Here is a 72,089-nt window from a genome sequence, read left to right as displayed (position 1 = left end):
AAAGGTGTGGGGTAATTCTGAATAAACACTCCAAAGGTTGTATGTGTGGAGAGTCATCTAAATTACCTAAATTTTGGGGGCATGTATATTTCAATTTATTTCTTGCTTTTCACTTTTACAGAAGCTTCTATCTGAGGATCTCACAGCACTTTACAGACATTGATTAATTAAACCTCACAATACCCCTATGAGGTAGGTAGTATTGTTACAATGTAGGTGGACTGTAAGTTAACTCTTCTGAGTCCTTATATTCCATCTTGATTTGGTATGCTGTTATCCTTATAACAGGGGGATGAATGCTTTAACTAGACTTAATGATGCTTTTGAAGTCATGGGGAGTTGCCTGAATATATTCCTCCGGGTAAGGATAACAACATTCAGTCCTGTGTATTCAGCCTCTGCCTGGGTATAAAATGACATTGTGATAAGCGAGATCACAGTCCACCTTCTCATCTCACAAACACTCGTGCAAGTCCATTAAAGTCAATGGGTCCCAGATGTAGAAATGAAATTTTCTTAAGTGCCAACTATTATAGAACCATGTGTTATTCAACAATAGCTAGCACAGTAGCTGGATGCTGGATCTCAAAGATACTTCTTTCAAGGACTTGGCACGAGAATTACAACAAGGTGGCAGTTAGTAACTTGCCAATAACTTGGCAAGAAAAATAGTGAGGTTTATTATTAGCCTTTCACTATGCCAGACACAAAATGAATCCATTAAGTACAGCTATCCATCTACCCTGACATCAACAGCACAGCAAAGTTCATCACAGACAGGATAGGAAATGAGAAAGTGCTGTGTCACATTAGAACAGTAGAATGTAATTGCTATGTGCTCCCAGGCAATAAATAACAATGCACTGAATTTCTACAGCATCTTCCCCCCACCTGCCCCAAAAGGAACACTGTGAGGTAGTTAGCAGCATACACATTTTACAGATGGGTACACTGAGTCACGGGGGGCTAAATGCTTTGGCCAAGGTCACTGTGAATAAGTAGCAAAGTTTGGCATAGAACCTAAGAGCATCACTCCCACATGGGGCATCCATTGGCTTCACAGGTGGTCCTGCATGTGGAGATCTTCAACATCAGGGCCAAGACCTAAGTCCCGCTATCTTCAGCTGTTCGATCATATTGCCTGCTATTAGGGAGATTGTTCACACATCCCTGGAGAGTGGAACACTGCTGCATTGGGTTAGACTGAGGATATTTATTCATGAGTAGGACAAGTCTTAGCTATGTGAACCCATTATGTGCCCACCGAGTGAGATATCATGTCCCTTGCTAAACTTCACCATGTTTGGTTAAGTTTCTTTTGCCATAGCTACAGTACCATCTCAAGCAAGGGCTTTTGGAGCATGACATTTCAACCTTGGACAGATTGGTTGGCTGAGGCGTGGATATCATTTCTAAGTGTATTGTTATCAATGATATTTCAACAGCCTGAATGGTATAATGAAGGTCATAGAAACTAGAAGCAAAGCTGACATTTGGGCTGATGTCTGGGGATTCAGTTAATACTAGGCATCAAACCATGTAGAGAAATTACATGAAATGAATCTGAAGATCAAGAAATTTACCCAATCACGATGATGTTTAGTAACCATAATAACTGCTGAATATCTGATGTATATTGTAAAGTAGACTCTGTTGTATATACACTGTTGGAATCTCTTGTCCAGCCCTTTAAAATCTGTTTTTCATTCTTTAATAGTACTCATTATTATATCGTGGTAGTTTTTAGCATCTTGCTTTTGAATATTGCCATATTGAGGGTAATGGTTTGTGGCCATAACCAAAACATCTCCTTGTTTCCAGCCAATGATGAAACAAATCCAGATCAACTAAATGGGCTTTGGGAACTGTTTAGGGATGGAAATGGAAGGAATCTACCCCTAATATTGAGGGCAGAGCGTGTGGCAGCTCCACATTCCCCAACTTCATCCTTGAGTGGAAAAAATGAACATAACCCCTGTATGCAGTGTTGTTGTAGCCGTGTTGGTCCCAAGATAGCTGTCCAGACCTGAAGAAGAGCTCTGTGTAAACTCAGATCTTGTCTCTCTCACCAACAGAAGTTGGTCCAATAAAAGATATTACCTCTCCCACTTTGTGTCTCTTATAACCTCTGTAGACCAGCAACAGATCAAGTGGCCAAACTCCTGCCCTCATCCTTCTATTGCCTACTGAAAACCTATCTGTGCTGGGCTATTGAGAATTGTTTTATACAGGCATACGGAGTCCCCCTATCCCGACCCTTTACACAGTTCTTAGCACCTCTGAGTGACCATATTGCAGTTGCCCAGTCCTTGTGCAACAGAACCAATGGGGTTTTGCTACATTAAGGGCTACCTGTACTTTCTACCCTGGTGGATGCATTTTACCTTAAGCGCACACAGTAAGGTACAGTTTGGGGGCCATATCTGGACTAGGGACAATTCATTCTGAAAACACAGAATTTGATTTTTCAAGCAGGGATTTTCAGGGAAGAAGCTAGATGTGGTTTGATCTCACCCTAGGAAATCAACTTGATGTTACTGATTAAAAAAACTTTTACTCAATACTGTTTTTCTTGTTAGAAAAACCACTGCAAGTGGCAATGCCAAATGCTTCTCTGGTACATTGAACAAAAATAACAATATTTTAATAATAATTTCAGAATGCATATGTGCAACATACCACATGGCAAATGCATCATACATATTCATAGGTACCGTGTCCTATTGTTGGGGATTTTCTCAAATTGCTCCATATCATAAATCGTGTTCTGTTACCGCACCAGTTCATTTCCTTTTCAACATTTTTCACTTTTAAAAAATTTCTAAACAAATCATCTTGAAAGAAATCATTGACCCTTTTGTGACATCTTGGAGTCACCAATGAGAGGCTGTGTCACTCCTGCCCTGCAACCTTGCATGCCTTAGAATACCTTGCTGGTAGTAACTTCTACTGGGGCTGCTCACAAACAGCTTTCTGGCATGCAAGTTACACCCTGAATGTCTGTGTGTAACTGCAGCCTGCCAGCCACACTTAGGTTACGCTCTGGCCCTACTTATATTTCAGGGTGACCCAAACACATTCCCAGTCCTGGATTTTCCCACTGAAATATATGTCTTTTACTGCCCAGCCCTCTCCTGGACAGTCCAAATATATTAAGTCCATCATTCCTTTAAGGGAACAATATAAACCAATTTACCCCCTTAAATGGAGTTACCCAGACACTTTAACTTAAACACACCAGATTAGCTAAAACAATAAAGTTTGTTAACTACAAAGAGATAGATATTAAGTGAGTACAAGCAATGAGGCATAAAAAGTCAGAAATGGTTACTAGAAAATAAAGATAAAAGTGCTTTCTAGGGCCTAATTTAAAGCAAAATTATTCACCACATGCTTCCAAAAGTATTACAGGACAAACTTTTAGTTTAGTCATAACAGTAATTTTCCGATGGAAAACTCTTTTGATAATTTTCAGCTCAGCTCTAATCCTGAAGTGTCAAATTTTGAAATCATGGCATCTTGATGTATAGAAAAACTACTTTAGACAAGCTGTCAAGCTTACACAGAGCTGCCCTTCAAAAACGCGTCTCTTTCGCCAACAGAAGTTGGTCCAGTAAAAGGTAGTTCCTCCCCCTCCTTGTTTCTCTAGGGCCAGACATGGCTACAACAACACTGCTTTCTATGGAAAATGTAAACTTTTCATTGAAAAACCAAAATGGCTGAAATAATCATTTTTTTTTCATTGAAAGTGCCAGAATTTTCAGCAGAAAGGAATCCCCATTTTCCAATCAGACCTACTCATTACTGTTTTGGAGCATGCTCTTAAGAAAAGAAGTTGCTTAATAAGGGTGTTCTCTTGTACCACCCGTTTCTGTATTGTGTCCCCTCTGCTGACCTGGGCTCAGAAGGTCGAGTTCAGAGGACAGGGTGCTAACTGGGAAGCTGTGTGTGGGATAGTACCAGCTAATTGTTCCATACTTGAAAGGAAGGATGGTTTTGCTGGTCTTGAAGTGAGATCACTGACACTCAATTCTCGAGTCTAATCTAGACTTCCTGTGTGACATTGGAAATGTCGCTTAATCTCACCCTGCCTCAGTTTCCCCTGTTTTACAAGGAGATAATAATACTTTCTTTCTCCTACTGTTTGTCTGTCTTGTCTTATTAGGCTGTGAATGAGCAAAAGGATTGCCTCGTTCTGTGTGTCTGCACAGTGCTTGTGCACAATGATACCCTGAGCTCACATGGGACCTCTAGGTGCTACTGAAATATCAAGAGTAATACCGTTTAATAGTGTTAATAGTGCATCCTGTCATTATCACCATTTATATTTTACTCGTACCTAGAGATCTGAACTGGCGTCAGGACCCCACTGTACTAGACACGGTCCAGACACACAGTGAGAGAAAGTTCCTACCTCAAATAGCTTAAAAGCTGAAAACCAAGAAAGGAATGGAGAAATAACCTCCTCAAGGCCACAGGTTACGTCAGTGGGCAGCAGAGTAGGGATTAGAATGCAGATCACCTGACAGTGTTTTATCCACTGGACTATACTACCTCTTTTGGTCCCGCCCCCTACTATAAAAAACTAGACCCTATTTGCTGCCAGCTTACTAGGAATCATCGGAGAATAAGAAGTGGGCCCTGCCTCATTTTGTAAATAGTTTGTGGTGGTGTTCTATAAAGTACACTGCCATATTATTTTCAGCGTAACCCAACATGCTATTTGTTTGGTTTAGTGAGATCCCTCCGGGATTAATATAGTTGCACTTTGATACTCTCAAGTCTGAGAGCAGTAAACAGGGGGTCTACTTAATGTACCAGCCAGGGGCCTTCAAATAGCATAGACAAAGAGGAAGGTCACGCATAAGAGAGAAGAGGTCACCACATTATTTTTCTACACTTCATTTTATTGCTGGTGCCTTGCCCTGCTAGGGCAAGCACCAGATTTTTCAAGCTGTGATTATTTCTTTCAGCTCAAGTAGGCTTTATCTTGCTTCCAAAGCCGGCTTATTCAAAATGTCAGTGTCTGCTGACTGCTAAAAATGATTTGCATCTACATTCATTTTAAATTAAAGTAAATAGTTTGGTTTTATCCACTCTATTGTCTAGCCAGCTGCCTCAACGAAAAGAAAGAAAGAAAGAAAGAAAAAAATACCACCATCAAAAAATACAACCACAAAATGCGCTTATGTTTATGAACAATTTAGGCACAGCGGAGCTGCTTAACCAAGGATGATTACTCATTCCACTTTTGTTACAAACAGGACATGTCCAAATTTAAAAAAAAATGGAGCAAAAATTGAAATTTCCACTTAACCAAAGACTATCACTCCCAGCCCTAGTTCATAGCTACAAGGATATCTACTTCACGTAGTGCTTGGTGGAAGAACAAAATGTGTTTATTGAAGGAGACATGGATTAAGTGCCATTTAGTTCACCTTGGTCCTAATTCTGCAGATTTTACTCAGGAAAAATACCCACTGAAGTCAAACTCACTGTCCAGATAGGTTCTTGTATTGGCACCCACTGCTGTAATCCATCGGATGTCTTATGTCGTTACTCAGACAAAACTCTTATTGAAGCTAATAGGAGTTTTCAAAGGACTTCAAGATTTGGGGCCTGACGCAAAGCCTATTGATAATGGAATGATGCCTACTGGTCTCTTTGGCTGCTGGATCAGGCCCTTGGAGCATAACAGCGCTGATTCAGCAAGGTATTCAAGCACATGGCTTCAGTGGGATTACTCAGGGACTTAGGTTTAAGTATGTGCGTAAGCACCTTGCTAAATTTGAGTCAGTTGCTGAAATCCTGGCTGCATTAGAGACAATGGCAAAATTTACAGTGACTTCAGTGGAGGCTTCAGAACTTCCAGGACTTCAGCAAATGTGTCCTGAGTCCAAATCTGCTGTGACTGATACAGTGGCAAAAATCCAATTGAATTCAGGGAAAGCAAGATTTGGGCTGTTTTTCTCTGTGGGTTTGCTCTAACATTTTGCTCCATTTGCTATATTTTCCATAAGACTTCAGATTCCACATGTGGGGACCATAAAAGAAAGCAATGGGAACCTAGAGGAACATATCTGTGTGAGCAAACTGGAGGCTGGAAATATATATAAACACACAAACATCCCTCTATTTTTTCATCTTTTTTTGTATTAAATGCATGTGTGATTTCCTTTCCTCATACTGGCAGGTATTTAACAGTGCTTAGAAAAATAACAAAGTATTTTTTAAAAGAATGAGATGGAATGAAGGGAAACAAAGAGAGCATGTGTGAGAGGAAAAAGAAAGGTTTGGGCAGGGGAGGAAAGAATAATGAGAACAGTCTATCCATGTTAGTTTATTTTCCTCATGGCAGAATTACCTGAGAGTATATACCTGAGATTCCCAGAAATGCTGACCAAATATTTTCAATAATGAGTAGGTGGGGAGAGTGGAAATAATGTCCAAAGACTGTAGGCCTTATACTCTCATCAGGAAAAGAGGCTTTAACAACTTTCATATGCGTTGCCTTCATCGAATCTTTGGAATGTCCTGGAGGGATAGAGTCACCAACACTGAGGAACTCAAGCAGGCCAGCATACCCAGCATGCAAACACACCTCAAACAGAGACGCCTCCACTAGCTTGGGCATGTGTGCTGAATGAATGATGGGCGTGTCCCAAAGGACATGCATGCACTACGACGTATTGGAAAAAGACCCAAAGGACGCCCTAAGTTGTGTTTCAAGGATGTATGCAAGTGAGACCTCAAAGAAATGGACATGGATGTGGACAAATGGGAAGATCACACTCAGGACCACAGCCTTTGGAAACCAGAGCTTAACAAAGGTCTCCAGAGTTATGCAGGGAAGCAGTCCAGCTTAGCAAAGGAAAAAAGAGCTCGCAGAAGCAGAACCCAAAGGGTTGAAACATCACTTTTAAATGTGACAGATGTGGCAGAGATTGTCTCTCTTGAGTGGGTCTCTTTACCCACAGCCATGTTCACAGCTGCCATAAAATCAATTGAGTAAATTCTTTACCTCTCAGGGGCACATATCCATGGTCTCTCGATACTAATGGATGCCTACTAGTACTACAGTGCAGTTTTAAACCCATGCCACATTTCTTCCCGCCTCTGGCATTCATCTACACAGTGATACCTCTGAGCGTCTACTTTAGGGCTGGACAACTAATTGCTTAAATACCTATGACTGTCTTCACTTCAGGTGGAGCAGAACTAAACTCAGTACCAGGACTGGTTGGAACTATTACATCTAAACTGTTTTTGACATAAAACTGGGTTTTGACAAACCAATTTATTGACTGATTGATTGATTGATTGATTGATTGCAAAAAGTGTCTGCTTTCCGTGGGACAAGGTAATAATAATGAAAGCATCTGGTTTTGGGGTCTGATACAAAACCCACTGAAGTCAATGGAAAGCCTTCCATTTGCTTTGGAACAGGCCTGTTATTGGCATAGTGTGTGTGCTTGTGTAACCCACACACCTCCTGGGTTTGGTCGGGGTGAAAGTAGAAATAGGGACTTACCGGTACGGGCCTGGGTTGGAGCCAGCTCTGGCCCCCAGAAGGGACAGGGCCTTGGGCAGAAGGGGCGGGGATGGGGGGGTCAGAGCCAGCCCCAGCCCGCCCTGTACTGGTAAGTGCCCTCCCCTCCCCCGCCGGGGTAACAGCGGCAGCCGAGGGCTCCGGCAGCAGTTTAAAGGGCCCAGGGATCAGCCGCTGCTACCACCCCAGGCCCTTTAAACTGCTGCCGGAGCCCCCAGCTGCTGCTGCTACCCCAGGGCTCTGGCTGCAGGGCTCCGGGAGCTATTTAAAGGGCCAGGGCCGTAGAGGCAGCGGGAGCCCCAGGCCCTTTAAATAACCCCGGAGCCCCACTGCCGCTACCCCAGGGCTCTAGCAGCGGGGCTCTGGCAGCAATTTAAAGGGCCTGGGGCTCCAGATACTGCTGGGAGCCCCAGGCCCTTTAAATTGCCACCTGGGGAAGCCGGGCCGCCCCGGTACGCCGTACTGGGGTGTACTGGCTTACTTTCACCTCTGGGTGTGAGTTAATGAGTCTGCTAGAGCCTTAGCTAACAGCCAGTTGGCTTTTAGCTCATGCGGTAGAGGCTCGTGCACTAAGCTCCAGAGATCTCATGTTCAGTCCCACCTGCCAACGACAGGGGTCTGGTGACGTTACAGTTGTGCACAGATTAGTTATAGATATACACATGCATAGCTTTCAAGGGACTGGAAATGGGGGAAGAAGGTTAGTTTAAACTGTGTTTTGTGCTGACCCCAAGTGGTTTGTGCCTCTTGCTAGAAGGGGCATTCAGCACATAAAAATGCATTTGCTTCGTTTTTGTGCAAGTATTTGCAGGTCACCTTTCCCCTCAATGAAGGAATGGAAACTTTTTCCAGTAGCGTTCCATCTATCACGTTGTTCATTTAGGGCTGGCAGAGAGGCGGGAGCCGAAGTGTCAGACACAGAAAATGAGAGACAGAACAAAGAGAAATAGGCCCCCGAAGGAAAGAAAGAGAGAGGTTCTGAAAGCAGAAATAGAAAGAGAAAGAGATAAGGGACCTTAAAATAGAGATAAATCAACAGAGAATCAAGTGCCTTGAAACAGAAGGGAAAGAATGCCCTAAAGAGAGAAAGCCAAGGACAAAAATGCATCATCATATGAGCCAACCCTGGGAGATCTGTCCATCAAAAGGGCTGCAAGTCTCCAAGCATTTTAATACCATATTGTTATTCCTGCCACAAGATGGAAACTTGTCTATGTCATTCATAGATGTTTTACTAATCATGCATGTTAAGTGTGACATTTAATACTGATTGCGGAAGAACAAGCCCTCTTTTCCATCTCCTTGGCCACACTGCTCCCTGCCTATTTGTGAGAAGAATACAGGAGGCCTCAACAGGAGATGCAGTGTGGTCTAGCAGATAGGGAGCTAAACTGGGCCTCAGGATAACTGGCTTCTATTCCTGTCTATCACTGACCTACTGTGTGACTCTGGGCAAATCACTTTGTGCCTGTTTCCTTTCCTAGTCTTTGCCTGTCTTCAATTTTTCGACTATAAACTCTTCAGGCTAGAAGCTATCTTTTGCCATGTGATGTAGGGTGCCTACCCCATTGGAGCTATGGTATTGGTTGGGGATTCTAGACACTATTGTAATCAAATAATAATGAGGCTCAAAGAATGACGTCTAAAATGGGTAACTGCACTCCAATACAGTGCCAGTCAAAAATAAATGTATGTGTATATCAGTTCTATAGTGCTGGTAATTTAAACATTATTGACAACATACAAATAATAATGAAATTATGCATCTGTAAAGAGTTCTAGTTGTAGTAGAAAGAGATACTCTGGAGCACTGCACACTCAGAAAAGCCAGGCCATGCTATAAGCAAAAGTCAGGCCCTGGCATAAAGCAGACACTTGCTCATGAGTTCACAGTCTGGTACATGAACTTGGCAAAGGTACGGCAAGTGTTGCTAAAACACAAGCACTCCTAAGTACTAGGTATTGGAGTAAGACAAGGATGGGAGGGCAGAATAATGAATGGAGATGTTTTGTTAGATTGTACAAGGGTTGGTAACTAATGACGTCAGGAGTGTAATATGCAGCTTGCTTGTATCACTGTATAGAAAGAGAAAGCATAGGAGGGGAACCCTTGATCGACTTAGGGGGCAGCAGAAAGTCCTGCTGCTGACTGAGCTGGTCCATTGTGACAGGCATACATATGTTAGTGTACCTGAACCATGCTAGTACCATGCTTCATTTACAATAAACCTGTCCGAGCACCTTCACCCTCAAACAGAGTCTGTGTTTTTTCTGGGCAATATTATTGAGGTCTGCTGAGCCAGTTAGGTACACAAAGCTGGGACGGCACACAGTGAGCTCACACACATATGCCAACTGACAACACTAGACATTGAATGGTCATTGAGCAACAGGTTCAACTGAAGGAAGAATGGAGACCTATTGTACACCATCTCTGTGGCAACTCTGACCAGTTTAGATGGTGGATGGAGACCAACCATGAATGTCACTGAAAGAAAACACATAGACACTTGACCCTTCATCCTGGTGATCAGGCACTTCAAACATGCAGTACGTCAGGCTTCATTAGCTCAGGGAGGCTTGACCAAACTTCACTTCTCACCTGCTTCTTCTTCCAGGTGAAGAGTTGATGCCATTTGGCTGTGATCAGTGTTACAGCGCTGGGCCTCAGACAAAAAATGTGAGTCAGCACTTTCCTAGAGTTTAGGGAGGATCAGAATATTACTCAATCTAGTCAAGTACAGTGGAAACACATGGAGGTGGGGGTAAAATGGAATTGCTTGTGGTCATTAGAGTGTTGAAGACCATTATTAATTTGGATATAATAATAGAAATGTAGGGCTTATGTCATTTGGTTCAGGTCCCTGCAATGAGGTAGGACTAAGAATTATATCCTTGATCTTTTCAAACTGTAGCCCTGGTGTTCTGCAAATCTTTTCCTTTACCTTTTCCTTCCTTTATTTATATTAAAGGGGATTTTTGTCTTCTGTTCAGGAAATGGCTGTGGAACAGATACATTGATTTAAGAGCCTTTTAATGGCTTAAATGTCTATTGTATTTTACCACACTGGTGAATGGAGTTTATTTAATCACATATTGAGTTTTAAAGCTTTCAGTGTTAATAAAATCTCTGAAGACAGGTGTGAAGTAAATTTTGTTCATTTAATAGGATGACATCAGAGAACATAGTGTGAGGACAGGTCCACCACTAGCTCCCATGTCTCCCAAATTTGTTTAACTCTTTTGAGGATGTGTCTGCTTACAATCTGTTCACCAGATTGTCATTAGGATGGAAAAAGCATTGCACTGTAAAAACTACCAGTTTTCCCTTGTTTTCTACCTGTCATTTGGTGAACCAAGAGCTAAGATTTGTTTCCAGTTCTGATGTTTGTGTAACCCCCTTTTTGAGCCAAAATTCAGCAGTTTTTTTTAGAAATGAGAAATCTGACAGCGGGTCATATTTTGCTTTTGTGCCATTGAGCTCATGGGTCTGAAAGAGCCTCTGTTGGTTTGAGATTAAGGACAGGTAAACCAGTTCAGATACCATAAGGACTAAAGAGATCCTTAGCTTGAAACTCAAACTGAACTTTTGCTGAAGTTCAAATATTTTCTGATACCTCATTTCCCCATTTTTTTTCTTTTTGTGTACCTCAGCATTTCTTGGTACCCGAGGCCGTACTCTCTGCTTGACTCCATTGAACAGTCCAACTGAGATCACTCAAGTGAATGCAGCCAATGGGATTTAGACCCAGAAATTCAGGGATCAAAATAACATGAGAGGCTATTCTTATAGTTTAGGGGCAAGAAAAATCTTTCCCCAAAGCCTGTTCTCATGTGATTTTCAATTCAGTTTAGCAGGTTGAAATGGTTCATATGCTTTGGATAAGATTCATATAAGTATTAAATTTTTGAAAGCTTATCTAAAATGAGCCTAGGAGTTTGAGTTTGTACTCCTCAAGCTTATTGAGATGGCACTGAGGCCAAGCACCTAGCTCCAGTTTCTCAGCATTTATGATAAGCATGACGGGAGGTTCATTGGGTTGTATACCTCAATTCCACCTGACCAGAAACTCAAAAAAATAAATCACCTTGTTTAAATCAGCCTGGAAACCCAAAGGTTAGGTTGCAAGAATGGAAATCTTCAAGGAGATCTAACATTATGGAGTGGTAGAACAAAGATTAAGTGACCTGGCAAATCTCTCTGGCACAGAAACTCTCCTCTTGCTCTAATGATCTGTGGAAAAGGCTTTCTGTATGAGGTGTGAAGGGAGACCTCACCCAGGCGACCAAAATAGGGTATGTAAAAAGATTTGCATGTAACTAATGACTAATGTGATTCCGCAGCACAGTGGCCCCTTGGAAGGCAGAAAGTGGCCCCTTGGAAGGCACCAGAGATTTGGCACTGCATGGTTGATACTGAAGTGAGGGAAAGACTGAAGCTGTTACATGGTGGCCTCACTAGTCTGGGAGGAGCACTGGAGAAATTGCACGAGGACAATCTCTTCTAAGGCTGCCCTTCGCACACAGTGGTTTAGCAATCAGCCCTGCTCTGTGAGCTGGCACGGAGTGGGGCCCTGCCTCTCTGTACCCCGTTTTCAGAGTCCCCAGGGATAGCAGAAGTAAGCAGAAGTGCCTATCCCGAAGCACTACCTGTTGTTGTGAGAGGCCCTTGCACAACTGTACAAGCGTGACAGAGGCTTCTTGGGTTGTGGAGAGAGGGAACTATGTTGATATGTATCAGAGGGGTAGCTGTGTTAGTCTGGATCTGTAAAAGCAGCAAAGACTAATGTTACAGCATGTTGTGAGGATTCTGCAGCAAGTATTCATATGGGAAATACCCCAGGCTAGTACAACAAGTAAAGAAAAGTCAGAGCATGTGCGTCCTTCTTGGTGTACCTGTATTCCTACTGGGAAAAGGAGATGAGTGGAATAGAGTCATTACCATTATTTGTTCATCATTATCGCTGATTAGGTGGGATAGCTATGTACTTTAGTCCTGTGGTTTTAGTGCTTGAAAACAGCTGCAAAATATGGCTGTATTTCATAGAAGACTCCCAGAAAAGCTCAACCTTTGGCAGAGAACAGAGCTACCTCCAATAGAAACCAGAGGAGGCACTCATTAAGGATAATGTGAGTTCTGAATGTGTTTTTACTTTTTCTTTCCTCCTCGTCGCCTGCTGCCTGGTGGCTCTAAATTGATTTCCAGCTGTTTTTCCATGTTAATTCTTATCAGAGCTCAGATGTGAACTTCGAGACTGTATAACATTGTCAAGGACTCTCCCAGCTCATAAATCGGAAGTGTTGACCTGTTCAGAACTGGGGCATAAAGGCAGTAATGGTTTAAAGGCCTATTTATATCCTGTTATCAAAATTGGCAATGTCCTTATAAACATTGCCACGCTACGTGAATGGTTAATTCAGTCCACTGAAAATGAAATACCATGGGCTGGATACCATTATACGAATGTGGTATAAGAACCAGAATAAAGGAGGGATAGTTTTAGAATCAACAAACATGAGCTAAAATGAAGGAAAGATGGTCTAGTGGTTATGGCACTGCCTTGGGAGACCTTGGTTTGATTTCCCTTTCTTACATGGACTTCCTGTAGGATCTTGGGAAAGTCATTTAGACCCTCTGTGACTCAATTCCTCATCTGTAAACAGGGATAACAGCACTTACTTACCTCACAGGGGTGTTGTAAAGCTAAATAAATGAAAGAGCTGAAGTTGGCATCCATCTCCACTTTTTGCAGATGGATGCACTGAAAGACGGATAGTTTCTTGGCCCCACTGAAGTCAGTTGAAGTTTTGCTATTGGATTCTATTCTATATAGGTTCTTTCACTGTGCTCTTCATTGTGGTATCTGAGCGCCTTCCAGTAGTGCATTAAGCAATGTGACCACACAGCTGTAACGTGTTGTTCATTCTCTCATCCTCTCCCAAGAGGGAGAAGTGTCTGCAATTGAGTGTCTTGTTTTGGTAGGTGTATCGGGGAGGGAAGGGTTTAATCTACATGGTACTATGTATTTATCTTAGAAAATGAAAGCCAAAGACATGTGCCATGCATTTGCAGCAGAAGGTGGTGAGTTTTCTGATGGCCCTTAGTTCCTGAGGGAGTTCATTCCTCAAGTTCAGACCAGCCCCCGAGAAAGTTCTATCTCCTTCCCTCATTGTAGAGAGTTCCATTGTGCCAGATTGACTTCAGTGGGGCCGGGGTTTCACCCCTAGAGATGGAGGGACACATAGTGACAAGGAATAGAATCCAGGAGTGCTGGCCTATAGCCATCTGTAGTGACAACTATCACATGGACCACTGGGTCTGAAACTACAGAATAAAAGCCAGTCAAGTAAGAAACTTTTGTTCTTTCAAAAGTAAAATAACTAGAATTATGGGGAAAGCACTGGGCAAATTAAAGAAATGACACAGTGATCTGGAGAATAGTTCTCAATGAAGCAACTTGGAGCTTCTAGGTAGTCTGCACGGATTTGAAAATAATGAGACCATCAGTTTTCTTCAAAAAATATTACTTGGGATTTCAAACTGCTGACTAGTTATCCAACTATTGAAAGAGAGTTCATTGCTCTCTCCGGAAAGGATGTGGGGATGGAGGTGAATCCTAAAATGTTTTCAAATGCTTCATTTTTCAGGCTATAACTGCCTTAAAACAGCAGAGACTCTTAAATCCATTAGCTTTCACACTGTATTAACATATATTCTGATTTTTCCTCTGGGAAGTTCCTAGTTTCAGTTCTAGTTTTAAATTTTTTATATATATATATACTGCAAAGCAGAAAAAATCATATATCACAGCCACCCTATAGCTTGGTAATAAAGTCACTATAAAGGCAATCTCCAGCTGAAGATGTGATAATATTTGTGAAAGCAGAATGTCCCCAGGCTACAAAGAGTGACAAAGACATGGAAATAGGTCCAGTTTTTAGTACTCACATGTGAGAGCTCATGTTTGCACAATAATTATTTATCTGAATTATGTTTCCTCTATTCATTAATTATTTCTCTTTTTTCTTAGCTTTCTTCTTGGAATGTATTGGAGACAATTTTTTTTTATTTCAGAAAGTGGAGAAAGCTACTGCGGGGAAGGCTGTTCTATATTTGATTTTGACAAATAGGGAGGAACTGGTTGAGAATTGGAAAGTGGAAGGCAGCCTGGGTGAAAGTGATCGTGAAAGTGATCATGAAATGGTAGAGTTCATGATTCTAAGGAATGGTAGGAGGAGAAATAGCACAATAAAGATAGATTTCAAGAAGGCAGACTTTAGCAAACTCAGGGAGTTTGTAGGTAACATCCCTAGGGAAGCAAGTCTAAGGGAAAAAACAGTTCAAGAGAGTTGGCAGTTTTTCAAAGAGACATTATTAAGGTCACAAGATAAACTATCCCACTTCATAGGAAAGAGGGGGATACCTCAGTGGTTTGAGTATTGACTTACTAAACCCAGAGTTGTGAGTTCAATCCTTGAGGGGGCCATTTAGGGATCTGGGGCAAAAATCTGTCTGGGGATTGTCCTGCTTTGAGCAGAAGGAGGGACTAAATGATCTCCTGAGGTTCCTTCCAACCCCAGTATTCTAGGAAGCATGGTAAGAGACCACCCTACCTTAACCAGCAGAACTTCAATTATCTTAAACTCAAAAAAGTCCTACAAAAAGTGTAAACTAGGTAAATTAAAAAGGATGTATATAAGAAAATAACAAAAGCATGTAGGGACACAATTAGAAAGGCCAAAGCACGATAACAGAAAATATGGAAATAGCAGGTGTGTTAAATAACTTTTGTTTCAGTTTTCACCAAAAAAGGGTAGTAGCGATTGGGCATCAAACATAATGAATGCCAGTGGAAATGAGGTAGGATCAGAGCTTAAAATGGGGAAAGAAAAAGTTAAAAATTACTTAGATAAGTTATATGTCTTCAAGTCATCAAGGCCTGATGAAATACATCCTAGAATACTTAAGGAGTTGATTGAGGAGGTATCTGAGCCATTAGTGATTATCTTCGAAAAGTCATGGAAGACAGGAGAGATTCCAGAGGGCTGGAAAAGGGCAAATATAGTGCCCATCTATAAAAAGGGAAATAAGGACAACCTGGGGTATTACAGACCAGTCAGCTTAACTTCAGTACATGGAAAGATAATGGAGAAAATAACTCGGCAATCAATTTACAAACACCTAGAAGATAATAAGGTGATAAATAACAGTCAGCATGGATTTGTTAAGAACAAGTAATGTCAGACCAACCTAATACCTTTCTTTGACAGGATAACAAGCCTTGTGGATGGGGGGGAAGTGGTAGATGTGGTATATCTTGACTTTAGTAAGGCTTTTGATACTGTCTCACATGACCTTCTCATAACAAAACTAGGGAAATACAACCTAGATGGAGCTATTATAAGGTGGGTGCATAACTGGTTGGAAAATCGTTCCCAGAGAGTAGTTATCAGTGTTCACAGTCAAGCTGGAAGGGCATATCAAGTCGGGTCCTGCCAGGATCAGTTCTGGGTCCAGTTCTGTTCAATATCTTCATCAATGATTTAAACTGGGACATTAGTAAAGACAGTTTGTAAGAGATTGCAATGATTTTAATATACTGTAATTTAATATACTGTAATTCATGATAATGGAATGATGTAGTTCATAACAATTGAATCATTTTTAAAATAGTAAAGATACCAATGATAGACACATTCAGTAACTAGAATATGAAAGAAGTGTATAAATATGCTTAAAATAGCCTCCCCCCAAAACTGACAGTGCCCCCACCAAACACATACACCTCTTCAAAAAAAACCACCAGCAAAACCAAAAGTCTTATGGGAGAAAGTCCAGGGAAGTGCAACAAAAATGAGGAAAGGTCTAGAAAACAGGACCTATGAGGGAAGATTGAAACAATTGGGTTTGTTTAGTCTGGAGAAGAAAAGGCTGAGTGGGGACATGATAACAGTTTTCAAGTACATAAAAGGCAATCGTTAGCTATTTGGTCCATTCCTGAGCAACTGCAAAGGTTTGATGGCCTGAGAGCCTAACATTGGAACAGATTTGATGAACCCATGTAATAGGGGCTCTGACTCTGGGCCGCCTCCACCCCTCAGTTGGTGGAATTTTATCCCAGATGTTACAAGCCACTCGGAGAATGGTGTTCGCTGGAATGTCTTGTGGCATCCTTGTGACATGTCCGAAAAGCATAAGGTGGATAATGGCCCCAGTAGTATGTAGATCCGAGCAACCACAATCATCTGAATTACAGATGAAGTAATTCCACTTTATACCCAATATACGACGTTGACATTTTGTGTGGAAAGCCTCCAGATTTGTCCAGTCTGAGTGGCATAGAGTCCATGTTTTGCAGCTGTACAACAGTATGGGAAGAATAGAGCTTGAATAAATCCTGAACTTGTTTGTCATACTAAGATGATATTGATTCCGTATCTATTGTAAACGGCCCATGGCAGATGCTGCAATGCCAATCCAATGGAGAACCTCCATGTGAGAATTGGAGGAGCTGGTAAGTATAGAACCCAGATAGCAAAAGCTGGAAAGTGATTCAACAGTTTCATTAACAGACGTTTTGCAGCATGAGCTTTCGTGGGTGAATACCCACGTCTTCGAGACTTCAAGACTTGCATCCGAAGACGTGGGTATTCACCCACGAAAGCTCATGCTGCAAAACGTCTGTTAGTCTATAAGGTGCCACAGGATTCTTTGCTGCTTTTACAGATCCAGACTAACACGGCTATCCCTCTGATACTTAACAGTTTCATTGTTCAAAGAGATTGGAGTCGCAGGTGGATCTGGTCCTAGATTGTGTAGTTTTGTCTTTGACCATGAAACATAGAGACCAATCTTAGCTGACTCCTCCTCCATGTTCTGGAGTGCCTCACGAAACCTGTTGGGGCTCTGTACTAGGTTTAGGTTGGACATTAGGAAAAATTCCCTAACTGTCAGGGTGGTTAAGCAGTGGAATAAATTGTCTAGGGAGGTTGTGGAATCTTCATCATTGAAGATGGTTAAGAGCAGGTTGGACAAACACCTGTCAGGGATGGTCTAGATAATACTTAGTCTTGCCAGGAGTGCAGGGGACTGGGCTAGATCATAGGTTCTCAATCAGGAGTCTGGGGTTCCATGTGGGGGTCACAAGCAGGTTTCAGGGGGGCCTCCAAAATAAACAAGAGGGCAAAGCCAGCGTTACACTCGCAGGAGCCCAGGGCAGAAAGCCCAAGCCCAAGCCCAAACCCCACCATGCGAGGCTGACGCTGAAGCCCGAGCAACTGGGATCCCCCTGTGGCCCCTGCCTTGCTTTCTGCCCCCTAATGCCAGCCCTGGCTTTTAATCTACTGAATATGTAGAAAAACAGGTGCTGTGGCACGGGTGGGCCATGGAGTTTTTATAGCATGTTCGGGGGGTGGGAGGCTGAAAAAGAAAAAGGTTGAGAACCCCTGGACTATATGGTTCCCTGAGGTCCCTGCCAGTCCTATGATTCTATAATTCTCTGCATCCTCCTCCCCTATTCTTTTTGGCTTCATCAATTATTCCTCAGATCTGATTCATCGAATCACACATTTTAAAGGACAGAAGGGAACACCAAGCTCATCTAGTCTGACATTTTGCATAGAACCTCACCCAGTAATTTCTAGATCAAGCCTATAACTTATTTTTGAACATCTGACTGAATTACCTGATAGCTTGAATTACATCCAGAGCATGCTGCATGACCCCGATGTTTGCCCAGGGAAATTGAAGATGTTGGGGATAACTGCAGTAAGAGATGGAAAAGATATATATAGAGAGATTAGATATAGATATATTCATCTACATTGCCCTCACTCTGGCCATTGCAGGATTGTTCAGTACAGTACTAGGGGATTTTGATTTATATTGCTGTTGTCTTTTAAACAACAAAAATAATATGGGTCCCAAATAACCACGTTAGCTATGGCCAGGCCTAGTTAAAAAAATCGCACTGGGTCTGCATACACACTCTTGCTCTGGCTGGTTTCTGGTGGCTTCTAAAACTTAGTGAGATCTACTAGATGGCTCAGAAACTATTTAATATTGCCCTATCCCTATACTCTACAATAGCACAGTTCAGCCTGATAGCTGTATAAACTATGGCCCAAACCGAGAAGGTCACATCTAATGAGAGGATGCATGTAAATTACACATTGCTGCAGAGGTGTGAATCTAAGTCTTGTCCTCCCTTTAGCCTTACTTAGCTTTATCTCTGATTTTGAGCTTATAGCACACGGATATGAGCCATGTGATCTTACCACTGAATTGCAGCTGCCTCTGAGGTGGGGTGTTTCACAGCATACACCAAACAAAAAAAAAAGTAGAATTCTATATCCACTTATAAGAGGGTGAGCTTTGAGTAGGCAGACTATAATTACTAGAGAGCCCAGACTGGAATACTGATCCAGATTCTGATCTCAGTTATGTTCATGTCATTCCAGAGTAACAGAGATCAGAATCTTGCCCTCTGCATCTGAACCACTAACCCACATTCTGGTGAAGATTGGCTCCAGATCTAAACATTGTGACTCTATAATGACTTAAGGGAGCACTCTATCCCACTAGAAGAGCAGCATGCTAGAACTACATGATATAGCTACAACAATATCTGCTCAGAAAACTGGAAGTAAAAATTGTAAAACTTGTTTCCATTCTATTTTCAAAATTTCATTCCAGTGGATTTTTTCTGACCAGCTCCAGGCAGAACTGCCAAGATACCCATCTTCAATCTCAGCGACCCTTCCGGTTCCCAGGGTTCACTGGACTACAGCTGATGAAGTACGCTGGAAGCAGCCTAGCACGGCTGTGGCACAAAACCTTCTCCAATTCCATCTGTGAACAACAGAAGGATTTCTTGTAGGTCTATACCATAGTCATTCCAGAAGCAATAAAGATGTTTCTTTCCCTCACAGCCATTGCAGCTGTGAAATGGCAGCCAGTGGAGCTATTCCAAATAGTGGAGAGTCTAATCAATCTACATCACAACAAACAGACATCCGTCCCGAGCACGTACTGTTGAGAAGAGTTCCTTGGCATAGTTTGCAGAAAAAATCAACTCTACACAGGATGGGCTCAGGACAAGATATTCTAACCTAGACCAAGAAGTCACAACCACCTCAGAGCCCTTTAAACCTGTTGCAACTATGATGCGTTGAACTACTCAGAATTGTGAGAGCTGCTAGCTACAATACAGATATTTTCCCTCCTTAGCTGATGGAAGTCAATAACGAATAATCAAATCCTCTATGAATCAAAAGCATGAATGCCTCCTTCAGAGAAGATAACGTACTAGCTTCCTTAAAAATCTAGGATTCCTTACATTCAAGATTTAAGCTAGGTCATGACACTTAAACAGCCTTATTAACGCTATGGATAACCTCCTTGGGTATGTTTATTCTGCAATAAAAAACCCGTGGCATGGCTGCGGCTAGCCTGGGTCAACCAACTCAGAGTGATGGACTAATAATTGTAGCATAGACATTTGGATTCGACTGGAGCCCGTGCTCAGGAACCCCTCAGGGTAGAGAGGGTCTCAAATCCTGGACTCCAGCCTGAACCTGAATGTCTACACTGCAATGTTTAGCCCCACACTCTGAGTCTATTGACGTGGGTTCTGAGGCTTAGTGTTATGGGTATTTTTTTAATTGCAATGTAGACATACCTCTTATGTCCAGGGATAGGGTGACACCTCAGTGCTCATAATTTTCAACTTCTCTGCAGCCTTTGATGCTGTCAAGGCTGATTCCCCACTCTGGCACTTCGAGTGCAGAAGGTGGGGGCTCGCAAGGATTATAAACATTAATACCGGCCACTCCAGACTTGTATTAAACTTCCAAGGTCACAGCTTCTCTATGACCTTGGATAGGTAAATCCTGCCACCACCCAAGTGCAAAAGAACCTCCCCCGCTCCCCCACCTTTTGAAAACCCAGGATGGAACACTTGGGAATTCCTTCCTGTGGAGTATTCTCAAGCTCTTTCACCTCCCCCTCCGGAAAAGAGCTGAGGAAAAAAAGAGAGGAAATCAGCTGTTGCCACCAGCTAATTAAACAACATATGCACAAAACTCTTAGGGACACAAAAATCCCATCCTGTTCTTGAAAAAGGTAAAATTTATTAAAAACAAAAGGAAAGGAAATACATTTGGAACATAGGCTTTTGCTAGATTTTAAAGGAGCATTCCAAAAATTAAGCACCCAAAATAGCTTTCTTGGGGGTTCAGCTTAAAGGTTACAAGCAAACAAAAGCATCTGGGGTTAGCACAGAGGAGTCCACAAGCCAAGAAATAAACAGAAATAACCCTAATCACATCTTTCTAAACATTCCCTGTCCCAGTGAATCCTTCTAGGTATGGACAACAAATTTCAGACGGGGTCCAAACTTTACACAGCATGTCAGCTGCCCCCCAACTTTTCAACCCAGCAAGAACAACAGAGACTAAGGGAAAGTTCCCCTCCCCCCCATTTTAAAATGTTCTAGCCTTCCCATTGGCTCTTTTAGTAAGGTGCTCACTTCCTTTTTTTTTTAACCTGGGGGACTTTTTAACCATTTACAGGTAAAGCAAGAAGCCACCAAGAGGGACTTTATAGCTAACTGGCTGGCTGGGTGTCTATAAAAAGGAGCTTCCCCACCCTCCTTCATTTATCACAGATGATATGAATCACAAAGTGCTGCTGACCCACTTATACTGACACAGTAGGCATAGATTCATAGACTCTAGGACTGGAAGGGACCTCGAGAGGTCATCGAGTCCAGTCCCCTGCCCTCATGGCAGGATCAAATACTGTCTAGACCATCCCTGATAGACATTTATCTAACCTATTCTTAAATATCTCCAGAGATGGAGATTCCACAACCTCCCTAGGCAGTTTATTCCAAGACACATACATATATGTATGTAATGTCTACAGTCATTCCTCTCTAATACAAACCAGAGAGCGGATCTCCCTAAGGATCCATCCTATACTTTCACTTCCCACCACCAGATTCTGATGTATGTTACTAAATATATACAGGCCTGAAATAAATAGTCTGGAGCTGAAGCTAAAAGTTTAAGAGTGTTTAGATGGAAGGCTTTTGTTCAACTCATTACAATCATAGTTGCTAGCCAGAAAATTCAGAGCTGGAGCTGGACTTCCCCAAGGTTTTTGAATACAGGGGTTTTGTTTGTGGATTATTTAAAAATAGACTAAATCACCCCTAGTGAATGAAAATTCAGAGAAGGGAAAAGCCAAGCAGTGGTGATAATTTTAGAAGACTGGCATGTTGTGAAATTTAAAAGTTTTGCAAATGTTTTCATCAACTCAGCATGCATTTCTAATTCAACATGCTGAACGGTGCTGATAATCAGGAATCTCTTCAGTAAATGTGCCATGAGATAAGTAAAATAGGTTTCAGAAATTCTAATAAATTCCTTTCATACAACATTAGCATATTCTGCCCCCTGGATCTCATTTTTACCTATTAGAGAACTTGTCTGAGATCAGACAAAAGAACTTTTCTGTTCTGCTGGCATGCTGAGTGGAATTCATTATTAAACTTTATGCTGGGTTAATCTGATTTGAGAGAACACTAAAGATTCAGAGGATTCTTTAATAAACACAAAATATTCGGAGTTAAAGTAGATACTATTTGGGAGATATTGCCAACTATGAGATAAGAGGGTTTTTTTGCCCCAGCCCCCTAACAAAGTTGGAAACAGCTGTAAGGAATCGGTTGGTGTACAGGACCAAGTAACAGGATTGAAGTATCTAGACTGGCATGTTTGATACAGTCCTTCATAACCCCATGAAGTTCTGTGCGAGTATCTTTCAGATGAGACCTTTCGAAGACCACAGTCCGGTCAAATGTGCATAGACAGAGGAATTCCTCTGGCCCTGTTTGTAAGAGTTTTATCCTGTTCTTGTTCAAAATCTGTCATCTCCATATTGCTGTACAGTGGGCTGCTCCTTCATCTGTCTACTGCCTTCTACCTAGGAAGTGGGTGAAATAACAAGTTTAGTCAGATCTGACCTAGTGCTGCAGTCCTTGCCCAGGTAAAACTCACAGTGACCACTAATAGTTTGTAAAGCACTTTGGATCCCTTCTTCTTGGTTGTATATATTAGAGATGGGCCAAAACAAGACCCCCAAAGCTGAATTTGGGGGGAGGGATAGCTCAGTGGCTTGAGCATTGGCCTGCTAAACCCAGGGTTGTGAGTTCAATTCCTGAGGAGTCCATTTAGGGATCTGGGGTAAAAATCTGTCTGGGGATTGGTCCTGCTTTGAACAGGGGGTTGGACTAGATGATCTCCTGAGGTCCCTTCCAACCCTGAGTTTCTATAGATTCTATAAATCTCTTAGCTTGGTCTATACTGGGGGGTGGAATCAATCTAAGTTACGCAACTTCAGCTATGTGAATAACGTAGCTGAAGTCAACGTACTTAGATCGACTTACCGCAGTGAGTCGACTGCTGTCGCTCTCCCATCGACTCTGCCTGTGCCTCTTGCCGAGCTGGAGTACAGGAGTCAATGGGAGAGCACTCAGGGGTCAATTTATCATGTCTAGACTAGATGCGATAAATCAATCCCCGCTGGATCGATTGCTGCCCGCCGATCCGGCCAGTAGTGAAGACATACCCTTAAAATATTTTGAGGGAGGGAAAGGTCAGCTTCAAAACCCCAGAGTCAATTTGCCTTTACAGTTTGGCTCCTAGTCTGAGATGTAAAACAGGGAAGGGCCTACATTTGGGTTCCATTTTGGGTGCTTGCCCTGGGATAGCAGATATCATATAAGAACAGCTGATCTCCCAATATTTGGGGAGGAAATCTTCGAAAATCAGTGAGATTTCAGCACCTTTGAATCAGAACTCGAATTTTAGATTTAGTTCAGCTGCAAACCCAAAGGCTAGTCTAAAAGTAACTAGGATTTCAATTCGGAGCTGAACATAGCATCCTGAAATTGGCTAGCTTATAAGTGTAATGCACAATCGAAATCTGTTTTGTGCTGAAACTCCTTTTAACCAAAGCATTTTAGTGTCACCCGAGGATGTATTGTGCCCTGGGATCCTCATCTCAGGATGGTGAACATGAAGTCTGCTTATTTTATCCAAAGAGCTTAATTTTCACTGCCGTCTGGGGTTAGAGAGCCTGGAGCAGAAATTTGGACAATGAGCTGGAAGCGTTAAAATCAGGAGAGACAGAGCAACTGGCTTTGAAGTCTTTGCTTTGGAGTTGAGGCAACTAAGGGCAGACATCAAAGCCTGCTAGCTGGTTCCCCTAACTTTACTAACGATCAGTTTCCCAAATGCTGAAGTTGTTCCCCACTGTTTTGGAGCTTATGTGCAGTGTGGTTATTAAACACATCACCTCATTGCACAAGGAAACAGTCTTCCCTTTAAAAAGAGCCGCATTCACTTTTCTAGGCCAATGTTGCAGGAAAAAAACAAGCAAATCTCATCATGTAAACACAGAAAGCTGCATTTGAAAGTGAAGGTTTTAATTAAAATTGACATTTCAGGGACTCCTGCTTCTCCTGGCCGCCATCTTGCTTATGACTGACAAGTGTTTTGCAGAGCTGCCAAAACCCCTCAATTAATATTATGGGGAAAGAACAGGTGGAATAAATTATTCATGCAAGGGGGGGGGTTATGGAAATTAATTGAAAATTTGAACTATTAACCCAAACTCAAATATACAGCAGCAAGGTTCAGACATTCTTGGGTTCCAGGAACATTTACGTGACAAAGAAATCTTCAAGCATCAGAAAAATATGTAATTAGAATATGAGAGATGTCAAACTTCACTCAAGGCAAAGCCAAAGTGTGCATCTGTGCCAATGGACACATACTCATTATGCACATTGGTAATCATTTACAGGACATAACAACAACTTTATTGAACCTAATTTATAGACACCATTACATATTCTAATGGGCCAGTAGATGGCTCTCTATTAACTTTTTCCATATATACATACATATCTCATTTAGAAAGCACTCTTGCAACACTTGTAAATACTACAGCTGTCAGTGAGGAAGCTGGAATTTTCCTGAGCTGGAAAATCTGAGGCCTTTAGCAATGGAGCTAAAAGAAAATTCCTTTCAGCATGAGGAAATATTGTGATGTTATCATTATTGGGACCAAGGGAAGTGCCACTGGAGGGAGACATGATCATGTGCACCAAACCAGCCTGTAATTTCAAAATCAAATCCCGACCTGTACAATTTTCTACTAATTCTATATTCCACACGCAAAAGAAGTGATGAAGAAGTTATAAGCATAACTTATTAATATTCCACCAATTTCAGGCAATACAATAAACCTCTCAGCATCAATGTCTGCCTCTTCGTATGCACCTTATGTGTGTTTGAAAATTTGACTCAAACTCAAATATTATTGGGTTCATGTACCACTAAAGAAAGGAGAAAAAAGGAGAAGAGAAAAATTCCAATGGGAAAAAATACAGGACAGTAGTATAATAATATATACATGACACCCATTTGGGTCTACTTTTTTTTTTTGAAGGTTGGACTTTTGTTTTATCCAGAGCACAAGTTTCCCCTTTAAAAAGAAAAAACAGGGGGTTTGTGATGGATATGTTTTGGAGGTGGGTTAAACTGAATCACCCTCACAAAAGCCCCTGGCTTTAAATTACAGAGAAACAAAGTTTAAACATGAGCTAATTCTGGAAACCCCAAAAATAGTTCAAGAGGTTGAGATCCATGTCTGGTTTGAATTATGCATAATAATGATAATTAATAATTCATAATAAAATACTTTGCACTAATAAATTTAATCAAGGATCTCCAAAGTGCTTTAAGAGCATTAATGGTTTAAGTCTTTACAGTATGTGAGTGAAGTACAGTAGGTTAATATTATCCCCATTTACCAGCGAGAGAAGCTGAGGTAAAGTGACTTCCCCAGATGAGACAATGACAGAGCGAGGAATAAAACCCAGAAGTCCTGTATCCCCATCATGTGCTCTAACCAGTAAACTATGCTTCCCCTTTCTTAAATCATGTTTAAAATAAGTTTAATTAGCACAATCATAGCATTGGCTCTCACCTCTTCCAGTTCTTCTAATTGCGGCTCACTGCCCCAGAGGCCACACAGAGATGCCCTAAGTGCAGAGGAGTAAGTTGCACTGAGATATTGGAGGCAGAGGTGTACATTAGCAAAGTCCATTTTCTCTGTCCTTGCTCTGTCACCCATGTTAGTGCAATTGAACCTAATACTTCTAGATCTCAAAATATGAATTTCTACTTAATCTGAGCTAAAAGCCTGATTCTCTTAGCTGGACGCCACAGGCAGACTCATAAGCTTCTATTTGGATGAGTCACAACAGAGCACCATACTGTGTAAGTGTGATTTACACACTCCCGGTTGGGGAAGCTAGTGCCAAGTTGCAGAAGTCCACCCACATCAAATCCCTGATTGGGCCATCACTGTTTCATGGGATACCCTGGCGAGGTCTTTGATGGGGATTGAACCTAGGAACTCTGGATCTAAAAGGGAAGCTTGTATTGTCCAAGGTAGATGACCCACATATGAGTCCATAATGGCTTTAGCTCACTAATATACCTCTACAGACACTAGTGGTGGGACAAGGTGCTACATTGTGTGAGTGTGGGTTACACAAGGTTAACCCTGCTACCCACCTTTTTCAGGGGAAATCTCTAGCTGACTTTTCCTACAACTCCCCCTCTCATTCCACACCCTGGTAACTTTCCTCACTTCCACACAAAATGAAAAGAGTCTCTATTTTCATGCCGATATTGCCTGATACCTTCTTTTGTCACCTTCTTAGGAATGAAAGCTAACAATTATGTGGAAAACTCTGCTCCCCTTCACTATGGTCTCTCACACTTATTATCTTTTAAGAAAGGAGACTTATTTAGGCTGCTGCCATTTGCTTCCAAGAATACCTGCATGACATCTCTGTCTGAGGTAGATAAGTATTCCAGGGCAATGTGTGTTGCCTATTATTCAGCTAGACACTGAGATTATTCAAAGAACTGCATTTTATTTCTGGGCTTTCTCTTCCCCTTCCTGCTGGTGCAAAACAAAAGTTGTTTCTTGAATCTTGTTGCTTACAGTAAAATTGCTTAGGACAAGAACAAAAGAAGCAAATTGCCAGGATCTGGCAGGAAAACCTCAAATAACACTAATTTCCAGTTAAAAGTATTTGCAATATCTTGAGCTGGGAAGAAGAATCTTCAGAAAGAAAGTCCTAAACTATTGTTAATATGTCTGAGGCTAGCTAGGATTCCTTCTTCTGCACAGTGTTCTACTGAGTTTTTTATATCAATTAATCACCATGGTATCCAGAGCACCATGGTCACTGGCAGTGGAAAAGATCATAATACTCCCATTCCAAAACCACAGTTCCTTACAACTTCAGTTAACGATGAATCTCTGCAAGCTGTTAACAATATGGGACCAGTGACACCCAGTTGAGCAGTTCTGATTCTATCCAGCAGGGTGTTATGACAGGCATAAGCATGAGCCTTATTACTATTACATTTGTCTTCTTGCTCCAAGGTTTCTGTGTCAGTTTTAAACATTTTTTTTAACTAACCTCAGTCTAAGCTTAGTCAGTTTGTGTGTCCAGCAAATGTAACTTTTTTTTTCTTCTTCTTTTTTTTTTTTTAAAAGCAATCTCCTTTACCGGTTTCTTAAAAATTTGTTCAAGCACCAGTCAGAACATGGCTGCAAAACAGAATGAATAAGAGCATCATGTTCTTTTGAAAGGTTGGTTTAAAGGGTTTTGAACTGACTGTAGCATATATGTCCCTCGGGGGAATCTTTGATTTCTACATTGTTCTCCTGATCACACTGTGTGTTGCCAGAATGAGATTTTTTTCACTGTTTGTCTTCTTTTTCTTATTGGGCTATGTGCTGAGGCAAAAAATCTGTCAGAGAGGAACGGCTGCATATAAATGTTATCCCTAGGATGGCCCTTGATATTATAGCCCCACATATTTGGAATATTGATCACAGAGCTGGAATTAGCAATTAAAAGCATAATTTCTTTTTCCACAGATTTTCGACTAATTTTATGCAAAAGACAGCCTAGGAGTGACATAAGGCCAATAAAAACTGTACAGAAGCTGCACCAATGTAATTGTTAAACATATGGCCACATGCCAGGAAGGGGGGACAGGCGAGTTATTAAATAGGGAACGAACAGGAATATGATGCAGTTTTGATAATGAGAAAGGCTTGCTTCTCAATGCTTTTATATTCCTTCCCTCTCTCATTATATTTGCCTTCCATACCTTGTGTGTTCGTTACTTAGCTATCATGAGCTAAATCAGCTTTCACATTAGACCTACAGTGATCATGAGAAATGTTGATTTAAAGGCATAGACTAGAGAGTGTTAAATTTTAACTCTTCAGTTAGATACTGAAACCTTGATTTTATGGCATGGTTGTACAAATAAGAATTCTAACTAAAACAGGCAGTGAGCTAATAGTAGAGAAAGGGGATTGGGGGTAATGTCTTGCTTAGATTGGTGGTTATTTGTCAGACATTTCCTTCTAGGGTTGTGATGGCTTGATTCAGATCTAAAGGGTGCAGAATATTAACAACAATATAAGCATTTTTGCATTCCATTGTGAAGTAGAAACTTGTCCCATTTGTTATATTATTTCTTTATGGTAGTACCTAGAGCAGAGGTGGGCAAACTACGGCCTGCGGGACCATCCTGCCTGGTCCCTTAGCTCCTGGCCAGGGAGGCTCATCCCCAGCCCCTTCCCTGCTGTCCATTCCTCCCCCGCAGCCACGCCGCCGCACGGGCAGCGCTCTGGGTGGCGGAGCTGTGCACTCCTGCCGAGCAGATCGGCAGCACTGTCTGGCAGCGTGTCTGTAGAAACCTTCTTGTCACCCTTCACATCCCTTGCTAGCTGCAACTGCAGTTGTGCTCTGGCTTTCCTGATTACACCCAGGCATGCTCGAGCAATATTTTATACTGGTCCCTAGTCATCTGTCCAAGTTTCCACTACTTGTAAGCTTCCTTTTTGCGTTTAAGCTCCCCAAAGATTTCTCTGTTACGCCAAGCTGATCGCTTGCCATATTTGCTATTCTTTCTACACATCGGGATGGTTTGTTCCTGTGCCCTCAACAAGGCTTCTTTAAAATACAGCCAGCTCTTCTGGACTCCTTTCCCCCTCATATTAGCCTCCCAAGGGATCCTGCCCATGAGGTCCCTAGGGGAGTCAAAGTCTGCTTTTCTGAAGTCCAGGGCCCATATTCTGCTGCTCTCCTTTCTTCTGTGTTAGGATCCTGAACTCGATCATCTCATGGTCACTGCTGTCCAGGTTGCCACCCACTGCTACTTTCCCTACCAATTCTTCCCTGTTTGTGAGCAGCAGGTCAATAGGAGCACGGCCCCTAGTTGTTTTCTCCAGCACTTGCCCCAGGACGTTGTCCCCAACACTCTCCAAAAGCTTCCTGGATTGTCTGTGTACTGCTGTATTGCTCTCCCAGCAGCTGTCAGGGTGATTGAAGTCCCCCGTGAGAACCAGGGCCTGTGATCTGGAAACTTCTGTTAGTTGTCTGAAGAAAGCGTTGTGTACTTCATCTTCCTGGTCTGGTGATCTATAGCAGAAACCCACCACCCACCATGACATCACCCTTGTTGCTCTCGCCTTTAAACTTAACCCAAAGACTCTCAACGGGCTTTTCTCCAGTTTCATACTGGAGCTCTGAGCAATCATACTGCTCTCTTACATATAGTGCAACTCCTCCACCTTTTCTCCTCTGCCTGTCCTTCCTGAACAGTTTATACCCATCCATGACAGTGCTCCAGTCATGTGAGTTACCCCACCAAGTCTCTGTTATTCCAATCACATCCTAGTTCCTTGACTGTGCCAAGACTTCCAATTCTTCCTACTAGTTTCCCAGGCTTCTTGCGTTCATGTACAGGCACTTAAAATAACTAGCTGATTACCCTTCTTTATCAGTATGAATCAGGAGGCCTCCCCTATTGCACCCTCCTCCTTGTGTTTTCTCCCGGTATCCCACTTCCCCACTTACCTCCGGGCTTAGGTCACCATCCCCAGGCAAACCTAGTTTAAAGCCCTCCTCACTAGGTTAGCAAGCCTGCCTGCGAAGATGCTCTTCCCTCTCTTCATTAGGTGGATTCCATCTCTTCCTAGCAATCCTTCTCTGATACAACGCAGGGTTGATACTTGGGTCTCTAGTCTTTTTACCTTCTCTTCCAATATGCAGACCAGCTTGCACTTCATATAGATGAAGTCGCTTCTATCCTTTGGGAGAAAGACAAGCATGGCACATCCTGTGCAGGTCGCAACAGCTGATCGCTCATTATCCATAATGTCTTCCTTCTAAGAGCCTCTTCAGATATTGTATTTACTGCTCACAGAAACCTGAAATGCCAAAAAAAACCCCCAAACCTCTGCGGGAACTCCCCCCAAGCAAACTCCCTCTGTTTGCATGTCCTCTGTTCACCGCTATTGTGGAAAGGAGAACTGAAGAGACTGCCTGAATGGAAGAGTGAAAAATGTCATTTCTTCTTTGAAACCAACACCCCTTTTTAATGAGATCTAGATGGCTGTGTATTTCTAAAAGGCAGGGTGGCCTAGTAGTGAGGCACTGGCCTAGGACTTGACAAACCTGGATTCAATTCCCTGCTCCAGGACAGACTTCCAGTGGGACCTTAGGCACGTTAGCCTCTCTGTGCTCAGTTCTTTATCTGTAAAGGGAAGAATTGCCCTTCCTTATCTCAAAGGGGCAATGGGAGGGATGCATTAAAGATTGTGAGATGCTTGGACACTACACAAAGTGGGGCATATAATTACCTTAGGCCTGGTCTACACTGGGGGAGGGGTCGATGTAAGATATGCAACTTGAGCTACGGGAATAGCGTAGCTGAAGTCGACGTAACTTATTTCAACTTACCTCCTGTCCTCACAGCACGGGATCGACGGCAGCAGCTCCCCCGTCAACTCGGCTTCTGCCGTTCGCCCTGGTGGCGTTCCAGAGTCGACGGGAGCGCGTTCGGGGATCGATCTATTGCATCTACATGAGAGGCGATATGTCGATCCCCAATATATCGATCGCTACCTGCCGATCCGGCGGGTAGTCTGGACATACCCTTAGGCAGATACAATATCCTTTCAGTTTCAAATGTGATGTTAGCAGCAAAAATAGCACCCATATATGTTGGACCTCCTATATAAATATATAGACTCATAAACTCATAGACTTTAAGGTCAGAAGGCATTATTATGATCATCTAGTCTGACCTCCTGCACAATGCAGGCCACAGAATCTCACCCACCCACTCCTGTAACAACCCCCTAACCTATGTCTGAATTATTGAAGTCCTCAAATTGTGGTTTGAAGACCTCAAGCTGCAGAGAATCCTCCAGCAAGTGACCCGTGCCTCATGCTGCAGAGGAAGGCGAAAAACCGCCGGGGCCTCTGCCAATCTGCCCTGGAGGAAAATTCCTTCCCGACCCCAAATATGGTGATCAGTTAAACCCTAACCATGTGGGCAAGACTCACCAGCCAGCACCCAAGAAAGAATTCTTTGTAGTAACTCAGATCCTACCCCATCTAACATCCCATCACAGACCACTGGGCATACTTACCTGCTGATAATCAAAGATCAATTACTAAATTAATTGCCAAAATTAGGCTATCCCATCATACCATCCCCTCCATAAACTTATCAAGCTTAGTCTTAAAGCCAGATATGTCTTTTGCCCCCACTACTACCCTTGGAAGGCTGTTCCAGAATTTAACTCCTCTAATGGTTCGAAACCTTAGTTTAATTTCAAGTCTAAACTTCCTAGCGTCCAGTTTATATCCATTTGTTCTTGTGTCCACATTGGTACTAAGCCTAAATAATATATCAATACCAACACAGAGATTAGATAGCGCAGGTGTCTATTTGATGTAAGTTGCCATTGTTCAGTATTTTACAGCACATTTAGGGCTTGATTTGTGGCTATGAGTATGCTGGCCCTGATCCAGTGCAGCATTTAAGCACCTGCTTAACTGTAAACATGCTCACTGCAATAGGGCTAATCATATGCTTAAAGATAAGCATGTGCTTAAGTACTGTGCTGGATCCTGGTCTGAATGCTCAACATTTGGCACAGCTGAGCCTTTACAATGCTATATAAATAACAGATGTTGTCTCTAGTATTATACACAGATGGAAAGACATGGACAGAATTTGTATTCATTGGCTTTTGTTTTTATAAACCCAAATAGCTGCAGGTACGTTTATTTGTCCCAGCAGTTTAGCTCATTTATAGCACATGGTATACACAAATACACACATATACATAATCCATGTGCTAAGGATAAAGTTGAGGTCATTTGAACTATGAATTATCCAATGTATTAAAGAGACTTCACTGTGGCAGATAATAAAAGTCCAAGCTAACATACATGTTGACTACCCTCCAGATTCTAGGCTGGATCTTTTCCCTGGGTATCCACTTCTATTAGACTCAAAAGTAGCAATCCAGCCCTGTGCAGAAGACCAGCACAACGCATATGACAGGTAGCCGTGTTAGTCTGTATCAGCAAAAACAATGGGGAGTCCTTGTGGCACCTGTGACAGACCCAGACCAGTGGGGTGCAGGAGTCTGGTAGAGGGCAAATATACTGGTCACTGGATGTGTAGTTTTCTGGTCCCTGAGTGACCAGAGCAGAGGCTGCACTAGAGTAATCAGGAACCTGGCTAGAACCAATTAAGGCAGACAGGCTGATTAGAACACATGCAGCCAATCAAGGCAGGCTAATCAGGGCACCTGGGTTTAAAAAGGAGCTCACTTCAGTTTGTGGTGTGCGTGTGAGGAGTTGGGAGCAAGAGACGCAAGGAGCTGAGAGTGAGAGGGTGTGCTGCTGGAGGACTAAGGAGTACAAGCGTTATCAGACACCAGGAGGAAGGTCCTGTGGTGAGGATAAAGAAGGTGTGTGGAGGAGGCCATGGGGAAGTAGCCCAGGGAGGTGTAGCTGTCATGCAGCTGTTACAAGAGGCACTATAGACAGCTGCAATCCACAGGGCCCTGGGCTGGAACCCGGAGTAGAGGGTGGGCCCGGGTTCCCCCCAAACCTCCCAACTCCTGATCAGACACAGGAAGAGTTGACCTAGACTGTGGGTTCCACCAGAGGGGAAGATCACTGAGGTGAGCAAATCTGCCAATAAGTGCAGGACCCACCAAGGTAGAGGAGGAACTTTGTCACACACCTTAGAAACTAACACATTTATTTGGGCATAAGCTTTCATGGGCTAGAACCCACTTCATATGAGTTACCCAAAACAGGACTTAAGTGGTGGTTAGGCCTTGTTCCAGACCTCTGCACATCACTCAATTTCATTAACTGACCTGAATTGCAGTATTGCTACATCTCTTGATTTTATTGTGAGACTCACGATATTTGGCATTTTTTCCTTCAAGCACCGGCACATGGAATGATGTGATTGGATAAGAATCAGCTTTCCTAGTCCATATGATGGTGGAAAAAAGCTTGAAAATGTGAACTCTAAGGAAACAGGAAGTCAAATATAAAGAACCCGAATCTGACTTGTTTTATTTTTAAAAAAAGCTCATGATTGTAGGGGGCCTGACTCATGGCTTTTAAGTACTTGGGGTTCGAAATACTGTGACAGAATTCCATCCATTATGAGTAATAAATTGACTTGGCTGAAAGTTTTCCATCAGAAATTGCCAGTTTTCTCAGAAGTAAAACATTCCATGGAAACGTGTTGATTTTGATGAAATGTTGTTTAAAAATTGGAATGAAGCATTCTGATAAGGTCAAAATGTTCCTTTTTGACTGTTTCGGAATGGAGCATTTTGATTTTCCATTTCAGAATGACTTTTCATTTTAGTGCTTTTTAATTTATATTATAAAATTAAAGAAAGTCAAAACTGGAATGAAACATTTTGTTTTTCTTGAAATGAAATGGTTCATTTGACCTGAAGCTTTTTTTTTTTCCAGAATGTTGTTTTGCAGAACATTGTTATGTTTATTTTGTTGGTTTTGCTCCATTTTGGAATGGGACAAATCAAAATTGCAGCATTTCCCATGAAACAGAAAACCTAGATCTAATAGTAAGTATTAACAGGCAGATAAAATATTGTTCCACTGAATCCTCTGTTCCTTTAAATCTTTGCACTGGTGGAAATAAATAGGGCTACACAATTCTTTGCACACGTTGCCACAGTTTCATCCTTGGCAACCCTGTAATTGATTTCTGAATTAATGACACCTCACACGGGCTGGGGATGTTTAATGCTTTGTTGCTCAATCTTCCTAAAATAGTGCTAAAAATGAACAGCTATGAAATATTTCATTTAGTCATAATGAAGGACTAAATGAAAAGAAAAGAAGGATGAAAATAAGATTGTAGGGCCTGTATTCTTTTTAAACCTATTTCCTATGATAATTTTTGTGAAAAAGAGTAATTAACATGACAGAGGATACAGATGAAAATGACTCAAAATCACTCATTTTTATGATGATGAGGTGCCTTTAATATTTTCCAATAGTTTCTATTAACAGGGGGCCTCATTATAGTATTTAGAATATTACATTGTGCACTGCAATTGCATTTGCTCATTATTGATGTTCCACTCAAATTTGTCAAATGCCTGGAATTTCATTACACCCATCGTCTTCCTAAACACCTTAATCGGTTGCTCAGTTGAATTATTTCCTCAGGTGACATCGCTCTGGGAAAGATTAAGGCATGCAAGAACAAACTAAAAAAAAAAGGTTCTCTACAATTTTTTTATTGACCCCATGTCTTGACAATACCAGGGCTTCGGTGCCCAGTAAAACCAATAATCATCAATCATGCCTTGTAGGGGGCCTGAACAATTTTTTTTTAGGAATATGAATGTGATTTTTCAATCTGGAAAAAAAATGTGCCAACAAAGTAAATAACCTCATGAACTTAAATCATTCCCTGTTGACTGAGTTTTTGCCTTGGACCGAAACGGAGTGACGGAAACCAACTTGTAGCTGCCAATTCTGTAGAGACAATAATGGGGAATACAGTGCAATCATTTCATGATTTAAATTTAGCTCAATGAAGCCAAAACCATCTGGTGCAAAGGACACTTTCGCAGATTGAGTTAAGCGAGAATGTTGTTCTTGTTGCTGTTATGGTCCGATAACAAAGGGATAATACACATCCAAACCCATTAAAAAAACATTTGCAGTCTATCTTCCAACCAAAGTTAGTACAATAATAAGGGGCAGAGATGCTGATTGTAATTGCACAGCCTTTCCCAACAGAGACGTCGTAAACCAATTGCCACTTGTCTGTTTGCAAACATTTTCGCTACAGGAATCATTTGAAAATGCATTCACTTGTGGCATCCTTTCATTTATGCGATAATATCATTGCCTGTGTATTTTCCTTGGCAATTGCCTAATTCCCACCTGAGCGAAACAGTTCAGATCAAATTGGAATATCACTGAATCTTTCCCTGTTTTAAGGACTGAACTTGAACTGACTCTTTTTTGAAGTTGTGTAATGTTTGAGGAGAAAAATGGGTTGAGATTTTCAGTTCCCAGCTGGGACAGGAATCCAAGTGGGGGAAAAAAACCTGGAGAAAAGCTTTTCTTGCTGCATTCCTAATTAGGAATGGGAATGAGGCATCTTGCAAACAAAACCTGTTCCTGTGAGATTTCCCATCAAGTTTGCAGATTTAAACAGTTCAGGGAGGTCCATATGTTTTAAGGTCTGGGGCCAAATTCGGAGCCTGCCTTAGTGGGATGTTTGTCCAAACGAACCTTTAATGCTGAACTGTTTTGGTTGTTTCAGCATAAAACTGATGAGGAAAACAGGGAGGTATATTTTGTGGTGATGATGCTATAACACAGCAGAAGTTTAATCACAGAAAAAAATGACCTTATTCCTAACAACAGAAAAGTGGTATAGTTTGATAGAGGCAGAATAGTCTAATTAATATGAAACTGGACGATGAGGTTGCAGATCTGGAATATAGGCTAGGCCCTTCCACTAATACACTTGGCAACATTGCAAAAGTTGACTTTACTTTTCTTCCCATCCTTTGTCTGTCTGACTGTCTAGACTATAAGCTCTTCAAGACACGGACTATCAATTCACAGGTGCTTGTACAGCACCAGGCACAACTGGACACCAATCTTGGTTGGGTCCCCCAGGTACTTCCATAATACAAATAAATAACAACAACAACTGTAAATGAAGGGCCTGATCCATAGCTCACTGAAGTCAATGATGATAGTTGGCTAATAATCCTTATAATAAATAAAGAAATAATAGAAAAGGATTGTCAGAGAAGAAGAAAGGTCAGCTACACACTCCCAATGCAACAAGATTAGAATCACTTCATTGATTCACATTCACATAGTTTTAGGGCCAGAAGAAACCATTTACAGTACCAGGATTAGAATTCAAAATGACCATGCTACATTAGAGAATTGTTCTGAAATAAATAAGATGAAATTCAGTAATAAATACAAGTGCAAAGTACTACGCTTAGGAAGGAAAAATCAAATGCACAAATACAACATTGGGAATAACTGGCTAGGTGGTCGTGCTGCTGAAAAGGTTCTGAGGGTTATAGTGGATCACATATTCAGTATGAGCCAACAACGTGATGCAGTTGCACAATCAACATATTTTGAGGTATATTAACAGGGTATCATATGTAAGACATGGGAGGTAACTGAGACCTCAGCTGGAGTTCTGTGTCCAGTTCTGTGTGCCACACTTTAAGAAAGATGTGGATAAATTGGAGAAAGTCCAGAGGAGAGGTACAGAAATGATCAGAGGTTTAGAAAACCTGACCTATGAGAAAAAGTTAAAAAAACTGGGTATGTTTAGTCTTAAGAAAAGAAGACTGAAGGGGGATCCGATTAACAGTCTTTAAATATTGATGGTCTGTTATAAAGGGGTTGGTGATCAGTTGTTCTCCATGTCCGCTGAAGGTAGGATGAGAAGTAATCAACTTAATCTGCAGCAATGGAGATTTAGTTAGATATTAGGAAATCCCTGTCATTGGAGGTTTTTAAGAACAGATTAGACCAGGGGTTCCCAAACTTGGTTTGCGGCTTGTTCAGGGTAAGCCCCTGGTGGGCCGCAAAATGCTTTGTTTACCTGAGTATGGCCACTCGCAGCTCCCAGTGGCCAAGGTTCACCGTTCCTGGACAATGGAGCTGCGGGAAGTGGTGGCCTGGCCCATGCCACTTCCTGCAGCTCACATTGGCCGGGAACGGCGAACTGCGGCTACTGGGAGCTGTGAGCGGCTGTACCTGCGGACACTCAGGTAAACAAAGCATTTCACAACCCGCCAGGGGCTTACGCTGAACAAGCCGCGAACTAAGTTTGGAAACCCCCGGATTAGACAAACACCTGTCAGGGATGGTCTAGATTTGCTTGGCCCTGCCTCAGTGTTGTGGGATGGAATAGATGACCTTTGAAGGTCCCTTCCAGCCCTACATTTTATGATTAAGTCATCTAATTTGACTTCCCAATATCTTAGGCCATTAAATTTTATGCAATAACCCCTGTATTGAGCCCAATCACTTGTGTTTGACTAAAGTGTAACTTGTGTTTGGATAAAAGATGTCTTCCAGAAAGGCATTCGGTCTTGATTTGAAGCTATCAAGAGATGGAGAATCTACCACTTCCTGGGGAGTTTCTTCCAATGGTTAATCACCCTCTGGCTTCAGCTTCCAGCCATTCATTCTTGTTAGGCCTTTCTCTACCCGATTAAGAAGCCATTTAGTATTTGGTAATTTCTCTCTATTAAGCAAAGGTGATCAAAAAAATGTCAATGGAACAATTTTTTTCTCAAAAATGCAGTTTTCTTGAAGTTGAAACAAAACATTTTGACGTTTATCAATTTGATTAACTTAATTTAAACTTTTTTACCTAATATATAAAAGTTGAAACAAAATGAATATAAATGAAGTAGAAATGAAACATTTTGATGGTCACAAATAATTTTATTTTTATTTTTATTTTGTAGGAAATTTTAAAAAAATCAGTTTTTTGGTCCAATTTTTTTTCCCCCCAAAAATGTTGAAATTTTCTACAGAAGAGAAATTTCAGTTCCTGATCAGCTCTTCTATAAAAGTACTTACACACTAATCAAGCCACTTCTTGATTTTCTTTCTGATAACCAGAAATTGAGTTCTTTAAGCCTCTTAGGCTTTGTCTAGACTACACAGTTTTGTTGACAAAAGTCAGCTTTTGTCAACAAAACAGTGTGGGTGTACACACTGAAATGCTCCTCCTGCCAGTGTAACTCCCCTGCCATGCCAACATAAGAAAAACACCTCAACGAGAGGCATAGCTAGTTAGAGTTTCCTTACATTGGCTCTTGGCTGTCATTCATGAAATTGACAAGAAAGCCAACTCCCGGCTCCCGAGCTGGGCTGCTGCCAGGTCTCCGCTCCAAACTGGGCTGCCATCCAGGCCTCTGGCTTGGGCTGCCAACTGGGTTCCCTATTCCATGTTGGGAGCCTTGCTGCCCCATGGGGTCCTGGCTCCCCGCTCCCTGCCAGGAGCACAGCAGCTGACTGGACTCCGTGTGCGAATCTCTCACCAGAGGTGAGAAGTTCCAGGCGGCTCCCCCTGCCCCTCCCAGCTGGGAGCACAAAGGAGAGAAGCCCTGAGCGGCTGCCTCCTGACCCGACTGGGAAAAGGAGGCGAGAAGCTGGACTCCCAGTGGGGAACTGCATGGAGCTGAGAGCCCTGGCTCTCAGTCTCCCATCCTGCCTATCTTCAGTTGGTGGAAGAGCTCCTGGTGAGGGCACACACCACCAACAGAAGTAGGATCATGTGGACATCAGTCAACACAGTAATTAATGCAGTGGTTGTAAGTCAACCTAACATACATTGATTTAAGATTGTAGTGTAAACACACAGCCTTACAGTAAGGCATTTTTTCCCATCTCTTGAATCATTTTTGTGGCTCTTTTCTGCACTCTCTCCAATTTTTCCACATCCTTGCTGAACACCAGAACTGGACACAGTATTCTATTATCTGTCTCACCAATGCTGCATATAAAGGTAAAACCACTTCCTTACTTCTACTCTCTGTTCCCCTCTTTATACACTCAAGGATCAAGGAAAGGGAGAAAGAGAAGTGGAACAGGATTTGCTATTCCTGTTTCAGCTGATTAGTCAATGTATGTATCAAACTTTACCAGGGCTCCTCCCGCTTCCCCCATTACAGTCAGTCACGATGTTAGCAGGGCCAAGTAGGAGAGTTTAGGAAACATTACTTCCCTTTGTAGCTGAGTAAGGGCTTTTCCCAATTAGCGCTGTATTAAGCCCTGATCCTGGAAACATTTACTCATGTAAGCCCCTTTGCACAGCTGACTAGTCCCACTGAGTTCAGCTCAGATGCTTCCAGTTACTTGTTCACATGTGGTTTTACAGGATTGGGGACATATAGGGTATTCTCCACACTGTTGAGTAACTCACTCAGCACCTTTCATCATCAAGCCCCTTAACAATGTTTTAACATCACCGGCAAAGATTTTTTTAAAAGTTGCTAATTTCATTTCATTAGTGATTTTTCTTTTGATGTACATCTGAAAATAATTAAAGACCAAGACTGTAAGGTAATGTCAGAGTGATTAGTATATGGAGAATATTAATAGGGCAAGCTAAGTAAAATAAATTGAACAATAATGAAGCTGAAAGGTCACCCTCATCTCACTAAAGTTCATGCAGCCTATTATCAGTCAATAAAGCTTTTTAATATGTAAGATGAAATTGATGAGCAGAATAAGCGCACCGTTTTGTCTTTTTTTCATCGAGGAAAAAAAATGTCTCTCTAAATATTGCCAGATAAAAATAACAATTTGCATAAAGTCATAATGAAACATATGGTTTTCAGATAAGATTTTCTTTGAGAATTATAATAAAAAAATGTTACTTTATGGCACAATTATAGCAGCAGATGTACGATTCCCCCATACAAATTTTGACAAGAGTTAACTTTGTTGCACTTCTTACCTTGTACAAAGAAGGAAATTGCTTAATTTCAAGGCATGAATAAACAAACAACTTTTATATATCTGCAAGTAGTTAAAAAAAGAATTAATTAGATCCTCCAATTATAGCACTGCAAACGTTGTCTTCATTTGACAAATTTACAAGGATGTAAAATACCTGTGTGAACAAATAAACACTGTCTTTTTTTCAATTAAACCATCCCTTCCACCCCTCCCCACGTTTTAATTGCATTATTAATGTGATAAATTAAACTGTCTCTCTGAGAACCATACAGTAGAAGTTTGGAATGTATATTAGTGCATTTTGCTATTTATGCATAAAACCTGAATTTGGTCATGAAATTATACAGGAGGGGTTTTTGAGAGGGGTTTCCTTTAAAGGTTTTAAAAACATAATGCAAGATAAAGCCTTAATTGTAACTTGCCATGTGCTTCAGGGCTAAAATGTTTGGCATTTTCCAGCAGTATAATACATCATGCCAAGCAATTTGCACCCAATCCTGTAGTCCTTGGCCAACTTCCCAATGAAACTGAGGTTATGTCTACACTACAGATGGAACTGCAGTACAGCTACAGTGCTGGCCAACTGCAGTGTAGACACTTGCTACGGTGATGGAAGGGTTTTTTCCCACTGCTGTAGTCAATCCACCTCCTTGAGAGGCAGTAGTGCGGTTGATGTAATAGTTCTTCTGTCAATCTAGTGGTGTCTGTACAAGGCCAATTTAACTCCTTCTCTCAGGCTTCTACCTCTGTGATATAGCTAGGTTGATCTAAGTTTTAGATGTAGACCAGGCCTAAGAACTAGGGTGACCCGGTGTCCCGATTTTATAGGGACAATCCCGATATTTGGGGTTTTTTCCCCTATTACCCCCAGCCCCCTGTCCCGATTTTTCACACTTGCTATCTGGTCATCCTATTAAGAACAAAGGGTCATCCTGATCCTAATCACACTAGTTAGTAGCACCTTATACCATTTAAAACAATGGGACTATCATATGAATAAGGTGCCACTCAGCATGAGTTAGGTGATCACAATCTGTCCCAAGGGACCTATTATAGTACCCTTATTCGGGTGGGAGAGCACTTACTCATGGGAGTAGCTGGTCCCATTGGAATCAGTGGTTCAGATTCTGTCATCCATATCCATGTAGAGAAGTACTTTAATCTGGTGCAAATTGTGGCTTTGCCATCAACCCTGAACAAGGGACAGCAAGGAGCTAAGCCTCCCCAGAAGAAAAACAGTTGGTGTTTTTGTTGTGTGGTGTGTAGTTGCTGGTGAGTATTTGCTTCAGGTTGGGGGGCTGTCTGTAAGCAAGGACTGGCCCATCTCCCAAGGTCTGTAAGAGTGAGGGATCGTCCTTCAGGATAGGTTGTAGATCCTTGATGATGCGCTGGAGAGGTTTTAGTTGGGGGCTGTAGGTGATGGCTAGTGGCGTTCTGTTATTTTCCTTGTTGGGCCTGTCTTGTAGTACGTGACTTCTGGGTACCCTTCTGGCTCTGTCAATCTGAAAAAAATACTCACCAGCAACTACACACCACACAACAAAAGCACCAACCCAGGAACCAAACCCTGGTGCCAACTCTGTCCAAATATCTATTCAAGGGACACCATCACAAGACCTAATCACATCAGCCACACCATCAGGGGCTCGTTCACCCGCACATCTACCGATGCGATATACACCATCATGTGCCAGCAATGCCCCCTGCCATGTGCATTGGCCAAAGCGGACAGTCTCTACGCAAAAGAATAAATGGACACAAATCTGACATCAGGAATCATAACATTCAAAAACCAGTAGGAGAACACTTCAATCTCTCTGGTCACTCAATAACAGACCTAAGAGTGGCAATTCTTCAACAAAAAAAACTTCAAAAACAGACTCCAACAGGAAACTGCAGAACTGGAATTAATTTGCAAACTGGACACCATTCGATTAGGCCTTAATAAAGACTGGGAGTGGTTGGGTCATTACAAAACCTAAACCTAATTTCCCCAATACTAATTTCCCCCTACTGTTACTCACACCTTCTTGTCAACTGTCTGAAATGGACCACTCTCATTACCACTTCAAAACTTATTTTTCCTTCCTTGGTATCCTGCTGTTAGGTGAATTGTCTCATTAGACTTACCTCACACTTGGCAAGGCAACTCCCATCATTTTGTGTATTTATACCTGCTCCTGTATTTTCCACTCCATGCATCTGATGAAGTGGGTTCTAGCCCATGAAAGTTTATGTCCAATAAATTTGTTAGTCTCTAAGGTGCCACAAGGACTCCTCGTTGTTTTTAATAAATCAAGTAATCTAGTAAATTTCAAAGAAATGTACTAGACCAGCAACAATTAACCCATGTATTTGTAGTAATAGAGATCAAGGGTAGAGGCTAAGTGTATTTATCTGTGTTTACATGTATCTGGTTAGAAGTTTAACAAAATGATCTAATTAGACTGCAGTGCTAAAATCCTGTTCCTGCCTGATAATGCTTCATTACTGGATTCTATTCACTCAAAGATCAAAGATATAAGATACTACAGGAACTAATAATATTATTTACACTGTCTTCAGCTTAATTATCTGTGCTATAATGAACGACCTTGATAGTTTGAATGGCTAATTGCCTTATGTGAATGGATGCAACTAGGTTATCTGTGTATGCATAGGAAATAGAAGATTAGCTTCAAAGCAACAATCTACTCCAGGGAAGGCTCCAGGCACAGCAAGCGTGTGCCTGGGACGGCAAGGCCGGGGAGGGGACGGCGGGGGGGCCTGGCGGTCGTCATGAGGGCGGCAGTCAGGAAGCTTTCGGTGGCGTTTCTGTGGGAGGTCCGCCGGTCCCGCAGCTTCGGAGGTAATTCGGCGGCTGGGACGCGGAAGGTGCGGGACTGCTATATCACCTGCAGAACCACCGCCGAATCTGTGTGACCGGCGGACCTCCCGCAGAAACGCCGCCGAAGGCTCCCTGACTGCTGTGCTTGGGGTGGCAAAAAACATAGAGCCGCTCCTGATCTACACTGCCTGTTCTGCATCTGGGGAAGGTCCTATTGTGACAATTGCTGTCAAGAGGCTTATCAGCTTGCTAGGAGACTATAAAGAAAAAGGCCCTGGTCTGATCCTTTTTATGTCAGGTCTGCTTACACTTTGACAGGGGAAGTCTAAGCCACAATCTTGAGGTCACGAAGTTTACTCTGGTTTACCCTGGAAATCTCATGGAAGAATTTGAACAAACTCTACACCTGGACTGCTTATTGGATGGACTTTTACAAATCAGCAGCCTGACCCTCTCTGCTATGAAACTGACCTAAGGACTTTTCACATATCTATATGTATATTGATCTCTTAACCACTGCAATTCTCTTCCTTTTTTCCTTTTATTATTAAAACCTTTAGTTTTAGTGACAAAGGATTGGCATCCGTGTAATTATTGGGTAAGATCTGAAACTTATATTGACCTGGGGATCAGTGTTCAGTCCTTTGGGACTGGTTAATCAAACATATGGTGAATCTGGTTTGCAGTAACCACTCACTGTATGAGACTTGGATATCTAGACGGGGATATCTAGATCTATGAAGAGTTGGGATGTTTAAAGGGGAATATATTTGGCTTTTTGGTAACCAGTGTGGCATTGCAGAAGTTGTTTTGTTACTGGCTTGGTGAATCTAATTATAGAACAAACAACCTGTTTTGGGGACTGTCTACCCTATTCCTTGCAGTCTGCCCTAAGCATTGCATCCTCAGTGTGGCCCATCCAGGCACTTGGTCACAATGGTTCTTTTAGGGGGGAAAAAACATCAAAACAAACCATTGTGACTCTTTTCATTTGATTTTGTTGCTGTTGTTTTTTAGTTGGCTGAAACTATTTGCCAAATTCAACCCTAATGTATAAATAGTTTGTTGCCCCAAATTGCATTTTTTTGGCAAATTTACTCTTCAACCGCAAACTTTTGCTTTACTCAAAAAAAAAAAACCCTATGCCTGGCACAGATTAACTCTATACACCTCTTTACTCATAAGAACAGCCATACTGGGTCAGACCAAAGGTCCATCCAGCCCAGTATCCTGTCTACTGACAGTGGCCAATGCCAGGTGCCCCAGAGGGAGTGAACCTAACAGGCAATGATCAAGTGATCTCTCTCCTGCCATCCATCTCCACCCTCTGACAAACAGAGGCTGGGGACACCATTTCTTACCCATCCTGGCTAATAATCATTAATGGACTTAACCTCCATGAATTTATCAAGTTCTCTTTTAAACTCTGTTATAGTCCTAGCCTTCACAACCTCCTCAGGCGAGGAGTTCCACAGGTTGACTGTGCACTGTGAGAAGAACTTATTTTTATTTGTTTTAAACCTGCTGCGCATTAATTTAATTTGGTGGCCTCAAGTTCTTATATTATGGGAACAAGTAAATAACTTCTTCTTATTCACTTTCTCCACACCATTCATGATTTTAGATACCTCTATCCTACCCCCAACTTTTGTAGGAGTTGGGGATAAGAATGGGAAAGCCAAGAGAAAGAGGAAAGGTCAGTAGTACATCCATACGGAGAAAAAGAGTGCATGCTTGTCAGCTAACACATGGTAACTAACACGTAGCAAAATCCTAGTGAAGACAAGGCAGTTGTTTTCACACATGTTAGCTGATCACAGTAAAGACTAGGGGACAGCATTAAGTTAGTTACCCGGTGTTAGATAAAACATGGGAAGAACAAATTTTTGTTTTCCTAATGAAGACAAGGCCTCAGAGGTAGGAGTGAGGAGGAAGGAATCAGAGAAGATGGTGAGTCAGGGCAGGCATGTAAATCTGAATGTTGGCATTAAAGCAAGTGAATTGGAAAAAAAATGGTGGAAGAATCAATTAGCTGTTGATGATGAAGTCTGGCATGTTGGGTTGCCTGCTGATGGACTGGTGCTCAGCTGGGTGGATCATGGGCTATGGCATCTGGAGGACTGAAGTAGAAGGAACAACTGCAGTCCATGAAGGTGTGTAAAAGGGTCATAGAGTTTAAGGCCAGAAGGGATCACCAGGTCATCTAGTCTGACCTCATGTATATCACAAGCCACCGCCACCACCCAGCACTTGCACACCAGACCCAACCAATGAAATTAGACCAATGTATTACTGCCCACATGAGGCTAAATGATTATGGGCCACAGGCAGAGAACAGGAGGGACCCAGGTGCACCGATGCTTTAGGTCCTGCAATGTCAGGGAAATGATTAAGTGAGGTATACCCAGATAATACTGGCAAGTGACCCGCACCCACACACTGCAGAGGAAGTCAGAAAACCACCAGGGTCACTACCAATTGGACCTGGGGGAAAATTTCTTCCCCACCCCACTATGGTGATCAGTTAGACCCTGAGCAAATGAGCAAAAACCAGCCAGCCAAACACCTGAGAGAGAGAATGCTTGGTGCCACCTCAGAGCACTGGCCCACCCCTTCCAATGTCCCACCTCAAGATGTAGCCATCTCTGATGCTTCAGAGGAAGATTAAAAAAAAATACATGGGGGTGGGGTGAGAGAGGAAAACTCTTGACCCCTGCCATGACTGGCTGAAACCCTGAAGCATGAGCTTTTAGGGAGATAAGACAGTGAACCCCAGGGCTGCTGAGCCCTGCCCCCTACCATCACAAGCAATGCAGGGAGATGATGCAATATAGCCTAACTAATTTCTGCCCTTATATGTTACCATCCATTCTGTCACCTTTGGTTAAAAATAATGCTTCATGTAGCATATTGCCTTTCCACCAGGTTTCTCTTCCTTCCTAACATCGTGAGTAATATCTATTCACTGTGTTTACTGGAATCCCTAGAAGGAAATTCCATCCCAGATGTTCATTACAGACTCACTGGGTATTTCATTATTCCACACTATAATTGAAAATGGAATAATTCATACAGACGCTGAGCAGTGCACACAGTAATATCCAGGGTGTGTGGTTTGGTAGTTTGTTGGCTCTCTCCTTCCTACCTCCTCTGCTCGGTATGGAAGGAAGCAAGGACAAAATGAATGTTGTTTCTGTGGGCAATATAGGATCTATATTAAGACTGGACAGGAAAAGGTACACTGAAGTTAATAAAGAAATAATTGTAAAGTTTTAAATGGCTTTACTGTGAATTTGAGTAAATCGGGTGTAAGCTGTATTAAAGGCTGTACATTGTCCCCATGCAGTGCTTTGCTGTAATAGCAGAGGTAACATTTCAACAATCTAAAATGCATATAAATACATTTATAGGATGAAAAGGAGCAGCAGAAAGGAAACCTATATCAATAAAAGTACAAGGCTCATGCTAGGCATTTAAGGGGGCTCTGAACATTGCTGCTGCTGTCTCCTTAGTGGTAAAGACAATTCAGGGGCAGAAGTCTGGGGGATATACATAGTATATACATAGTTTATACACATAGTATAAATTGCAATGGCTCCATTGACTTGAATAGAGCTATGACAATTTACACCAATTGATGATCTGCGCAGAAAACTTTATTGAGTTAACAGAGAGCTATCTGTGATTTCCACTGTGATGTAAAAATTATGTTAAGCTACAAGAAAAAGAGAAATAGGTTATATCTAGAGCTGTCTTCTGCAAAATAATTTGGTGACACATTTTGCAGTAGCTTGGCTGAGAAGAGTAACTCTTAGATTTTGACTCTTTCAAGCAAGGGGTTAATTAATTAGATTTCTTTATTGCAGTCGATAAAAAAAATTGTTTAAAAGTGTCCTACATTCCAGGACTGTGATCCTGCCCCCATTTGAGGAGCAACGTCCTTGATGAAAACATGCATAATGCCACATGTACACAAAATCAGTCTGGGATTTGCAAAGGAGCCTAAGGCAGTTAGGAACCCAAATTTAACAGTGATTTGGGTACTGACTCCTGTGAGACCTTTGAAAATCTTCTAAATCCCACCCCGCCTCCCTGCACCACACAAGGGGTCCACACACAGTAAACAAGTTCCCAAATCTTGTTTTCATTGGGCACCAAGTATAAACTTACACAATCATGGAAGAGGGGTGGGATTTTCCCTGTAGTAAAATGTTGGAAGGATTTGCTTTAGTCACTGTAGAATGAAGTGAAGTCAGCACAACAATTACCAGAATGGTGTTGCAGTTTCATATTTAAAAGCATGGGGGCTGAATCAGCAGCTTCAGTGGCGTTTGGACCAGTCCCAGCAATTCCATGCATTCAGTTCCATCTGTACTGGCTGTATCAACACAGCAGTTGTATCATTTTCCGGGGTATTTACAAGGAAAGGAAATTCCTTAGGCCATTGCAGTGCCCTTGACGGTGGGGTTCAAGATGACGTTCCATCCCCTTTTCAAAATGTTGTAATAGAGTCTTAACTCACATGCTCGTTAGCCAGCACAGCCTGGCTTGTCAAATGCAGAAGAGATAGAAATGAGATGTCCGACTGATTCAAGCTCCCGTTGGCACAGATGACATAACGAGCCTAGCAATGTAGTTCCTTCAATAGTTTGGGGGTTGGAGGCATTTGTTGCTCTCTGCTCAGCTATCACACTGTCTTTGTGCCAACATGTTGATAAGACCTTTTTTGTGGCTAAACGAGTATGTCCTATTTTTAGATTCTCACTGTGTAGCGTTTCGTAGCTTGTCTTTTTCTGTAGAATAAGTTTTTTCTCCCTTCTTCAAGGCCAGTTCATTGTCAAATGTCCCTAGGGTGCTAAGATATTTTCTTTCCACATAACACAATTCAACGATTGGCTCACGCGTCTGAATTTTGTCTCTTACTCTTCCCCCTCACGGCTAAACTAATAAGGGCCATTTGGAAAACCCCTCAGTACTGGAACCTCCTTAAGCCAAGTCATTTCAGGCTAGATTCACAAAAGGATTAAGTTGTCTAACTGCCACTTTAGGCACGTAAATCCCAGAATCGGGCCCTGTTGGGATTCACAGTGCTCCCGCTCGGCTGCCTAAACTCACTCGGTGCCCACATTTTTGCAGCAAAAGTTCCCTGGGTGCCTATGCTTCTGCCTCTGAGCATGTGCATTGCAGCCCTGTGCCAGGCATGCCTAAACCCCGGTGTGATCCTCTGTCCCAGTGATGGGCAGAGTCCAAAGAAAGGAGTTCCTCTGCCTAACTCTCCTGCAGAGCCTGATTCTGTAAGTGTGTTCACCTCACCTATGGGATCAGGCCCTACAGACAAAAGTACACAAAACAGTGTCATGGAGGAGGGCTTTAGCCCAGGGGTTCTGGTACTCAGCTGGGATGGGGGAGATCCAGATTCAGTTCCCTCCCCCGCATTCCCTGTGGAGCAGATGGGATCTGACCTAGGCTCTGACACCTTTCAGGTGAGTGCCTTAGTCAATGGACTATCATTTTCTGACAGGGGGCTTGCTCAATCTCTGCTGTTGAATCACTTTGGATACATCAGTTTAAAAAGTTGGAGCGAGGGGCCTCCCCCCTGGGTAAGTCCTCATCGCTCCCTATTCCCAAATGGAAATGTTTTGTTTTGGCTGTGCTTGACTTTAATCCTTGTCCCATGAAGTGCTGTGGTGCCTCATGGGAACCATAGCTCAGGAGACTCGTGCCTCCATTCCCTTCTATGGGCTGGGCTCCTTGGCCTGATTACATCCCCCACGGTGGACTTTGTTCACATGATTGCTATGCTCAGAGCGTCATGTCCACTATTAGGTAGGCCATATTGAATCATGGGAGATGGAGTCCACCCAGGAACCTCAGCCCATGAAGGAGATTTAGAGCATGAGGCACCCAAATTAGAACTCCTATGAAGCACAGCAGCAGCAAACTAACCGGACACAAAAATACTTTGATTTGGTTCAACAGACTGAAATGTTTAGCTTGGGGTCGACCCTACTCAAATAAATTTTTTTTTTTATGTTTCTGACAGAAGATTGAAGAAAAAACAAACCAGAAAATCTGAAGGAAAATTCTCGACCAGTTTTATGAACTAGCAGTAGAAAGGGATAGAGAGAATTTGTCAAACATCTTCATAGAGCCACACCTTGAAGTTAATGGAAGATATGTGACTAAATCTGCTACACTGCTTTGAAAATCTCAGTGAGGGAATTTATCCTCACTACCCCTGTGAAGTCAGGAGTTTATTTTTTAGATGGGTAAATCAAGGCACAGAGAAATTAAGTGATAAAGGTCAAACAGGAAATGTATATTGGAGCCAGTGCTTCCTTTGTAAAGAAAGAGGAGCAGGGCCTCAAGCAACAATGATAATCCTATTCCTAGAACGAAGTGGTGTCCTCCACACAGCATTATCTTTCAAGCATTGTACATGAGAGGTGATAGCACATGGAGGATGACATTTTGTTCTACAAAATGGCATCCTTCATATGGTGTGACCTCACACACCTGGTACGTGTGAGATCTTGCCTTGCCTTCAAGTGAAAAATTGCTTGCCTTACTAAATGCCACTGACAGAAGAGGCAAGCTCCAGCACAAATTAAGCTGTGAGTAGAGCCGAGAACTATTCGCACATCTCCTAAGACCTAGGCCAGCATCTAAGCCACAAGACCATCCAGTCCCATTTCACAGCTGTTTCCAGGTTAGATGATCCAGTCGGGCTTCACTGTGCCATTCGTATGCTGTGCTGGATTCATCCCTGTGTCAACTCATTCATACTCCACATCTAATTAAGTTTACAAATAAACCTTTCCCAGAGATTCTCATCCTTTAATTAGTGGCTTCCTTGTATATTGCATGTGGATCAGAGAGTGCCAGAGATGCTCACACCAGGTTCTTTTGCCATATCGTTTTTGATTCTTTGTGGTTTTGATCCTATAGTCAAAAGAATATTTCTTTCATTTCCTTTCTATTCAGCTATCAGTAGGCAAGAAGCAGCACTCGACAAAGGCTGACAGCCTTCTTTATTTGCATTCCTGAGTAACCTTCTCCCTTATCAATTTGTCATTTTGCTGATGGGCATCTCATACACCAAGGTATTTATAAGATTAATTATCGGTATCATGCCAAACTACATTTTGCTGTGCTGCCCTTGATGGATGGGTCATTATTATTATTTTGCATGCTCTGCGATGCCAAACTGCTAATATCTTTTGTGATACCAGCAGTCTGTGTAAAGCCAGAGTTAAGCTTAAGTATGAGGTAACAGCTGTCAGCTTGGTTGCTGTCAGAGACTGAATCCCAAACATCCACAACTAAAGCATGAGCCACTAAAGCTGGACTTAAGACCAGAGTTTCCAAAAGATCTCAGCACCCACAATTAGAGGCCAGTAAAGCAATATGTCTTCATGTCAATAGCAACTTTGCTGGAAATCAGGGCTCCAGGGCTCCACTGCTGCCTAGTTTACCAGGGTTTACATACAGGAACATTTTTAAAGGGTTTAAGAACCCACATTATAAGGTGCTACTCTGGCAACTTTTCAGTCCAGCCTGAGTAAGGGGCAGCATGTAGTTACACTGGCATGGGAGCAGATCAGCTTTTTAGTGGAATAGCCCACAGTGGATCAGCTGCAATGGCTGGTGCTTCAGAGGTTGTGGAATTGAAGCCCTGCTCATGTCCTGTCCCTATCTTCTAGGTGAGAGAGTCAGCAATTCCACCCATGCTGCAATTGGCAACAGAGACAACCTGGGAAGGGGGGAATGGCTCAGTGGTTTGCACATTGGCCTACTAAACCCAGGGTTGTAAGCTCAATCCTTAAGGGAGCCATTTAAGGATCTAGGGCAAAAACCTGTCTGAGGATTGGCCCTGCTTAGAGCAGGGGGTTGTACTAGTTGACCTCCTGAGGTCCCTTCCAACCCTGATACTTTCTGAAAGGTCAGGGGGCTTCTGCAGGGGGCTGTACTCACCTGCTTAGGCATGTAGGGCAGCTTACTACTGAGCTCAAAGTAGTATGTAAACACAAACTACTATTATTCTTTCTTTAATTATTTACAATTCAGAAAACATGCCTTTTTTATCTTTACGAGAGACACTTTGCTGGGCATGTGAGTAGCAACTCCCTGAGTTGGTCTTTTCATATGTTATCCCATTAGACTTTCTGCAGCTTGTTTATAGTGCTGCAAGGCTGTGAATCAATGCTATGTGTTGGATTTATGCCTCGGTTGGCATTTCATTGGTTTAGAAGCCATTTTGATGGTAAGCCCATGCATTTAAATGACAAACCAGTTGGGCCAAATTCCATAAAATGCAGGTGATATAACACATTTCATGCTTCAGGGAAGTTATTGCTGCCTATAAAGTTATAGCCTATTGGGGGGAGACAGCAGTATCTACTTCCAATTTCTACTCAGTGCCCTGTTATGCATATTACTCTACAGATGGTAGAGGAAGCACTCTGCAAATGAAAGCTGATTGGTGGCTGTCACTGCATAATGCTACTCTTTTTACATGGTGCCCATTTTAAGCTTGGTGAAAATGCAATGCACTCGGGAATATTTCAGTTTGAGGCCTTCATTAGATCCATTTGCAAAATGCAGTTCTCAGACAGCATGGGCAAAGCATTGTGGGAAATAAGGCTACCCAGAACAGGGACCATCCTTCCAAAATGTTTTAAAACTGCCCTAGCGCATAGTGGGGGCTACTGCAAATAAATAACTAAAACCATGATGGTTTTTGCATCTGTATTATCCTACTGCCCACCAGAAACCCACCATCTCCCACTTTTTAAATGAAGTGTGAAATAATCTCCTTTCATCTTATCGAAACAATCAGTTCAAAACAAAATATTCAAATGCACTATTTCAATATTATAAAGCCTGAGAAGCAAGTTAGCATCATGGAATCAAAGAAATGTAGAGCTGGGAGGTATCTTAAAAAGTCATCAGGCCCAGGTCCCTGCACTGAGGCCAGGCCAAGTAACCCTAGACCATTCCTTCGGGTGTTTATCAAATCTATTCTTAAAAAACTCCAATGGTGGGAGTTCCACAACCTCCCTTGGAAGTCTAGTCCAGTATCAAACTATCCTTATACTTTGAAAGTTTTTCCTAATATCTAACCTATATCTCCTTGTGGAAGATTAAGACCATTACTTCTTGTCCTACCTTCAGTGGACACGGAGAACAACTGATCACAGTCCTTTTTATAACAGACCTTAATATATCTGAAGACTTATCAGGTCCTCCCTCAGTTTTCTTTTCTTAAGACTAAACATGCCGAATGTTATTTTTTAAATTGAGTCTTCAGGGGAAACTTCAATGTAAGTAACATATTAGCCATTATTGAAATATGGTGGAGCTCTAGTCCACCGACGGGCAGAGTCCATTAATCCCGGACACATTACATTGTATCAAAGACACAGCAATAATTAATCAGGGTGCAGTGTAATGATTTAGAAAAGGATCCTTTGGTGACACTTTAAGGTGGCTTTTACTAAACGTGCATTTAATTTAGATTAGAAAATATATGCTGGGTCAAATAACGATCAAGGAATTATTACAAACATATCAGTGCCAGATATTATTGTAGCAGTAACCAGAGCACTCAGTCAGGATTCCATTATAGAGGGCATGGGACAAACACACACAATTTGTTCCCTGCCCCACAGAGTTTACCTTCTATGTTATAGGTACATATATACCACTCTAGTCAATCATCGGTTTCAAGAATTACTTTGTTTGTTTGTTTACAGCACTGTTGTAGCCACGTTGGTCCGGGGATATGAGAGAGGCAAAGCAGATGAGATAATATATTTTACTGCATCAACTTCTGTTGGCCAAGGAGACTTGAAGAAGAGCTCATTAGAGCTCAAAAGCTTGTCTCTTCCACCAACAGAAGTTGGTCCAATAAAAGAAATTACCTCACCCACCTTGTCTCTCTCAAGAATTATTTTAACATACAACAGCTCTTTTAGTTAGAGTCCCATTTCAGTACAAAGGTATTACATTTATCACTCAGATTGTTTCTATTGCTAATAATGATAGCACTTATATAGTGCTTGTGATCAAAGTGCTTTACAAGCATTCATTAATTAAGCCTCAGCAACTCTGAGAATTCCTGTGAGGAAGGGAAATATTGGTTATCTCATTATGTAGATAAAGAACCAGATTTAATCCATTAGGAGGGAGTCAACAGAAGACAATCAGAACCCTTGGTTACTAGGCTTCTGAGCTAGCCATCAGATCTGTCTCTCTCTGGTTTCAAAGTGTTGCTGCCAAAGGAGCAGAATTCTTTGTTGACATTGTGCCATGTTTTGGCTTGATCATTGGCTGCAGTCTCCTGGTTTGTGCTTCAGTGCTTAAATCAGTCTCTAGTTTATTGAGATTAGGATGAGACCTATGTGAAACCCATAATTATTATCCCAAACCTGCCTATTATGGGATACTTACACCTTTCTCTGAAGTTCCTGTGATTCCCAGGTTGATACCACACTAAAAGGCACCTCCAAAAAAAATCCTAAGAAAGAGAGCGCCCAGGAGCACGTTACATTAACAGTGATCCCTTTCAGCTGATCTTTAACCCAGTGTCCTTAACCTAGCAGGCAATCGTCAGCCTTCCTAGATGGGACATCCTCCTTAAACTGGGGGAAGTCTATCTTAAACTGGCCTGCTTTAAATCCTCCTTTGCTGGAAGGACAGGAAGTGGCACGTTAAGGGTGCATAGGGTGTTAGTGGAGGATAATTTTGGAACATCATTCACAACGTTACATCAGGTCTCAGATCTGTAGAGAACCTCAGGGGGATAGTGATGGTGGCAAGGCAGAATTATATAACAGCAGTCATCAGACTGAACTTTCCAACGCTCAGTTCCAACAACAGTCAGAAAAACATTATTTGAGAATGAGAACAAAGGACTCACATCTAAATGAATAGCCTATTAGACATGGACTGTAGGACTCAGAAGTAATGTCTGATGCTTTTTATTCCTTTTTTAATGATCTTCTCCAAACTCTTGACCTTTATACCGTGTATGCACCTTAACTGCATGAAAATGCTGTAATTTTAAAGTTGGTTTTAGCTTTTACTGTTCTGACAGTTACTAATTCATAATCTGTCTATTGATTTGTGCATAGGGTGGCAGTTCAGGATTTTACATAAACGACGGGTTTGATCAACTAGACAATTTTTAAAAGCTGTTATATATGGACCAGATCCTCAGCTGGTGTAAATAGGTGACATAACTGACTTCAATGAAGCTACATGATTTTATACCAGCTGCAGATCAGACTTAACATACTTTAGCACTTTACCTTTGAAGAGCTCAATTTACTTTACAAACATTCACCAAGTATTGTAAAACCACTGACGGATCCGGATTGTCACAACCACTATGATCACTATTTCACAAACTAACAGAGATACAGAAAACGTTAGTGTTCAAGGTGATGCAGAAAGCCTGTGGCAGAGTTAGGGAGAGAAACCAGATCTCCTGAGTCCCAATTTTTGTTTGATCACACACTCAAAACAATCATGAAAATATGTTAAGTCTCCATGGAAGGCCACTCTTAAGACAATCTCCTGAAAAACCACAGCAGGCTTCTTTTTATTATTTTTTAAGTAGCCAAGATATCTCCAGTTCAGCAGACAGGTAATATTGCAGATAACGAGTCACAATTTACAGTCAATTTGTAGAAGGAGCTTCATGGATATACCTTACATCTAATGATTTCAATTTTCCAAAGCTGCAATTTAGAAAGTGATGTTATAGAATGCAATCCGGGGAAGATTAATGCTTTTAGCAAGATCACACCAAAAACACTGACACAGTGGATAAGCAGTTAATGGCACAGATAAGCTCAGTTATTCTCATGGTAGCTAAAGTTTGTTTGCCATCAGGCTTGCATTCAGGACAGGGGGATTTTGAATGAAGTCTTCTGTGGTTTTTCAGGGGATTGTCTTAACAGTGGTTCTTCTTCACACAGCACATGGTCAACTTGTGGAACTCCTTGCCTGGGGAGGTTGTGAAGGCTAGGACTATAACAGCGTTTAAAAGAGAACTAGATAAATTCATGGAAGTAAAGTCCATTAATGGCTATTAGTCAGGATGGGTAAGTAATGGTGGCCCTAGCTTCTGTTTGTCAGATGGTGGAGATGAATGGCAGGAGAGAGATCACGTGATCGTTACCTGTTTGGTTCACTCCCTTTGGGGCACCTGGCATTGGCCACTGTCGGTAGACAGGATACTGGGCTGGATGGGCCTTTCATCTGACCTTTCGTCAGTATGGCCATTCTTATGTTCTACAGAAGTGGTGTTGGAATAGCATCCTGCCCTTGCTCATGGCAGCACAACAGGGGTACAAGACAGAGAAGGGTCCCCAAGCCAGGGCAGGACATGACTGCTCAGTGGATCTGTGGCAGGGAGGAGAGCAAAGCAGCCTGCAGAAAATATTATTATTGTTGCTCAGGCAAATAGCCACTTTGCCAACATTGTAGAGGTTTGATCCAAAGCCCATTGAAGTCAACTGACTGATTTCAATGGACTTTGGATCAATTCTCATGAGTAGAAGGGCCTGTGGGGGGCCAACCTACATTTTCATGTTAGCACAGCACATACTCTGAGGGGATGTGGCCTACCAGTAGCCATGTTAGCCAGGCCCATTGCCTAGGTCCCAAAAATCAGATTTGGCAATTCCAAAAAAATGTGGGGGGAAGAAACATTTTGGGTCAAACCAAAACTGGATATTTCCAAATTTTTCAGCTAAAATTTAAAAAAAAATATTTTGGGTCAAATGAAGCACTTCATTTTGAGAAAATTAAAATGTTGATCCTGACCGCTTTTTTAAAAGAAATTATTTTTAAAAGAAAAATTAAAGGAAATTTTGAAACAAAAAGTCATTTTGAACAAAAAAATAAAAATAAATGTCGAAAAGAAACCCCCTCCCACCCCGAAATAATTTGGCAAAGTCAACACAAATTTGCTAAATATTTTGATGTCGCCGAATCTGTGTTTTTTGCCCCCCCCCCAAAGTCGCAGCCAAAAGTTTTGCTCCCAAAATTTTGCCTTTGATAAGGTGCTGAGCATATTCAATTCCCATTGCAGAATGCTCAGCACTTTGCACAATCAGACCCTTAATTCTCAAAGAAAGTGGTGGGCCTGCTTCTGGATGGTGGACACATAGGGTAGGGAGAAAGGTTTCCATCACTGTCTTTCCCAATACCATCCCTATTGAATAGGGCAGCATTCATCCCGTGCATGCTTGATGTGATTTACATGTCTAAATGAGATTCTTAATGCACTAAATGAGCTGAGATCTCATGCTATACACTGTAGATATTAGCCTTGGTTATTTAGTCCACAGTGTCTCAATTTTAATTGTTTAATTAATTTCCAGGTAGGTTGATCAGCCACATTTTCCTTTATTTTAGCTTTTCTCTTCCGTGCCCAATCAACTGTGTAAAAAACCCACAGTCTTGTACCGTACACACATGACAGCAAAGGAAATAACACCAGATGGTTGCCCCATCAGTCACTGGCTTGTAAACCAATCCCTCTGCCATGAGGGATGGTGCAATGCTGTTTCAGCATAAAACTTTCAAATGCACTGTAACCTGGAATGCTTAAATAATAGCAGAAGGAAGGGGAAGGTGGGGGACTATGATGGGATTTGTACACACGCTGCACCAAAGGAGTATTGATGGGTTTATCATGGATACTAGTGTTGGGGGGTAAAAGTTGGGAAAGTGGGTGACAAGCACACCCAATTTAAGCTTAATCAATTTTGCCTTTATTTATACAATTTTAGACAGAAGTATGGTCACTTAGAATGCCTGGAAATGCATTTATGCCAGACAAATAATAACAGACAAGACAAAATTGGTAAATGAGCCCTTGTTACCAAGGTACCAGAAAGTCCTTCCATCTTCCATGATAGTCACCAACTTCCCTATTCCCTTGGTCTGGTCCTTCAGTGACATCCTTCAGTTTCTGGTCCAGTGTTTCTCCAGTTTGGGCCCATGTTCATTAGGTCCCTTATACATTTCTATATTACAGATTACTTAATCTTCATCCAATTTGCTTTTTAGGTTTATGTAGGCCATGCATTACACCTGTGCAAGCTTCAATTACCCAGCTTCTGCTTTTTTTCCTTCTGGTTTTACAGTTTCTGCATCATAGGTCTGCCCAGAAAAAAAAGGGGCTTGTTGTTGTTACAGGTTTGCGTGTTTTTACCTCAAAACTTCCAGCACAATATGTTGCCATTGTTCTGTATTTTTAAGATCCGCAATTCTTTGTAAAAGAAGAACTGGCAAAACCACACTTTTGCCAGCAAGACCTTGGCCTAAATGTTACCTCATTTGTACTCACTATCCATAATTACAGCTCGTTAAAATATAATTAACAAAGCTTATAATTTTACCATTTAACAGTCCTTTGTTTTTATACTTTAATGCTCTAAGTCAGTATATGTTATTCCCTTCATCTATTTGGGGAGGAGAGTTTGGAGAGCACACAATGATTCTTTGATGTCAACATTTCTTATCTTCTTTAAACATGGGTTTTTCGTTCAAAGTCCAGTTTTGCTTGTGAATCATTACAAAGAAAATTTATTAGAAATTTTCCTATTAATGCATTTTGAGGGGGTATCTCAAATTTAGGATCTGGATATTTAGTTGCTTTTAATAGTATCCCAGCACTAGGAAAGAAGGAATTCTGACTGGGACAGCCAGCTGGGGTTCTTAACCTATGTAGGAATCCTTTGCACCATGGAAGCAGCGCAGAAGTAAGAGTGGCAATACTGCGACCTCCCTACAATAACCTTGCGACCCCTCCACCACCCCATTTTGAGTCAGGACCCCTAGAGTTACAGCACCATAAAATTTCAGATATAAATATCTGAAATCATGAAATTTATGATTTTTGCAATCCTATAATCATGATATTGACCAAAATGGACCATGAAGTTGTTCGGGCCCTAGGGCTAACCAATGCTGCTCTGCACTAAAGAAAGAGCAGCTCCACCAATAAGAAAATGAATTAGTGTGTCCCATAACTGCATAGCAATGCAAACTTCAGCTTTGATTCTCTTCCCACTGGCACTGGTTTCATACCAGTGTGATCATTACACTGACTTCAGTGGAGCCACACCTGATCCTGGCTAAGAGGGGACTCATGGCCATCAGTTCTTCTGTTTTAGTAACAGAAGTTTAAGGCCCAACTCTCTTCTCCGTTACTCATGTTTTACGCTGATGCAATTTTCATTAACTTAAATGGAGTAACAGTGATGTAAGGTCAGTGCAATGATGTCACGGTTCCACGGGTGTGTGCTGCCCCAGACTTCATATAGTCTCTTGGGAGGACTCCTCTTTCTCTGGCAAGCCCAAAGGTTTGCCTTTCATATTCTGCAGCATTGGGCCTTGTCGCCTCAGCACTCCTGTTTCTCTCTGTGTGCTCTGAATAACGAGACCAGCTTAGAAATTTCAGGGAGCAATGCAACTAGTAAGTATCTGGAGTGACACAGCACAGCCCTTTCAAAACAAGGGAGCATTTATTAGTCAACAGGAATACAGCATCTGAGGGTATGGCTACACTGGCGAGTTGCAGTGCTGGAAAGCCTCCACCAGCGCTGCAATTAGTAAGTGGCCACACCTGCAGGGCACTTCCAGCGCTGCAACTCCCTGGCTGCAGCGCTGGCCGTACACCTCACTCAGCATGGGGAATAAGGATTCCAGCGCTGGTGCTGCAGCGCTGGTCATCAAGTGTGGCCACACACCAGCGCTGTGATTGGCCTCCAGGGTATAAGGATGTATCCCAGAATGCTTTTATAAATTACTCTCTTTGTTTTGTTATGCAGCCTCTCTTTGTTTTGTTATGAACGAGCTCCGATCGGAGCTCCATTGCTTATCTAAAAAACAAACAGAGCTCCTATTTGCTGTGATCATCTGTACCTGGCTGTAAACAATCAAATGAGAGGCAGGCAGGGAGGGAGTGAAACAGCGGGGAGTCGTGTTGGCTGCAGGCTGTTTGCAATTAAGAGTTAAGACTAAGGGGTCAGAAACATGTTCTGATTTTTCAATGCAGGAAGCTAAACACACAGTGTTGGCTCCAAAAATCCCCTCTCTCTCTCCCCCCGCTCCCTGTCACACTAGACCCCACTCCACCCCCCTCTTTTGAAAAGCACGTTGCGGCCACTTGAACGCTGGGATAGCTGCCCATAATGCATCACTCCCAACAGCGCTGCAAATACTGCAAATATGGCCACACACCAGCGCTGGTAGCTGTGAGTGTGGCCACACACCAGCGCTGGCCCTGCACAGCTGGATGACCAGCGCTGCAAACTACCAGCGCTGCAAACCGTAAGTGTAGCCATACCCTGAGAGTCCTTAGGTCAGTTTAGGATGGAAACACCAAGCTTAAGAGACAGAGGCAAAAGCAACTGCCTCAATATCCCTGGCTCTCCTGGAATCCATTATCTCTCTCTTTCTGTCCCTGTGCTCTCAACAGCAACCTTAAAAAAAAAAATTCTCATCACACCTCATTTGTGTGTTCTCCTGTACTTGACATTGCATTGTGATTCCCCCCAGAGAGGATGAAGCAAGTAACTTGTTATTTGCTGAGGCCCATTAGGAGTTGATGGTCCAGTCATTGAATCTTCCATTCAAATGTGTTAATTCCAGTCAGCTCTTGTTAATGTCTCTGGTTTCCACCCAGACAGACACATTTGTCTAGGTGACAGCTAGCTCTGCCTCACTCCTCCTATCTCCAGAGTAGGAATCAAACCCTTTACACTTAGTGAGTAAACTGAGTCAAACATTGTTCATAAAAATAGTATCAAAAGATTCCCACATTTTCTACAGAGAGAGAACAAGGCCCTAATTATTATTATTATTTATTCCAACAGATTCACAAGAACATTTTCCCCTGACTTTCTTCAGAAACATAAACATGCAAAGCAGGAAAGATCAATTTCTACCAATGCCAGCTTCCCCCACAGCCTTTGTCATTAATAACCCAGGAGACTACAGCTCCCAGAATGCAATGCATTGCTCCCTATATTGACGAGCTGTGTATGAATCAAGCCGGAGCATTCCATGCTGGGTCTTGGATCTTTGGGCCACATCTCTACATCAGAAATGATGCCATCTGCAGCACCCTACCCAGTGCAATGCAAAGCTGCAAACAGAGGGCCGAATTCTGATCCCACATTGATGTAACACTGGAGCAACCCCATTGTCTGCAGTGGGGTCAGCTAAGTTCCCTCTAAGCTGTGTGGCCATGCAGCAAGCTATCAAGGGCTGCCCAGAAGGGGAGATGCACCTCTCCCCCGGCTCCAGGCCCTGAACTGCTGCAGCAGGCAGAGGTGCCTTTTCCCCACCCAGGGTGCTGCAGCGGAAGAGGGATAGGGCAGTCCTCTCTCCCTACCGCAGTTCCAGGGCAGCCTACATCCCATACTCCTCATCCCCGGCCCACCCCAGAGCCTGCAGCCACATCTAGAGCCCTCACCCCCCTGCACCTAAAAACTCTGCCCCAGATCCCAAACTCCTCATGCCCAGCCCCACCCCAGAGCCTGCACCCCCAGCCACAGCCCTCATACACACCCTGCACCCCAATCCTCTGCCCCAGCCCTGAGCCCCCTCTCACACTCCAAACCCCTCATCCTCACCCCCACCACACATCACCTCCATATTGGTGCACATAACAAAACTCATTCTGCACCTAGATGTAAAAAATGAGAGGGAACATTGGGTGTCAGTGGTGTTTGACATCTCCAACAGCTGCCGAAAGGCTGGACTGTGTTTTAATAAGTAGCGGCTGTGTAAGGGGAAGCATATTGCTCCACCAGCCTAGCAGCAACCCAGATAATTCCTCACCAGCTCCTCTCTTGCTTCCTGAATGTGACTCCTAGTGGTAGCAATTCACTTCTCACTGCACACAGCTCCTGCTTCCCCTTGTGTGTGTGATTTTGCACATCATGTTCTGCTGGCAATTGGAAACAACGGTACCTGGAACTTGGTGATATGCACTTGCATCACTCCATCCAACTACCGCTCTACTTGTACCATTCAACATGAGCCCTTCCAAAACACGCTAACAATGCGATCCTGTCCATTTGTTTCCTCAGCTGTCCTTTTCAATAAATATTGTTGAAAATAGAAAACTCAGATTCCTCATTTTTAAATCAAGTTTAGTCCATTCCAGTTTTTCATTTCTATTTGTTTATTTCACTTATGCCAAGAAAATGTATCTGCAGTGGGTTCATAGAAATCATATGTAGCTGCAACTGCTCCTATATTAGCATAATTTTATTTTCTGTTGTGTATCAGACAGATCATGCAAGATTAAGGTTGTCACTGATTTGCTATTACATGTCCTCCATGCCATAAACTGTTCTATGCATTTTTGTGAATAAATTGATTATTCTGCCCTCCGCTGGATAAGTGATTGTATCAGATTATGAATCATTCCTATATACATACTAAGCTGGTAGTTCACTCTAAGGTTGCAGCTGTGGCAGGTTGATATGCTATTCAAATGAAGTGGCAGCAAATAAGAAGGATGGTCTTGTGGTTAAAGCACGGGACTGTAACTCATCAAAAGATATGAGTTCAAATTATGGCTTTACCCCAAGTTTCCTATATGGTCTTTAATAAGGTTTGTTTAATATCTTTGTCCATCTGTAAAATGAGGGTAATAATACTGTCTGTCTTGTCTATTTAGATTGTGAAGTCTTGAACGATGGACTGGCTCTTACTCTGTCCATATAGCACCTAGTGCACCAGGGGCCCAATCATTATGCTACGTTAACAATAATAAATAGAACTAGTAAATATCCCGTGTCTGTTTCTTTGGCTTCACCATGCTTCAACTTCTGTGTTGCCCATCGGACACAAAGAAAATCTTGTTGGATTAACGTCGCTTGATTGCTCTGAGAAACTATCTCCAAGTCTCTGTTGTTATTGCACTGAGGACAAAGCTAGCTCATTCCCTTTGTTCATAATATCCATATCAGATCATATGGCAAAATACTTCAGAGAGCTTAGACTTGTTATGTGACATGTACAGTAGACCCTGGGCAGATAATACATTCTGTCCATATGGTGGATTCCCTTCTTTCACAAGCTGAACACAGTCCCTCTGTCCATTCCTTATAAAGACTGTTAGAGTCTGCTAGTTTTGTTTCTTGTACTGCTTTTGTTTTTAAGAGCCTTTAGAGTGACAAGGCAAAGAACAGCACATTAGAAGAAACATTTTGAGCTGTATGTAACAGGAATCAGTGGATACTGACCCACATTGCACGTAAACACATCATGGTTATACTATATATGTATCTATATGTGTGTTTGAAGAAAATTAAAAGCAGAAATTAGTTCCTGGAGAAGTATAGGGAATGGTCTTGCTTCCTACTGCAGGTGATCACTTGGGTTTTCTAAAAGAGATTCATCTAATAAATTCAAGGTTGTTCTCACTGAGGAGCTATTGATCAGATGCTGTATCAATACTAAAAGACCCCAATTCTGGATTAAACATATAGATATTACAGGTTAGAATTCCTGTACTGTAGTTATAAACATTAGTGCCCTCTAGTGGAAACTCCAAATAAAAACTCCAATAATATAAACTATTTCCATAACATTACCCTTCTACAACCACGAACTGAAACTCAACCAAAACTGGCAAGTTTTACTCTGATTCCGGCTCAGAAGATACCAAATCCTAAATCTGGCAAAGTTTGCTTAATATTGTGCCCAAGATCTCGTGACTTGTGTTCACTGAAATATTTACAATTCCTCAATGAAGCTGGCCTGAATTTTGAATTTGTAACGATACAGGTAGTGTTACAATGGAAGTTTAACATTGATTTCAATGAAATCAAGATCAGTCCCGTTATCTCTACAGTAACTTCTATGAATGAAGCCTCAAACTCATTCTTGGTTGGCTCTGCGTGAAATCATTAGAAACCACGATTATGCGAAGCAGAAACAATACAGTAAGGCAGAAGCAATCATACTACAGGGTGTTCTGTAAAACAGTGGGCCTGGGATTTGTCATTTTTGCAAAAGCACATGGCTAGTCACGTCCTTTAAAGAGCATGTAAAATATATTCTGTTTAAATGGGCAAGGCACAGTAACAAGCTCCCATGAAGTCTCTAGCATGAGAAGTTACTATAGTTGTAGCTAAGCCTCCAGTTAAGAACACAAGAATGGCCACACAATCATTCCTCTAGCCCAGTATCCTGTCTTCTGACAGTGGCCCATGCTAGATACCTCATAGGGAATGAACAGAACAGTGCAGTTATTGAGTGATCCATCCCCTGTCGTCCAGGCCCACCTGTGGTGATCCCTGTTTCCTGTGTTATATGAAGGTGTAAATTACATTTCCCTGTTCACTTTCTCCACACCACTCACTATTTTAAACACCTTAGTCATATCCACACTTACTCATCTATTTTCTAAAATGAACAGTTCCAGTATTTTTAATCTCTCTTCAGATGGAAGCTTTTCCATACCCTTAATAATTTTTGCTGCCCTTCTTTGTACCTTTTCCAGTTTTAATGTATCTTTTTTGAGATGAGGCAACCAGAACTGCATGCAGTACTCAAGGTGTGAGCAGACCATGGATTTATATAGTGACATTTTATCTTCTGTCTTCTTATCGATCCCTTTCTTAATGGTTCCTAAGATTCTGTTAGCTTTTTCACTGCTGATGCACATTGAATAGATGTTTTCAGAGAACTATCCGTAATGACTCCAATATCTCTTTCTTGAGTGGTAACAGATAATTTAGACCCCATCATTTTGCATGTATAGTTGGGATTATGTTTTCCAATGTACGATACTTTGCGTTTATCAACATTGAATTTTATCTGCCAATTTGTTGCCCAGTCACCCAGTTTTCTGAGATCCCTTTGTAACGCTTGGCAGTCATTTTAGGACCTAACTAGCTTGAATATTGTCTGAAAACTTTGCCACCTTATTGTTTACCCTCTTTTTTAGATCATTTATTAATTCATTAGTCAGCACTGGTCTCAGTACAGGTCCCTAGGAGAACCCCACTGTTTACCTCCCTCCACTGTGAAAACTGACCATTAATTCCTACTCTGTGTTTCCTGTCTTTTAATTAGTTACCTATCCATAAAAGGACCTTCCCTCTTATCCCATAACTTGCTTACTTTCCTAAGAGCCTCTGGTTTTACACCATCTCAAAGACTTTCTGAAAGTCCAAATATACTATATCCACTGAAGCACCCTTGTCCACATGCTTGCTGACACCTTCATAGAATTCTAATAGATTGGTGAGGCATGATTTCTCTTTAAAAAAGTCATGTTGATTCTTTCTCAACATATCAAGTTCATCTATGTGTATCATAATCTTATTCTTTACTATAGTTTCAAATTGTTTGCCTGATACTGAATTGTAATGGCCAGGATCACCTCTGGAGCTCCTTTTTAAAAATCAGTGTTACATTAGATATCCTCCAGTCATCTGGTAGAGAGGCTGATTTAAGCAATAGGTTACATACTACCATTAGTAAGTTCTGTAATTTCATATTTGAATTTCTTCAGAACTCTTGGGTGAATACCATCTGGCCCTGGTGACTTATTACTCTTTAATCTATCAGTTTGTTCCAAAACTTCTTCTACTAACACCTCAATGTGAGACAATTCCTCTGATTTTTACCTAAAAAGAATGGCTCAGGCGTGGGAACCTCCCTCATATCCTCTGCAGTGAAGGCTGATGCAAATAATTCATTTACCTTCTCTGCAACAGTCATGTCTTCCCTGAGTGCTCCTTTAGCACCTTGATTGTCTATGGCCCCATAGATTGCTTGGCAGACTTCCTGCAATGTTCCAGGTCTTGAACCCAGGCTAGGGAGTCTCCAGACAGCCCCTGCATCCAGGCCTCTACCTAATGTCTACTGAAACCTGATGGGCTGAAAAGCCACTAGGACCATAACACCAGCCAAGGCACCACACATCGGAGTCTGAGCGAAGAATCACCTGGCTCCACAGATTGGTCCATCTATGCTGTTTAAGCCAGAAGAAAGAACAGCAAGTAGGTGCTTTTCTGTTGTGGCTGCACTGGATCCTACTTATGCCTGCTTCCTACACCCAATTATAACTTGATTCTTGCCTCATCCTTTGCTCCTGTTCTGTGTTTGATAATATATGGAGATATACCAATCTCAGAGAGTTGGAAGGGACCCTGAAAGGTCATTGAGTCTGCCCCCCTGCCTTCACTAGAAGGACCAAGTACTGATTTTGCCCTATATACCCCCCTCAAGGATTGAGCTCACAACCCTGGGTTTAGCAGACCAATGCTCAAACCACTGAGCTATCCCTCCCCCCTTTCCTGCTTTTACACCTCGCCTCTAATCCTGTTACCTGACTCTGACCCCAGCCTCTGACTTCTGAACCTGACTCTGGCTTGACCCGTGCCTTTGTCATTTGGTATCTGAGCTCCGCTCTGACCCTGAGCTTTGATTCCTGGCTCTGACTCTGGTTTGACCCCTGACTCTGGTAACTGGCAGTTGACTCTGGTGCTGACCCTTGGCTTTTTTCCCCAAAATGGACGCCTGCTCTGCCCACTACACCCAACTCCTGCTCTGACTACTAGGCCAGTCCTGTCTACATTCCAGTTCACAACAATTGTGATATACTTTACAAAAATACTGTCAAATTCTGTTTCTTTTGCTAGTTGCTCTTCACATTTTTTTTGGCCTGCCTGATTATATGTTTACACTTGACTTGTCAGAGTTTATGTTCCTTTCTATTTTCCTCAGTAAAATTTGACTTCCAATATTTAAAGGATTTTTTTTTTGCATCTAGCCATTTCGTTTACTCTGTTGTTTAGCCATGGTGGCATTTTTTGGCCCCCTTACTGTTCAGTTTGGGGTTTTTTTTGTGTGTGTGTGGGGGTCCACATTTAGTTGAAGCCTCTGTCATAGTGTTTTTAAATAGTTTCCATGCAGCTTGCAGGCATTTCACTCTTATGACTCCATTTGGCTCAGATAGATATCCGGATGGTTTATTTCACAATATAAATAATTATGTTCTTGCCATTGCAAGCATCTTCCTCAGAGAATTTGCAACTACTAATGAATTCAGCCTCACATCAGCCAGGTATGTGGCAAGTCAGTCACATCACCCCATTCTGCAGAAGAGGAAACTGAGACACAGAAAGTCAAAGTACTAAGGCCATATAGCAGGTCAGTTGCAGAGCCAGGCATAGAACCGGTGACTCACATTCTGGACTGTGTGCAGCTGCTTTGCTTCAGACCCGTGGCACAAAGCAGCGCTAATGCTGGAGTGATTAGTTGCGTGTACTGGGGGAGGGGATCATAGAGTTGGTTTAGCATATTGTCCATCACCACTACACCCTGTGATGAGTTAGGGGAAATAATTAGTGGAAAGGGGCACAGTCAGGGGGTCCCTGCACCCCACTGATCCTCAATTTCCTTATCAGTTCCTTGGGGCCCTGGGTAGAAGTGAAAGTAACTGCACTCCTCTGACTGTCTGTCCTAACATGCTGGGAAACTGAGCTATCATGCAGCCTGCCCAGAACCGAGGGGGTGCAAATGTACCGTGAAGTCCTTTTTTGACGAACAACCCCTCTTGCACTGCCCCAACTGGAGACGCTCTCTTCTGAGGGGTAGTGTTGTTCTTCAACTACTTGGCTATCCTCTCTCTTTTGTAGACTGTATTATAACTCAAATATTGTATAAACAAGAAAAAAACATTGGATTCTTTTTGTCCTCACAATATAAAATGCAGTTTTCTATTGTAGTCCGTTTCATTCCATTGTAATCATTGATCCAGTAAGTTCAAAGTCTGATTTTTTCCCCTTAAACAGATATGTTCAATGTAATGAAATATCTTTTTCTATAATAAGCAGCTGCTGTCTTATTCTATTTCCCAACAGAGGCTGTATCTAATACCAACAGGGGAGTTCCCATCAGCTTAATTATTTCATCACATTGTATTTTTGGAAGAAAAGGGTGGGATGGGGAAGGAAAGGAGGTAGCTTTATTTATTTTAATGGAGGAAGGAATAGTTTGGAGAACTAATCTCTGGTGAATTTCTAATTCATTTAATCTTTCTGGCTCATAGGGTCTCTTTAATTTGACCATCCGTTTATTAGTGTTGGGATATGGATGAAGATGGGGAAGATAATACTTTGTAGAACTAGAAAATGGACCCACATCCTCAAAACTTCAGATCATGTCCCTAAAATAAACTATGCAGTACAACCATTGCTTTGTGCAGTGTCTTTTTTGCAAGCTGTGGTTCCCGTTCAACAAGACACTTAATCATGTGTAAATTTCATCACACGAACAGCCCCCCTTCTAATTTCCATGGGACTATTTGTGGAATTAAGGCATGAGCCATGGTGCATTAGGGCCACCATTCAGAAAGCCTTTACAGAATTAAAAGACAGTGAGAATTAAATAACTGGCAAGTACCCAGTCCTCTAGCCAGATCTACATGGGCAGCTTGTGTGTCTGTGCACAAGCACAAGAACTCACTTACATGGCTCCAAAACAGGATAGGAGCCCAGGAGTGTAATAAACCTTTTCCTTGTATTCACGGTTGTCAGTGAGGGGTTCTGGGTATGCCAGGAATGCAGGATCAGGCCCCAAGGAAGAAGAGAGAAGTTGAGAGGTCCAGCAATGATGAGCAAATATGTTTTCAGATGAGAATAGAAATGAAATGGAGAGCTGATGAAAGCCCGAAAGTGTGTTCCAGATGGCAGGAGGGAAAGGCTCTAATACCAGCACTCACCATACTGTGGAAAAGGACTAGTGCCAGATAAGCAAATTGACTAAGAAGAGGAGTTTAGAGGGACAAGTAACTGAAAAATGCAAGTGGGATAAATCTAGGGAGGGTTTAAGAAACAAAAGCAGGCCATTTTTTGAACTGAGTCATGAAGAGAATGAGAACCAACTGGTATTGCTTCAGCTTGGTGCTGGACCAAGGGTCCCTTCTTTGTACATGGGAGAGCAAAAACCAAGACTGTTCTACGCACAACAGGGTATAAAGAGCTGGGACATAGATCCATAGACTTTAAAGCAAAAAGGGACCATTATGATAATCTAATTTGACCTTTTGCCTAACATATCACAGAACCTCAAATAGCCATTTCTGTATCAAGCCCTGCATTTGCACATGTAGTTATGGGATGGAATTAAACAAAGGCTTTGCCTACCCTACAGTGCTTACATCCAGTGAGGTCGCTCTATGCCAATGGGAGAGAGCTCTATCAGCAGTCTAATAAAACCACCTCCGGGAGAGGTAGGAGCAGTTCTCCCACCGACGTAGCACTGTCCAGAGTGACATTTAGGTCAGTGTGATTTATTCACATCCCTGAGTGATGTAAGTTACACCGACATACGTGGTAGTGTGTTCAAGCCCTAAGTCACTTGAGTCGCACAGAATTTTAAGTTATCACCGTCCCAGGCCCAGTTGGTTCCTATTTCAGTTTGCCATAGTAAATGTGATTATAAAAATACCCAAACACTATGGATGATCGTCATCCTTGGCATAACTCCGTTACAATCAGAGGATGTCTTTGGTCCTTATGTCCACAACTAGAAACCTGTTATAAAATAGACCAATTGAAATAAGCTGTTTATGTAGCCAAAATAATTAATTGCCTAGATATCTCTATACCATGAGTAAGGATGGTCCAGTGCTTAGGATGCTACTCTGGGACTCAGGAGGCCAAGGTTCAGTTTTACCATAGACTTCCCGTACAATGGGCATAATAGTATAACCCACTGATGAGCATATGCTACATGTCCTGATCTGCAAGGAACATGAACTATTACAGTCCCCAGCTAGAAAGCTGTAACAGCCCATGCTTTTAGCTCCCGAGTTCCCTGGTTCAATCCTGAGTGTGTCAGCCAAGTTGGCAGCCATCCCAATAGAACTTCCCAACCACACAGGAGTGCTGTGAGGATAAATACATTAAAGATTATGATGTGCTCAGATATTATAGTAAGAGGGCTGTAGAAGTACTCAGGATACACAGTGTTTCTGTTCCTGAAGACTGGCCATGGTGTCAAAAAACCAGCACAGATAGGAATGGACCTACTGAATCAGACCGGTGACCTGCGATCCATCTAGTCCAGTATCCTGTCTACAACCGTGATCAGCGCCAGATGTTTCAGAAGAAGATGCAAGAAACCTCACATCAGGCAGAAATGGGCTAACCTGTTCCCAGAGAATGTTCTCTTCTATATTTAAAGATTGGGTTCTACCCTCGAGTATGAGAGTTTATTTCCCTTCCAAAACTTGTGTGCCAAACATCATAAATGGCTCACTGAGGCCAGAGAGACGGGAAAGAAACCCAAACACCAAGATAGATGAGTTTATTCAGATTCCAGTGCAACCTCAAATAGAAGCTCAAGGGAGGTAAAGATTTGTCACATAAAAATAGTTTCCTAGAATCAACTAGATTCTTTCCAAACAAAAGTAAAAAGTATGTAGCTGGTTTGATTTCATTTCAAAGAAGTATGCTACCAGGACTGTCACAGGCATGAAGATGCCCTGTATTTGATATATATTTCATACTCATGGATGACAGCTTGATGATTTGAAGTCTGAGTTTATAATTAGCAAAACAGCGGGGAAGATGGCATTTTGATCTGATTTGAGGGGGGCGGTGGAGAAAGTATCACATTGTGTACTTCAACAGAAGCCCCAAATGGATCTAACAGAGAGATAAAATGATCTCTCCTTTGTCAAGGGCAACCCCCTGAAGCTTGCAGAGCTGTGCAGAATGTTTAACACATAAAGCAGAACCAGTGGATTAGGATGTTTCACTGAATTGAAGAATGAGACTCAAATCATTCTGCACTTTGACCATTTGCCTGGTGTTGCCAGAGAAAACTTTTTTTTTAACACCCTGAAATGGATCTTCATCCAAAAGACAATCCATGCATGCAAGCCGTGATTGCACAGGGAGGATGGAGACAAAGGTAAAAGCATAAAATCCATTTGTTACACCCCTCCTTCTAGTCTTGGGTTGTCCCCAGTGGAACAGCAGCACTGATGTTAACACAGAGGGATTGAGCTAGATGCAAGAGGGACTAGCAAAACACAGCATTGGATGTAAATAGTTTAAATATCATTGTCTTGAATTAATCGCTTCAAAGGCATCAGAGAGGTTAAGGTAGGGTTTCCAAGCCTCCAGGATTGTTCTGGAGTCTCCAGGAATTGAAGATTAGTCTTTAATGAAAGATTATGTTATGTGATGGAACCTCCAGGAATACATCCAACCAAAACTGGCAATCCTAGGTCAAGGGCATAATGATGGAGAACAGGCCATGGGATTGGCTAAAACGAGGTTGTTGCAGATTTTGGTGAGAACAGTATCAGTTGAGGGATGGGGCAGACACTACATTTGAGCACGTTAGAGGAGACGAAATCAATCTAATTGATTTAATTAGCCTCCTCCATGAGTTCAGAGGTGAAGAAGAAACAGGAGGGAATCATGATGGTAGGTGAGGATACAGGAAGAGTTAAGGGTATCTTAGTTTAAGGATGGAAAAAACAAAAGCATGAAAGGACAAGAAGTTGAAGGAGCGGAGCAAGCAGGGGATGAGAGCTGAGATAAGAGAAGTGAATAATTGGAAGGGAATATGGCTAGAGGGATTGAAAGTAGAAGGCAAGCAAGTAACCACAGGGACAGTGACTGGGGAGAAGAAGAGTTTAGAATGGGAAAGATCCTGCCAGATCTTATCAGCTTTCTCCTTGAAGTATTCAGCAAGGGCCTGGGAAAAGAGAAGTTTGACCAGGGTGACAGCCTTAAGTAGGGAGTGACAAACAGTTGAGAGAGGTTGCTCTACAATAAAATGGGTCCCTTATCATTGCTATTCCCTTAAAAGTACAGTACTGGGCAGATTGTGCCCCCTCCCTTCTTCCTTACATTAAGGGGTAGATCTGGTTGGGAAATGGAATTTCCATTCTACAGGAAATTCTAACATTTAGAAATTTGTTTTCATTCCAAATTGGAATAAGTCAAAATTTCATGATTTTCTGTGGAATGAAAATTCTAAAAATGGATTTGTAAACATTAAAACATTTCATTTGGATAATGTCGGAACATTATATTGTAATATCATAGTAAATATGATAAATATAATATTTGACATAAAAATAAAACCAAAACTAAACAAAACTATAAAGTCAACACCAAAATGTTTTATGTTATCCAAATGTTTTTTATGTTATTCAACATTATCCAAATGAAACTAAAAAGCCAAAACTATTTTCAATATTTTCCCATTACAATTTTAGTTGAAATCGACACATTGCCACAAAATGTTTTGATTTCATCAATACAGTATTTTTCAATGGAACTTCTGCCAATTCTTTTTTCAATAAGCTCTACTGAGTAGCCTGTTATTCCCCAAGAAATCCCACTGAAATTAACATATTACTCCATGTAATGGAGTGGCAGGACCTTAATGAGAATCATAATATTCACAGATTAGCAATGCATTTGTTTTGTTTCTAGCAAATCCTAGTCTCTCTTAATAGGCAGCAGGTTTAAAACAAATAAAAGGAATTTCTTCTTCACGCAGCGCACAGTCAACTTGTGGAACTCCTTACCTGAGGAAGTTGTGAAGGCTAGGACTATAACAGTGTTTAAAAGGGGACTGGATAAATTCATGGTGGCTAAGTCTATAAATGGCTATTAGCTAGGATGGGTAAGAATGGTGTCCCTAGCCTCTGTTCGTCAGAGGATGGAGATGGATGGCAGGAGAGAGATCACTTGATCATTGCCTGTTAGGTTCACTCCCTCTGGGGCACCTGGCATTGGCCACTGTCGGTAGACAGATACTGGGCTAGATGGACTTTTGGTCTGACCCGGTACGGCCATTCTTATGTTCTTATGTTATGTTCTTTTTAGTAAAGTATTTTGCCATTATTTTTCATATTATTTGGGCAAGATCTTCCCCAATGTAAGTGTGCCTGAATCCATGAAAGTCAATGAAGTTCTGCTGATTTATACCAGCGGAGGTCCTGACCCAGCATTTTAAATTAAAATGCCACGTGGTACGGCCGACTGATCGTCACACTATAATCTATATTGTTTTTAGAAATTGGAAGGTTATAAAATCCTTAACAAGGCATATGGTCTCACAGACTCTAGGCTACTTTTTTCAGTTCAATAAAAAGGTGGGGAAAGCATAATATATAAAGCTGTTAAAAATAAAAAAACAAAAACAAAAACGTAGAACAATTATGAGGAAGCACCTTCCACTCTAGATCTAGGAAATAAATATCTGTCAGGACATTCTTGACAACATTTTTGAAGGTAAAGATGGGTGGATTTAATTCAAAAAACAACCTGACTTTCTTCTATTGAAACTGATGTCCCATATTCAGAAGAATGAGTTCATAAGCCCACAGAGCTCAGCTGTTTGGCTTCCCCCTCTTTGACATAGTTGATCTTCCTTGTGATTTTGTATTTTTCAATGAGGTTATAACAGTGGCTATTAGTCGATTGCGAACATTCAGAGCTGGGATTTGGAGGCAATAAATCTTTCCCACCATGAAAGCAGGGGCGGTTTTTCAGTATGAGCCACCTGCTCCACATAAAATAAAATCTTAGGCTATTACTATGCAGCAGGAAACATCTGAACTCAATGAAAAAGAAGGCATTTGATTTACTAGTAAAAACAAACAAGGGTGTAA

This window comes from Mauremys mutica, chromosome 5 (genome assembly GCF_020497125.1).
Source record: "Mauremys mutica isolate MM-2020 ecotype Southern chromosome 5, ASM2049712v1, whole genome shotgun sequence".
Classification (NCBI taxonomy): domain Eukaryota; kingdom Metazoa; phylum Chordata; order Testudines; family Geoemydidae; genus Mauremys; species Mauremys mutica.
This window is presented reverse-complemented; position numbering follows the sequence as displayed.